Source organism: Pholcus phalangioides, unplaced genomic scaffold (genome assembly GCF_987345545.1).
Source record: "Pholcus phalangioides strain wild (caught in Gottingen) unplaced genomic scaffold, Ppha-v1.0 ptg000015l_1, whole genome shotgun sequence".
In the NCBI taxonomy this organism is placed as follows: Eukaryota; Metazoa; Arthropoda; class Arachnida; order Araneae; family Pholcidae; genus Pholcus; species Pholcus phalangioides.
The window spans coordinates 20,260,790-20,332,878 of NW_028301608.1; the positions used below are offsets into that span (position 1 = coordinate 20,260,790).

The following is a 72,089-nucleotide window of genomic DNA, read 5'->3' on the forward strand; positions in this document are numbered from 1 at the left end:
ATTTAGTAACTACACGAAGAAAATTTTAGGCAGCAATATCAATTTTTGTAGTCGCCATGGTGACCTGGAATTTGTTCAGCCCTGTAATACTAGCCCTATTGCAATTTTAATCATGTCTTTATTGAACCCAGACTTTTTCCTGCCCGGACAAGGGTGTAGCAAGGGGGGGGGGGACTTGGGGGTCTGGTCCCCCCCCCCCCCGAAATGTGAGAAAATGACCGAAAAAAGGGAAAAAGATGGCCAAATCCATTGTTCTGTCACTTTGGTCCCCCCCCCCCCCGAACAAAATTTCTGGCTACGCCCCTGTGTCCGGACCATTGTATTATTTAAAAAAGAGTCAGGATTTCTATTTAGAGATGCTGCTGTGGTGCTTGAATGGTTATAGTGACGGACTCGCATTGTGGCCCCGGGTCTGAACCACTACTGGCGCCACAGTGGTGGTAGCTTGAAGTTGGTTTTCCATGGTTCATAACTTCAAGGCTCGAATGCAAGTCGATCTCTCCCCCATTAAAATGTCTTTGCCACTGAGAGCAACAGGCCTAAACAAATATTCAATAATTGAAATTCACTCCTGAAAAATACGACACAGCACTAGAATACGCACTCAGACTGTTATGTATACACCCATTCACACTTCCGGCGCAACTCACTAGAAACTGTGGTCGGTTTGAAAGAAAGAAAGGGTTTCTATTATTTCCAATTGAGTATCCGGTCTAGGATGTTATATTTTGTAACAGCTGCAGTATAATTCAGAGATTCCCTTGGCAACTTTTTTGAGGAATTCCTTACAAGTAGGAGAAGGTGGCGTTAGTTTCAAACACATTTTCCTTTGTGCATTTTATTATTATTCCCTCTGGAAGTTCGCTGTAATTATATAAGAGGCCAGAGCATTTGAACTTAACTCTATTAGTGCATGGGAGCTTTCTTTTTTCTTGTTCGTTACACGTTGTATCATATGGATTCTCTAAGGCTGTACATATTTCTACTTTAATACTTTTTTTGCATACTGGCTATTATATACCGCAATCACGTTCTCATTGAATCCAGAGTATTTTTTTTTTTGTCCTGACCGTTAGTTAAAAGAGAGTCTGAGTTTATAAAAATTATAAATTATTTAATTATTATTTTTAAATAATAGTCCAGAGAATATTTATACAAGAGGGAAACGATTGTATATATGAGTTTTTTTTGGCAGCAGTAGACGGCCTTGGCGGTTTTCTGTTGGATGTGTTTGGCACAGAAAAAATCCTGTTGAAGATTTTAATTTCTTCCCTCTTTGTAAAGTTTTGATCTATGTTTTCCCCAATGGAGTGTGTGGATTGTACTATTTCGCTGTGGATCTCTGAGGCTGTACATATAATCGGAACAGCTTCGGTATAAGGGACATGCCAAGTTGGTGACTTTTTTCCGGCGATAAGTTGCCACTGTTGGCACACTCTGGTTTGTTGTTGTTCTGCTGGGTTGTCGTTGCTCCAGAATATTTGAAGAATTCTGCGAGGCGGTGGCGCTGGTGGTTGTTTTTCCGTGTTCCTAGCGCGTCTTTCAAACAGGTTTTACTGCCATTTTCAAACTGGTTTTCTCTTTTTTCCATTCTATTCTCTCTCTTTTTTTCTTCCAAATGATGTCCCCTTATAGCCGCGGCATTTTGAAAAACAGTTGGGATAGTTCTTCATATTTTCTATTCCTTCCGTATATATGATGTAGTGTGTGTGTCGAATTATTTTGGATATCTTTTCCATCAGGTTGTACCTGTAATATTTTCCAATATTTATTCTTTTCTACATGCAGGATGCCCCTGCATCGTTATTATTTTATTTATTTATTTTACCATTGTTTATTTATAAGAACCAGGATTCCCGAAAAGAGTCCGGGTTTCAATTTATAATACATAGAATATATTTATTCATACAACATGCAGGACCGTTGTTTACTTATAAGAACCCGGATTCCCGGAAGGAGAGTCCGGGTATTTCATTTATAATTATTTTTTTATTATAATTATGATAGTTGGTTTTAGCATTTTTATGCTCGCTCAATTCAGCGGTTATTTATGTTTCCATTTCTCTTGTGTTTCATGATATTTTTCATATTGTTTTCTATGCTGGAGATTTTTTTTTCGGCGCTCGTAATGTGCAGTGATGGTAACCTCGTCAAGCAAAATTTCCCACAAAAATTTTCCTTTTGACTAAATTTTTCCCACACATTCCAAAATTTTTGCTGCCATCTATCGGTGGAAATATGTAGTCAATTATTTCACACTAGAAAAGCATTGTTTGGCATTTATATATTTTTTTCAACAGAAATTCTTTTGTTTGACCAAATTTCAAAATTTCCCACAAACGCCAAGAAATTTCCCATATGGACCAATTTTGGCCAAATTTTCCCACGAATATGGGAAATTTCTCACGAGTTACCATCACTGGTAATGTGTCTAACGGCCTTGGTGACTTCTGATGTGGTCGTCGGACATATTTGGCGCCGAAAAAAAAAGTCGCCAACCTGTCCCCTATACCGAAGCTGTTCCAATTATTTCTTTTAAGCGATGTGTTGGCGATTTTTGTTTTTGGCGCGTCAGTTACGGCGTTGGCAATTCATCGTGCGGTCGTCGGACGAGTTCAGCGCAGAAAAGAGTCGCCAAGACCGCCAATCTAAGGATTATATCATAGTTGTTCCCATATTTTTGAATCTGGATCCCTCGTTTATCGACTGAAATTGCGGATCAGATTCGGGATTTTCATTGAAATGTTCAATGAGAAGATAATGTCGAATGACAAACCCAACTGCTTTTTTAACTGGAGCGACGCGTTGCACTTTTTTCTTCTTGTTCTTCGTTTTCTTTCGCGAATCTTCGGCGCTTAAATAACGCTTCAAATACTCTTCCCGGGAAACAGATTTATTTGATGACACGGAAGCCATGTTTGTTTACATCAACATGCCTTTGTATCGGCTTCATGTACCTGTTGCCACTCATAGGGTCTCGGGGAAATTTAAAAACGAAAATCAATCCCATCTCGATCACATCACTCGTTACCATATTTAAGAACGTCAAGCTCAGGACATACGCTTCCGCCACGTTAGTAGTGACTCATTTATCTCCGTTCACTGCAGATGGCATCACTTTTCTTTAAAAAACTATTTTGATAGTTTCCCAATCAAAATATGTGGTTACAATTTGTTTTTGGGCTTTCTTGAAGCTCGAATCATCCTTGGTCTGGTGGAAATGTTGTTGTGGTGGTCGAGTGGTCATAGTGATGGACTCTCATCGCGAGGACCCGGGTTCGAACCCGTTGCCACAGTGGTGGTCGGTTGAAATTGGTTTTCTGTCGTTCCCAACTTCGAGGCACAAATGCGAGTCGATATCCCACAGAGAGATACAATTGTTCAATCATTGCACGCCTAATTAGAAAAATTGACGGCATCTTGAAGCACTACACAGAAACATCCTTCACGTTAGGTCCACACCACATACATGCACAGCTTCTAGCATGTCCCAGGTCTTCTTCGACCACCTGCTCTTCACTGAGTCAGAGCGGCAGGCTGGGGTTTCATTTGGCTGTCGCAAACTTACACACCCTTACCCTTCATCTAGTATCGCCATCTGCCGGCGAGATCGCTTTAAGCCATGGCATTTGTGCCGATTGATTTTTTTTTGGGCCTCTCACTAAAGTTAACCGGATTCCGAAACTTACGCGACAAACGCGCACGCATGCAATCTTATAGCAACTCACTCACTTATATGTTTTCACAACAGGCAGCACCTCCGTAGTCACAAAAAACAATTGTTTTGCAGCCAAAACAAAGTTACACAGAAAACAAACTTTACGTCAGGTTTCACTACACTTACACACACATTCCCGCATGTACCAATTCGTTAGAGGTTCTGCAGAGGAATATGAACGAGGTACATGTGTGGTTTAGTAGTAGTAGTAGCCAAAACAAAGACGCATTTACTATACACACAGTTTTTTCATTAATTTTTTTAGGGGAGTACTTTTTAATTTATGGCAAGTACAGCCATTTCCCCCATCCTGGGCAGGGCCCCCCTAGGCTAAAATTTTTTGTGGGCTCTTTTATGATGAGTTTATAGTGTGGAAAAACAAAAAATGATGAAAATCGTCCTGGGCCCTGTCAGCCCCACCCTTGTGGGAGCCATAAGTATAGCCCTGGGTCCCTTCAAAGAGAGTAAATAGGTGTGAAAAGAAAACAAAATAAACGAACAAACTCATGAACAGATTTTTGATTGAAAGAAGAAAAAAAAATTCCCGAACCCTGAAAATGAGAACAAAAGAGAAAAATTTCAGAGACGGTATGAGATCACTGAAAATAGAAATTAAAAATGAGGGCATGTCCTCATAAATGAGCACGTCTGGTACCCCTATGACAGAATAAAGTGTTTCTTTCTTTCTTTCAAACCACCATTTGTTTGAGTACGATGTTTTCGCCAACTGGCGGATGCGAAAATAAATCCCGGAAAGAAAATTCAACTGTGGCCCCTTGCGAGGAAATAAACTCACGTCCTCCCACTGGCCGGGCGACCGCCCTACACAGCTAGACTACTACTGCTAAACTACACATGCACATCGTCCATATTCCTCTGCGGTATTTCTAACCAATCGATACATGTTGGAATGTGCGTGTCCGTGCAGTGAAACTTACATGAAGTTCGTTTTTGGGTAATGCTTGTTATGTGTAGTGCTGCCATCTGCCATAAATTTTTATAACTATGAGAGAAGGTTGATGATTGAACATTTTTATCGTTGCAGGCCTGTTGCAAGCCTCCACCAGACTACAAGTACAAATACAACGCCACAACAGGCAAAATGCACAACGAGGTGGCTGAGAAAAAGATGCCCGTAAAAATATGGATGTCATATGTTTCAAAAATATAGCAACCCAATTAAAAATGCAATTAACAAAAATTGTAAACAATATATACACATGATAAAATATTATACAATGCCCGTAAAGAATACTTATGGTTGTCTTATTACTACAAAGCCACAATGAATCCTTTTTCTTTAGAGGTCATGTGCGCTGAACACGGACAACCAGATTTAACTCATCTGGTATGGTAGTGCCATAAATTATGAGCTTTGGCCTGAGTAGGTCTGGCTTTCCACGTACGGCCCCGTTCAGCACGCACGAGCTCTAGGAAAAGATTGAAGTTAGTTGGCTTTGTGGTCTAGGGCGCTCACCCGGCAAGTGAAAGGATGTGGCTTCGATTTCCCGCAAGGAAAGTTGAATTTTCTTTCGTGGATCCAGCTTCGCGTCATCCAGCTAGCTGTCGAAATCTTCATAGTCATAGCGGAGTGTGTCATCATCTTCGGATTTGCTTAAGTTTCAATGTACCTGTTCATTGGCTACAATCTAGCTCACGGGTTTCCAACTGGTGTTCCGCGGAACCCTGGGGTTCCATGACAGCTTTTTTCGGACTCGGCATGATCATACGCTACGGAACCCTTAAAAATCCCAGAAGTCTTAGTTATAGAGTACGTAAATAATATCGTTACATGTGCTTAACGATACGTTACACATAGGCCGGCTTCAAAGAAACTGCTAAGCTGAATAAAAATTATTTTTTCAGTGGCACCAAGAATCCTTTTTATTTTCGAGATAGTAGGCACATTCCCTTTAATGGCACCTGCACAGACTTGATGTTTTTCTGCTCGCAGAAGCTCGATATCTGTGAGCATGACAAAAAATAACATGCATCTTATGCAAACAATGCAGGGAATTTTTTCTATTCAATAAAAAACTTTGTACATAGAAGCATTTTCAATTATTCTTAAACCTTAAACGTTTCATTACCAGACCAGAATTAAACTTTTTAGCCGATTCCTAGCCCATGGGGCCAACTGCCGGCATAAAAACTGGCCAATTAAACGTTTTGTTTGTTTTTTCAAGTGTTACTAATGTTAATTTACTACTGTTAAAGTTTGACCTCAAACTTGATAATTTAATCTATATTATTGCTCATAAATTATTTACTAATACCATACTATATTGCTTTCTTTCATGCGGCACAGTAATCTAAAACCGGTCATTAATTCCAATCGTAGAATCATAACAGTTGTGTTTTTATTTGATACATGGCAGAAGGGGTTCTAGTTTTATGATGTTTCTCAATATAATACATCTTGTACTGAATGAATGAACGCCAGAACTTTGCCACTGGACTTATCCCGTTGCCTAGATCTCTTTCTGCCCAGCTTCGTGGCAGAGCCCGGAACTAACATACAAATTTTTACAGCATATTTTCCCCGGACAATTGGGTATTGAATGAATGAATGAACGCCAGAACCTGCGGACAATCGGGTACTGTCGCGATTAACAAATTTTGTGGTGATTACAGACGAGATGGGGTTGGAGACAAGTTTCTTGGTTTCGTTAAAAGGGATGAATGTACGCAGAATGTACACATGAATATATAATACATCTTGCACTGTATAGTATTATCTAAAAAGCATTTTTTGGCTGATAAAATTTTGTTTTTACAAAACTAAAGGTTATGAACAAAAGTAACTGAGAAAGACACCAAAGACACCATGGTTAATAAGTTTACAAATCACACGTTTAGGGTTTGAGAATGACTGATAATGTTGCTTTTATTGCTGCGCAGAAAAAAATTACCTACATTGTATAAGGTAGTATGTTATTTTTTGTCATTCTGCACAGATACCGAAATTCTGAGAGCAGAGAAACAGGTCAGTGCAGCTGAAATAACGCACATCCCCCCACCCCCCATCTGAAAGCAAACAAAGTTAGAGGACACATTTTTATCGTTAGTGGGTTTTCTTCTATCCTGAATTTATAATATAAAAAAGCCTTTTATGGTATTTTAACAAATTTTTGTTGATTTTAATGCTTTTTCAAGGGCAGTAACTCGAAATTTCTCGGGAAGGCAATTTTTGCTCCCCTCCCCACATCAAGCCTTTTGTGCCCAGGTCGATCCTGAGTACGCTTTTGTCTATGCACCGCCCCGATTTAGAGAAGGTGGTGACAAAGCCCTATCTCATTTTGTCCTGCGGGGCTATAACGATTCTGAGACAGCAGTATTTTGGTCTGCAAATTAAGAGAATTTGCAGACCACCAGTGTATATAACACATTAAGTACGAAACTTATTACGTTTTAGGAACGTTTTAAGAAAAATAGCCTAATGCGAATGTGTTAAGGTTTCCAGAACATCGCTTTACCTGAGACTCCTGATGCTGCTGAGAGAGCAGGAGGACTGATTCTAAAACACAAACAGAAAAGTTCTATGCATCAAAGATGAAAGTTTTGTTCATAAGTTACAAAGTTAAATTCATTTCCCGCATTTGTCTCCCCACGTTTTACGAGCTTAGCTTCTGGAAGCTCTTTTTTCCGTAGAAGCTGTGCTGTTTTTTTCGAAGTATTTTGGTGTTTTTTGACCGACTTTACGTATAATCGAACTTCTCACTAATTCTGCAGAGACCGACAGACCAGACACGACCCAGGCTCTGTCCCTCCTGGGATATAAGCCTTTTACCCGTGTGGGTTGGGTCGTACTGGGGAGGATTCTGCAGAGACCGGAACAGATGGAAATACGAAATGCAAAGTCTGGAGAATACACATGAGATAGTGAAGAATTTCCAATTTTAACTTCCTCGGTTACACGGCGTTTGTTTTGTGAATGGTGATTTAGCGACATTATAAATACCCAAATTTTCATGGACGGAGATACGGGGTTGGGGGAGGGGGGGGGGGAGAGAACCACCATCTCTCAACGGCGGAACTGACTGATCTGACGTATATGCATATAAATGAATTGACATCATCATCATTATGCTCCCAGACACCATCAGCGTGCCCTCCCCTTAGACTATCAAGTCTATATCCATGCCAGTGCAAATGCCATTATTGAGTTTGGTTGCTTATAGCACTTGTTCGCCGTTATTATAACGCCAATAAAAATATGAAAAAAAATGCGACAGAATACCTTAGTTAAATACAAGTCCACAAGTTTCGCGGTGATGAGAAGAGAAGGAAAAAAAAAACAGAGAGAACTTTTTGAATTTATTCCACTGGCATTTGGACGCAATATTACGTCCTTGATCGTAAAGTGGTTAAATACGAGGTTTTGCAACAAATTTGAACTATATATATAGTTGGCAGCGATAAATTTGAAGCCGGCATCATATTATTTAGCATTTACGAAATGGGGAAAAGGATAAGCAGAGAGCAGATTTTCCATTGCCTCCTCAGCCAACCTTCTCTCAGGTAATTCCAGGAAATTTTTTTCTACTCATCGAACCGGAGCGAGGGAGAAAACTGGTGAGGTAAAAGGAAAAAAACTCCCGTTCATAGGATTACCAGTAAAGAGTCTTGATGAGGGGGAATAACGGAGAAGGAGCTCGAATGTATTTTTACCATCTAATTTAGGTTGAGATATCTCGCTCTTGTACACGAAGAGGTTCAGGAGAGTGTCCAAACGCACTAAAAATCTATGGAGCATTTCAGAGTAAAAGTTACATATGGAAAATAATCAGCTTCAATTCTATTGTGGTAGTCTTAACTCTTCAAAATTGTAATTTGAAGAAACGCGAAAATCAAAGATTTTATGCTATTTATAGTCAAAAAATTTAAATTGGTTGAATTTGCAAAGCTTAATTTTATACCGAAAGAAACCCGTAACATTTGGAGAAAATTTTCCAAGACATAGATGGTTGAATTACCAAGACAAGGTAAAAAAAGTTGAAGAATTTTTCACCAGGTGACACTTTGGTTGTTATTATCGCGTAGCGCATGTCCAATTTAGTGTACCAAGACATTTGTTCCATAGCTCTATCTTCATCCATTCAAAAGTTATGACCACTTGAAGATCTCGTACACCGTGACATGCGTAGCCTCTTAAAATAACCTCTAACAACCATTTTGGGATGCCCGGGAGCAAAAAGATACATATTTGAGAGAAATAAAAAGAACATTAGAAATTTCAAATAACCCAATATGGGTAATATTAAACTCTAAGTAGTTTAAAAATAAAACATATACAACCATGGCGAAAATCGCACTACTAGTCCAGGATGGCTAAGAAATGACCCAGGGGTATGCACTGTTTGTCAATTTCAGTCGTAACCCACAGGCCACTATGTCATATTTAGGATTAGGAAGAAAATATAGATTTTTATTCTTTTATTTTTTATGAAAGCCCTATTCTTCTTGATTCCACAACAAGCCTTGTTTTGTTTATATGACGCTCAGAATTGAAATTACGTCCAATTTAGTGTTGCTTTTTTTACATACAAGTAATCCGTGAATAAAAACTTTAAACGCGTTTAACGAAGAATTTTACTTGAGTTTGAAACACCGTTTCTAAAAATCAATTTAATGTAACATTACGAAATTTTAAATGATATTTTGCTATACATATATTTTCGGGGTTACAGACTAAAAGTCTAAAAACTATCACGTATATTTGTCTAACTATAGTGTCTTATAGACGAAATGTAGAATGAAATTCCCAAAAATTCACACGTACATTAACAGATCCGAGTGCAATTTATGAGCATATCATAAAATCCTTTAAATTTTAGTTCATAACCTGCATCATTGCTAGCTGAATGTACTGTGAAAATAACAAAACATTCATAGAATTTCTTGTAATCATGTTTGGCATATCACATAAATGAATAAATCATGAAAATTGCTCTATGCAAATTAGACAAATCTGGCTGACGCACGAAATGAACAAAACAAGAGGGAAGCTTGTTTTTCCATTTCAAAATAACAATCACAAATACTAAAAGTTTATAGACGTGTCGGGAATCTAAATATCTATGCGGTTTCCACAAAATTTTTCAAGTAGAAATGAACGCGTATCTTGACATTATGGTGAAAAATTTTAAAACTGATGATTATACCAGTTCCTCATCTGACATTGAAAGTTGTGTTTTTCGCCGCAATACTTCTTATTAGCGTCCTGATTAACGAAGTGGAATGAAAGAAGGAAAAAATAAACGAGGAAAAAACAAGCTGATTTTACTGGTCATGGTTAATAGGGAAACAGCAGTAAAAAGTGTGATGGGCAAGGTCTAGATATACACAAAATAGAGGTTTCACAATTATTTTGTCTTTTTTCATTACTTTCTTTTCCTTTTTTTAATCTCGAACCCGTTTGACTAGCAGATGTAGAGTTTAGGAAAAAAAGTCAGTTTGAATAAAATGGACAGTTTATCAAGGTCCATTTCATTATTAACTTAGTTGGTCATGTCGACGTTTTTCTGCTCTACGATTTTGATACTGATTGTTGCGGCAGCACATGCCAGAGAGATTAAGTTCCTGCCTTGCGGTATGTAAGAATTTTCATGTCACTTCATTCATTAGACCACAATTTCATACGTCATATACGTATCAGGTGCATAACCTTTTCGGTCCGCGGGTCAGATATGCGATATAAGTTAAATTTTAAAAATCACACCAAGGGCCGTATTCACCGACATGGTTTAAACTGTAGTCACAATTTTTGGATAAGAGATCAACATAGATTGGTTAAAATCCTGAATTTAACCAATCCGTGTCGATCTCTTATCAAAAAATTGTGACTATACTTTAAACCATGTCGGTGAATACCGCCCTAAACAACTTAAATGAATTATAGTCCGTTTCAGGTTAACTTAGCAGTGGAGAGAAAGGTAGAGAGTGTATTCCTTTTCGACGCAAAATAAAGTTCCCGTAAATCGTAGTTTTATGTGATGATCATTTATACAGAATATTTCAATTTTTTTAATGATTTTGAAAAAATAATTAAAACATATCGTTTTGAACCGATGTTTCTTCGTTTGAAATTTTTAAATTAGGAAAAAAATTTTTTTACCATTATCCAAAAATCTATAGCAACCACGACATTTTGGTGCGATATCCTACAAATCGTCCATACCTTACCAAGCCCGCGCATCGATACATTGGTTAAGAGGCTTTTGTTGCCATAGCAACGAGCGATGAGGTTCCCTCGTAGCTTCCTCTTCATTGCAAAGTTAACTTGAAACGGACTATAGTCATCTAACTTTTTTTGCACAAGTTTTACATTTCTCTTATATAGTCCGTAAATTTTTCTAAAGCAGTGGAGCACAACATCCTGTCCGAGGGCCAGATGCAGCCCACCAAGGGTTTTCATCCGGCCCGCAAAAAGTGTTATCAAGAATTGTACATATTTTGTTTTGAATATCTCATTGGCTGCACAAGTTGTTCTAAAAAAGCCATGATGCATTGAAAAAAATTGACTTAAAATTAAGCAATGAGTGTAAAAGATTAAGGTATCCATTATAGAATGTTTGTCATGTTCAAGAATAGTTTTGTGTGAGTGGGAAAAATGTGGTTATATATATAGTCCAGTGCACACGAGCTCTAAGAAAAGATTGAGATTCACTGCCTTTATAGTCTAGTGCGCTTACCCGGCAAGTGAGAGGACGTGGGTTGAATTCACCGCAGTTGAATTTTCTTTCTTTTCTGAATTCATCTTCGCATCAGCCAGCTGTTGGAAACCTTTGTATGGGTAGCGGAGAATGTGATGAATGAATCCTTGGATATTTATATATATATATATATTACTGCCAGAGATAGAAGTTGGCTGCTTCGTGAACTGGACCCAGTTGATCCGGCCAATGTCCGAATTTCGGGCTTTCGATGGACTTTGGTCGTCCCTTCCTTTATGTCGATCCCTACGTATCCCCTATACATGGGTCACTAAGATATCGATATCAGATTCTTTTGATAGTTGGAGTTGCGATAGCTGACCATAATAATTATGGCTAATTACAAATGGCCATAATCACTAAAAAATGAGCCAACATGGCCATGACCCACGAATCATGGGATCGATATATTCGCGACCGGCGGAAGCTCGAATTCCAGACATCTGGGTCGGCCAGTTCACGATCTGACCAAATTTGGGCTTTGGCAGTAACATATATATATATATATTCGTGATTCGTGTCTTAAAATTGTTCAACGTTAGCCAGATACAAACAGCACAGAGAGCCATCTGTGCCTAAAATATTAAATTCTTTTATGAAAAAACTTCTGCAAATCAGTTCTCTCACTTGCCGTTTTCATTGATTTTTATATTAAGTCTCGAAATGTGTCATGGACTTTTAGCCAACCCTGAACAAGTGAAAAATTTCTACTTCGGCTTTAAAAGCAGCACATTAACCAAAAAAAAAATTATAAAAAATCACCAGGCAAAAGAATTTTTCCATGAACTTTGATGTAATTTTTGGTCGATTAACTCTCTGTTTTGAAACATTGGGAGACTGCAATAAAAAATCAATGATCTACTGGCGCTGAATTTACTTGAGCATGAATATATATATATAAGTATCTCATTACCTTAAACCTCTCACAACATTAAACTTTCTTTTACCTAGAAGTTACGCGATAGGTGGGACCAACGGCAAACGCCTGAGTCGAATACAGTTTTTCATAGAAATACATATAAACATTAGTTAATTGGGAGCCAATTTTCGGATAAATACCCGTCGTTTTGTTTCTTACTGTGACTATAATGCTATGATATAGGGCAGGCATCTTCAACCCGTTGCTCGCGATCACCACAGTGCTCTATGAAGCACCCAGAGTGCTCGATGACAGTGTCCAATTTCGTGCTCGCGAGCACTTGATCAACTTTCCAATTGAACACCCTTTACAAATAGTTTTTTTTTTATTATTTTCAAAATTTATCATAACATATCACGTTCTGATCGAATAATACAATTCTTTGCACAGCTATCATTTGATAATCTTTACAATTTCAGCAATAATCCCGTAATAAAAAGTCTGGTCTAACCTCAGCGTCAAAATGCGCAAAAAAAAAAAAAAAAACCTTTGAACGTAAACAGAAAATTGATAAGATAAATCACAAAATCGTGATAACTATCGATGAATTTTCCCCCATGTTATGATATCGGTCCGTTCCGTACTTTTAAAAAATCATAACAATACTCGAATGATAACATTATCAGTGATTATAATATGCGGCATCTGTTGTGTTATTTAAATGGGCTTTTTCAACTAAATCCGGTGATTTCGATAATCCGGCACACCCTGGTCTGATCAGTGGCGTATTTACGGGGAGGGGGAGCTTAGCCAGGGCGCAGAGTGGCAAGTTCAGAGGTGCAGAAAATTGGAGGAAAGAGCTGAGTTGGCAAGAAAACTATTAGAATGGGAGAAGGGCCGGAAAAATTTGTATAACCCTAAAAAAATCTGCCTCTGCCCAGAAAACAAAATACGAAGTTAATGAGTGAACAAAAGAATGATCTAGAGAGAATTTGCAAAAGAGTGACTTAGAGAGCGAGCAAGCATGTGAATGACCAAAAGAGTGACTTACAGAGCAAGGGACTAGGGCAGTGATTACCTACCGAGCCTAAAGCGACCACCGATTGATGACGCTTTCATTTTCCATTCAACTCCACTTGTTGGAAATTGCCGAATGGCGATATATGGCTGGAGTTGCGTAGCTAGAGATTGACCTAGAGCAGTGTTTCTTAACCTTTTTTTGCCCGTGGCCCCCTTTGAACCATATTTTTTTCTCGTGACTCCCCTGTCTTACCCAGAGTTTTCAACTCTCATCTAGAAGCAAGACACTTTACACGTATTGAAATGATTTTTTTTTCAGTGAATTTATACTGAACGAAAATTTTGCTAAGAAAATTGGCCTCCAGACCACTAGCCTAGAATTTATTGATCTCTCCGCTAGTCCGAGTTCTATCAGGACCGTCTCAATATCATGGGGGGCCCCTCTCCTTAGGCAAAGTGATGCTATGGTAGTCCCATACTTTAGCTGGAAATAAACAGCCTACATTAACATACAACATTTCCTACTAATTTTAAAAATTAATTGTACTATACAAAATATCATAAGGTGGGGTCACTTATGGGCATGAGGCCCCTCACAAGAGTGGGACTGATAGAGCTACAGCCCGGGGCCTAATATGGTTTACATCATTTTTTTTTTCATACAATAAATTTCATATAAGGAAGGGGGTCTGATAAATTTAACCGGGGACTTGAGAAATACCCCATCCTAGGAAACTTGTTGCAAAATGTAGGCGGTGAGGCCTGGGCGGGTCCATGCCCTAAAGAAGGCCCTGGTTTTATGAGTGGTTTTTTTTGGATTCTCTCTCTCTCTCTCACTGTAAGTGTTAGTCACTAATATAAAATCTTTATTTCTTCACACCTTAATTTTTCTTCTCAGCTCTCCAAACCACCTGTCACGGCCCTTTTCTCCATTTTCTTCCGTGGCCCCCTTGAAGTATCCCAGTATCACAAGGGGGCCATATGGCCCCCGGTTGAGAACCACTGACCTAGAGCATATGCAAGCATGTGAATGACGAAAAGAATGATGATTGGAGCAGTGTTTCCCAACCGTTTTGTTCCATAACCCCTTCTTCAGAAATTTTTTTTCTCCCATCGCCCCCAATGCCAGCTAATACATAGGATTCTCTGTTATACCCTAATTTATCTCACCCCGAACCATTCTATCCCCCCCACGTTGGGAAACACTGACCTAGAGCATGTGTAAACGTGTAAATGATCAAAAGTGTCACCTATGAAGCAAGGAACCGTGTCAGTGAGCAATCAAAGGAGTGACCTAGAGAGTGTGCAAGTATGTGAGTGACCAAAAAGCCTGCAAGCATGTGAATGACTATAAAAGAGCGACTAATAAAGTGTGAGAATGCAGCAACCAAAATAGGGACTTTGAGACACAGGTGCACTGAGGAGGAGAGAGGGGGGGGGGTGGGCTGGAGGGCGGTGAGTTCACGTGAAGATTAGTCAAGAAAATTCGACAAGAGTGAGAGAAAGGCAGCAAAATTCCTGGAGCGCAGAGGTGGCAAAACCATAACTGCACCTCTGGGTATGATATGTGCCGGATTAGTTACTGTACTTTTAAAGAAAAAAGTCGTAAGTTTAATTAATGGACATAATGTGTTTTCCTAAACCATCCATCGGTTTAAAATTTACGCGATTCATGCATTCTAAGGGCGATTCATTCGGCTCAACGACCTCATAAATGCGTATATGCTTCCCGTTTCGACTGGAAGGACACAAAGAAGCCCATTCATCAGAAAATTATTTATTTTCTTCACATTGTATTCGAAAAGCCGATGAAAGAACGAAAAATTAAAATCACCAAGGTTTTTTTCACCGATTTCTCACCTTCGTGTTTTTGCTAAACTGCCTTGATCACGTTCATTCACCGGTCATTGTCCGTCGGTCATTTTTTTTTCCTTTCCGGGAACGCAAGTTCCATGGCCAAGGATATCGGAGACGTTTCGATCAATCCTCGAACTTTGCGAATTTTTATCGGTCATGGACGGCAATCATTCTAAATCTTTTTACAGAGAAGAGAATCTTTTACTTTTTTTTAACACGTTATCAACGTTCTATGCCAGGGATGCTCAAGCTTTTGTGGAGTGCGAGCCACTCAAGTGATTCGATAAAATGTAGCGGGACACTTGACTGTTTTGATGACCATTCACGGACGGCAATGAAATGAAATGTGTCATGAGTTTCAAGTTTCTTATTTTAGTGGTGAATTGAAGAGAGATTTTTGAAACAACAGTCTTTTTTTCCTGTAGTGGTTTCGTTTGAATTGGATGTTTTCCACTTCAGGCTCTTTGACATGCTTAGCAGTATGGTAATTGCATTGAAAAGTAAAAACAAGATAGCTCTTGTTCAATCGCAGTCACAAAAACGAAATCTTGGTCTACGACGATTTAAACAGCGACTTCATTGACAGACTCAGCCAAGGGTTTTACGTCAGTCGTTTCCAACTCATGCTTATACGAATCAGATATTTTATTATTAGATCGTATTAACTTCGAGGTCATGGGCCATATCAGACGACTCCAAGAGCCCCATTGGGCCAGGAAAGCCATGCGCTGAACATGTCTTGTCTATGCCCATCGTCTGAAAAATCAAATCAGTGTGATCATCCAACCGAAATCAGTGTGATGGTAATTCTCTGAAGCAACTTGTACGGACATTTAAATAAAGAGTCAAATATCGAATACGAAATCGGGTATAATCATCAAGCACTCTTGTTTATTTCAATGATCACTGCTGAGCTCGTGAGCAAGACTGAAAGATGCCCGTTTTAAGGAGTCAAAAATGACCAATTTTATGCTACTGAACCAGATGTGTTTAGATCTGAAACACTTGTGCAACTAAAAGCATTATAACACGGCAAAGAAAGACACTTTCTGGAAATTAAGAGAATCTCAGGAGTTCATCTCAGGATCTCTATCCAGTAAATCTCTTCCTTTGATGTGCTGTGATTGTGCTTATACGTAAATAAAACAAAAATAATTAAGCATTTTATGAGAACACGTACCACGGCGTTTGTAATTAAAGTTGGTGTGTTCTGAGCTATCCACAGCTTTAACTACTCATTAGAAAAGTATAAAATTTTTAGTACGTTCTAATGAAGAAATGAGATGAATTTTTGAAGCTCCGTCTTAGACCAAAATTCTCCACGTGTTTTTTTTTTTTTTTTTTGGAACGGAACTCTTGTATTCGTTGAAAAATTTCCTCCGCAAAGAAGGTTTTTGAAACTCAACGTTGAACTCTTTAGAGAAAAATAGTTCTTCTGGACACGTGTGTGTTTAGATACTCCTTGCCATGAAGCTCGAGCAATTTGTTCACATATTTACAGTAAAAATTAGCATGTGCTTAAATTTGCATAGAAAATATCCTTTAGTGATAAACTCATTTTCATTTATTTATTTTTTGCTCTCATTTTTTTCTTTACCCTATCATCAAGATGTTCTTGAAGTTTCATAAGTTTTTGATTGGTAGCCATATATGTAAGACTGTAATTTTCCGCTTTTGTAAAGCATCATAAATCCATTCGACGCAGTTAAATTAATCATTCTTCCTTTTGCACTAAGATTTTTATAAAAAAATTAAAATGTTAATGACGCTCACACAAAGTTGATTTCAACACATGTTATTATCTAATCATGTAATGAAAAAAAAAATGATGTGATCTCAACGTGGGTGGGAAATAATAAAAATACAAGGATAATTAATTAAAACTTCGGCTTAGTTTCACGTATGAAGAAATATTTATGATACAAAAGAGAAACGGGTATTTTATTAAATGGGTACAGCGTTTATTAAAATGTCGAAAATAATCATTTCCCCAATTTTTTCCGGTTCACAGATAGTTGAGCATTTGGAAACGGTGACAACGAAGAACTCGATATTCAAACAAAATTTATAACAAAGTAAATCGATTTTTCTTCTTTACAGCGAGCAACGCATGAGTAGCTGTTTTGTATGGGAACCAAAACATAATGTTCACGTCAATGATTCGAGAGTTAAATTGCCCGGGAAAATGACATCATACGTGATTTTTTTTATCGTAATTGTAGCGTCTATTCGGACCATCTGCATTAAAATATTTTTCCTTCTTCCTTATTGTGAGCTCGAAACGTGAACGGAAAAGAGGTACATGCATCTGTATGTATTCATCATTATGTATATTGCCCATAATACAGCGCAATAGATTACATAACAATACAAAGGTTTCGACAGTTGGCTGATGCGAAGATAAATATTACAGTAATCGCCTTGTTTATTTAGTCTTTATTTATTTTTCATAATTTGTACCTCGTTTATACATTAATGCTCAAAAGTTACGCAATAAACTGATAATTCTCCATTGCAACGGTGTGATGATATCGGCAGAAATCGCCATTGGCGTCCGCATCGACCTCCATGTCTTCACAAGAGGTTCAGAGAAGGCAGTGCGCTTGTGGAGGTGGCATCCTTAGGGATGTACGACCGGTGCGATCGCACCTTGAATAAAAGTAATGGAATTGAAAAAGGATATACACATACATCAAATAAATTTTTTTCTTTGTAAACAAGGTGTCCTGAGCTCCAACTGATTTGATTCTGGAATTTCTATTTCAATTCTGGGATTTTTATTCCATCAATTCTGGGATTTTCTCCCTCATTAATTGAAAATTTCTATCAATATATATGCTGGAACTATGTGTATTCCACTAATTCTGGAATTTCAGCAATTCCGTGATTTTTCTCTCATTTATTCTGAATTGTTATCAATTCTGGAATTTTTTCCCTGATTAATATTGAATTTCCACCAGCTCTGAAATCCCCCACCCCCCATTAAATCTGAATTTTCATTCCTCCTGGGATTTTTTCTTTCGTTAATTCTGAATTTTCATTGGTGAGTAGATATTTTTCAGCGTTCCTGCATATTCTGTTATATTCATGAATCTTTGGATGCTAGATTCTTCTTCCCAAAGACATATATAAAATCGAGGTTAAGAAGTCCCGAAATTATTTCGCACCCGGCCCCGCGTCTGATAAGGGTCTCCCTGCATCTTTGCACCGTATTCTCGTACTATTTCTTTCTATCACGGGAACTGAACCGAACCGGCGGACTGGGGCCGATATTCACTCTCAGAGGACCCGTCTTATGAGCCAACTAGAGAGGTAGTACGGATACCTATTAAAAAGTACAATTTACGGCCAAGAGCACAAGCACCGGTGAATGAAATGTAGGCGCCACACCGGCCATATAAACGATAATTTATATTCGGCTTGATAATATATAATCTTATTCCGGCGTGATTGATTATGCTGAAAATCAATGAGATTGGATGTATTCAATTTTAGATTATATCACGTACAAGAAAAGGTTATTCTGCGATTATCTACATAAGAACAGTGGTATGATTACGGTCTGATTAACAGTGGACCAAAGGTCACCGTGAATTCCACCTTTCAGATACATTTACGTATGCTTTTACTCGCTTTGACCGCAGGGATATTAAATAAATACGCCGAACTTTTTGTTTCTCTTCATCTCTTCTTTTTTCCGTCCACGCATAAACCGATGACGATCACACCACACCTCCCTCAACCATAATTATTCCTGGAGGTGCAAAGCAAATAACTTTGATGGGCTTACCGTGATTCAATCCTCCGAAGTTGGACATTCGTCAAGTGCGCGTTGCTTGGCTTCAAATGAAATATTTCATCATGACATCATACATTCTGATGGGAAATTTCAGAAAAATACACTAGGACGATGCATAGCGCAGTGGCCCTTATCCGACGCGGAAATAATCATGGGAGGCCCTCCGTCCTCATTTCAGTACAGACGTTAATCCAGGATGATGTGTTGGAAGGACGACTTATACTAATATCCATTAATATCCCGTATTTTATAGGACAGGACCAATTTTTTACATGTTTATAAATTTCCTTAGAGAGCGGAGGGGGAGGTGTAACCTCCCGAATATTCACTACTACTAAACCATACATGAACCTCGTTCACATTTCTCTGTGGAACTTCTAACGAATAATATACAGCATGGGTTTCCCACTGGAGTTCCGGAACCTTGAGTTCCGTCACAGCTTCTTTGGGATTGTAACTTCATAAGGTTGCCTCTGACGCATGGATTGCAGATGTAGCCTTTAGAGCAGGGGTTTCTAACCTTTTCCAATCGCGACCCAAAATCAACATCAAGATCAGCTTCACGACCCATAGGACTCGGTGTCGTCTTTACGCATGGGCCCCACCTCGGCATAGTCCGGGGTCTCAAGTGCTGAGGTGCCTCATGAAAATGAGATCCGATTCAAATTTTTGATAGTGAGTATGTTGATTGGTAGGTAGGCATTTCTAGCCGAGTAGGCGCCTCAGAAAAATCACTTTGTCCAAGGGGGCCATGAAGTTAAGACGACCCTGGTGGGACTGTTTTTTTTTTTTTTTTTGAAATTAGCAAAACCAGTAACGCAATAAGTACATTTATTACAGGAATGTAAGTGGGTTTGCACGACCCATCTCGGAAGCCCCTGCGAATTAGGTTTGGGTCGTAACCCATAGCTCAAGAATTCCTGCTGTAAATGGATTCGTGCGACCTATCTCGGCATGCCCTGCGAATCAACTTGTAAGATCCATCTCTGTAGCACCTGCGAATCAAGTTTTGGCCGTGACCTATTGTTCAAGAATTCCTGGCTGTAATAGATAGTTGCGTTCCGGTGCGACAAATTTAGTAAGTGGATTTGTACGACTTGCATCTAAGAAACCCCCCCGCGAATCAAATTTATGCCGTGATCCATAGCTCAAAAATTTCTTACTGTAAGTGGATTTCGTACGACCCATCTCGAAGAAGCTCCTGCGACCCAGCTCTGGATCGGGACCCATAGGCTAAGAACAGAGGAAAACTAATGTATTTCAATTGATTTCCTGATATGAAATGCCATCCGGGGTTGCTTTGATTAGGATTCAGTGATTAGGATGTCGAAGTTAATTCCAATACATGTTACCGCATAATCATGAAGTAGTGAACGAAACCATTGCGATGTGTTCGTCGCTGAAAATGTCAATCTATTTTAAAGACTCCTAAGCCAAAAAGTCCTAAGGAGTCATATCAGGTGAACGGACTGGCAACTTATTAGGAAACGCTTCCACATGGTCATTGCAATGTAAATATGCAGCCCTAGGAATGCCTGTAAGTGCAATACAAACAGGGCCGCCCTTATCAGACGTGGGGAATGATGCGAAAATAATTTCTGAGTTCAGCCTCAATCATATATTTTGCGGGGGAGGGGGGGGGGCGGAGGGACTCGGCATCCATAGATTCATGGGTCATCACAGAGTATTCAGAATGATGTAAAACATCCATTCAAAAAAGAATGTATATACACACACACACACACACACACACACACATATATATATATACACATATATATATATATATACACACACACACACACACACACACACACATATATATATATACACATATATATATATATATACACACACATATATATATACATATATATATACACATATATATATATTAAATGTAATTAAATATATGTTTACACAATTAAATGTAAATTATCGCAAAAATTAATGAAAATTTTGAATCTATAAAAGTTCAGAAGAAAAGAAAATTTTAAACTGATGAAAGAAATTATTTCAAAACTGATGAAAATTAGGGCCTAATGATCTGCGAACAAATGGTAATTTAAAATTGATAAATTAAAAATGAAAAATAATTCTAACATCCACCAATGAAAATTCAGGATTAGTGAAAGAGGAAAAAAATCCCAGAATTGATGAAAATTTCAGGAAGAAAAAAATTCAGAATTGATAAAAATTCAGAATTGATTAAGAAGAATCCCAGGACCGATCAAAATTTAGAATTAATCAATGAAAAATTCCAGAATTTATCAAAATTCTGAATTACTGAAAGAAAAATTTTGGAAATTGATCAAAATTCAGAATTGATGAAAAAATCCCAGGATTGATCGAAATACAGAATTAATGAAAGAAAAATCCCAGTGTCAGAATTAATGAGAGATAATTATGGAATGGATGGAAAGTAAAAAAATTTATAAAAGGAATATTTCCAGAATTTCAATGAATGAAATCAATTAAAGCTCATTAGAAACCTTATTTTTCATAAAAAAATGTATTTTGTATACATATTTTTTCTTCAAATATTCAAAATTCAAATTTCCCTTATTTAAGATTTTTAAACACAGTCACAAAACATTTAGGGGCTAAGCAAGCTTGTGAGCCCACAAAACAATATCCGATACATATCTGTCGGCATAAATAATAACGAGAGAAAAAAAGAAAGAAAAAAAAATCACACATACATATAACACCAAGAAATAAGTGGCAACAGGAATGGAATTGATAAACAAAAAAAATTTGGCATTTAGCAGCGTATGCAAGATAAAAGAAGATTACATTACAATATCAAATAGATAATTTAAATCTTCTTGAGTTAACAACCAAGATTTTAAATTGATAAAAAAAGATGTACATGAAGATTGTTCTTTTATTAACTGAGGAAGTAAATTATTTATTTTGGGAGCTAAATAAAGCAAAAATTTTTGTAAACGAGTTTGGTTTTCCCCCAAACCGCGCTCGCCCTACCTGCCACCCGGCCCTACAGGCGCTCTGAATTCGATACAGGAGTGTAATAGCATTCAATCCTAGTTTGGTTGAAATTAGCCCAACAGTTTATTTTTAAAAATCTTGCTCCATATTTTAATTATGTCTACCATGTACAAAAGAAATGCCTTTTTCCCCCTCCATTAATAACAAACATGTTTTAATTTCCAGAAGATGACGGAGAATCTGGGAAAGTCATCTCCGTAGATGTCGAACCTTGTCCGCAAGAACCATGTGAGATAGCTAGAGGCGAAACAGCATTGATAACAGCAAGATGCTTGTCAAGTAAGTAATCATAGAGCGCAACTACTACTACCACTGTACAACAGTACCTACTGTTCCCAATGAATTAGAAATATTTCATGTTGAAGATGAGAAAACGGTATATACTGTAATTAACTTAATTATCTGAGTTGTGCAAGTGCTATGTAGTAGCTATACACATGAATGTGTACGATGTGCATGAACGGTTAAGTTGCAATAGTTTATAGTAGACTTTCAGTGTCCATTTTGTGTAAAGTAATGCAGTTTATTTTGAAATGGACTGATGGTTGTTCAAAAAAAAAAAAGAAAAGAAAAAAGAACAGGAAAACGCTTGGTGTTCAAAAAGTAACTCTGGCGGTAAATTTATGGGACAGGCCACACACAAAATATACAGGGTCTTTATAATTAAAGTTACACTTTGAAATGACCATAAAAGGAAAACTACTGGACAAAATGTTATGAAACTTGGTAATGGTTTACAGGAGGTTATGGAATTCAATATTCCGCAAAAAAAACGTTCAAACATTCACCACCAGCGGGGGAATGGCGTTGTATGCAATATTGTTAAACGAAATAAGACATGAAGACATCGGTTTAAAATGTTTTAATCGTTTCTAAAACGTGTTACAAACCATGTTCAATGTGGCATCCATCATTTTCTATGAAAGCAAGTTAAATCTCATTACTGCGTCTTAACAGTAGCTCTTAGCATATCAGGAAGAATGTTACAGACATGTCAGTGTATCGGAGCCATTGCGTTTTGCATAACCCCACAAACAGTTTCGTTTTAGAAACGATTAAATACACTTTAAACCGATGTCTTATGTCTTTTAACAATATTGCATACAGCGCCATTCCCCCGATGGTGGTGTGTTTTTGAACTTTTTTTTCTTTTGTTACGGAAAGTTGAATCCCATGACCTCCTGTAAACTATAACTACGTTTGATTACATGTTGTCCGGTAGTTTTCCTTTTATGGCCTTTTCAAAGTGAAACTTTAATTGTAAAGACGCTATACTTAGTGAGCTGTCCTATTTGTAGTACAAAATCTAAATGAAAGATGATGCTGTGACACGTTAAAGAAGTTTCTTGAAGCCCGATTCAAAATTCGTTTCACCCGCATTTAAAAAAAAATTCTATTTTTCTCCACCTTTCCATCGTTTTTCCAATATCGCAGTGAATATTTCAGTTTGAAACGTGGAATTTTTTTGTTGGCATCATGAGAGACAGGGCAACAACTTTTTAATTGGGTTTTTGGGCACAGGGTGTCCGTATAAAAAGTTAACATTTTTATTTTAATAACTATACAAAACCCCTTGCTACATGAATGACATACTTCAGTTCAGTAACATACTATACGTTATTGGGATGCTTTTTCTAATTGAAAGTATGCCTTTAGGATCAGTGGTTCGACAGTAAAATGTCACGCACCGTGCTTGCTATGCACTCTGTATATATAATTGTAAAAACATAATGTATTGAAACAGAAGTATACAGAAGACAAAATAAATTTATAGAAAAAAACAACACGAACGTGTAGAAACTTCACCAATATAAAGAGATCTAACATTTTTTAACCTATACATAAATGCAATACAAATTCACAGAAACAACAAAAATATATAGAAATGTAAATGTATTACAGCATAATAGTTCATTTATTGGTGTCTGGTACGTACTTTGTTTTTGATTACACTTGTGCTGGACAAATGGTGCATCTCTTAAAATTGCCCAACAATAGTTGGATCAGCTAGAATACAATAAAGCACTTTTCAACTATCAACATGTTAATATCTCAAAAACAAAACATAATAACAAACAATAAAATTTTTTCCTGGTGATATTCGTGCTCAGCAGGTAAAAATCAGTCGAAATTCTATATTTTCATGTTGGACGCAGTTTCTTCGTTTTCAGTGTAACTACATGAGAATGTACACTTTGAAGACAATTCCATATTCAACATTCAAAACTATTTCTGCTTAATCAAAAGTTGGTGATAAAATTAAAAGACTGTTAGGCGACAAAGTCGAATTTTTCAGCTATAATTTGTTTTGTGTAGAAATTTATATTCCAGGAAACAGTAATCAATCTCACACTAATATGATTTTTTTCTATGATTAACGTGATTCATTTACGACTTTTATTTACTTATTTTACAGATGCAAAAGCGGAGAAATTGAAGCTTTCGATTTACGCAGTTATTGCTGGAGCTGAAGTACCTTATCCAGGTATGAAAAGAGATGCCTGCGTCGGCAAAAATCTCACCTGTCCCATCAGTAATAACCAAGAGATACGTTTCAAACAGAAACTGCCGGTCAAAAACTTCTTTCCTAAGGTAAAAATTTATTTTATTTTTTCAAAAGTAAGAAAATATTCGAATTTGAAATTTTTTCTGTTCTGGTATCTTTTACGAGGTACATGTTCGCATGCACGCAAAATATACAGTAAATTTGATAAACACTGAAACAATTATCACTTTTATCTATGCTTGGTCTCATTTTCAAAAAGATCTCTTCGCGTTCTCCTAAAGTCATTCTTCCGCTTTTTCGAGGCTTAGTTCGTCCTGGACAGGAGTATGCTGTAAGGTTTTGGAGACCATACCTACAGAGGGACATAGACTTGGTTGAAGGGGTGCAGAGAAGAGCTACGCGTGTCCTTATTGGCACACAGGGCTTGAGTTATGAAGAAACACTTCATTTTTTGAATATGTTTACATTGGATGAACGCAGGTGTCGAGGAGATATGATCGAAGTGTTCAAAATTTTCAATGGAATGGATAGGATGGACCATGAACTTTTAGTACACCGCCAATCGACTGCTTTTACAAGGGGACACCAGTATCGATTGGTGAGGGACAATGCAAGGTTATGGTGTCGCAGGGAATTTTTCTCCAATAGGGTTGTTAATAAATGGAATAGCTTACCCCCGGAGGTAGTAAATTGTAACACAATTGACACGTTTAAAAAGAAATACGATAAACATGTTGGGGTAAATCAAGAAGCTATCCATTCTTAGAATAAGACAACCATAAGTATTCTTTATGGGCATTGTATAATATTTTATCATGTGTATATATTGTTTGTAATTTGTGTTAATTGCATTTTTAATTGGGTTGCTGTATTTTTGAAACATATGACAACCATATTTTTATGGGCATCTTTTTATCAGCCACCTCGTTGGGCATTTTGCCTGTTGTGGCGTTGTATTTGTATTTGTATATGTATCTGTGATTATGTATAATATCCAACTGTCGTTAGCGAATTCTTAAATGCTAAAAAAATTGTACGCAAAGATGATTTGATAAAATGAAACGTAATACCGGGGAACGATCGTGAAATTTTTTAAATAGGAGTTCGTTATATTGAGGTCACACAGTACTATGGAATTCGTAGTTTTTAGAACAATGTTAAAAAAAGCTAAGCCGCTCATCAGTGGAAATTCCCGAACCAGTGATCTCAGTTGCATTCGGAATACTTCATTCGTAAGTAAGTAGGTTTTTCGAATCAAAATGAGAGACCATGCACTTGCCAACGTTAAAAGTCACATTCCATTTATTTGCCCATGCTGCAATCCTATTCAAGTTGGTCTGCTCTATCGCTTTGATTCTCGACTACCTCCCATTAGCTTCACGTCATCTGCGAATTTTCTAGCAATCCCATCGATTCCCCGATCGAGTTTATCAATAAAACTGAAAAAAAAAGAAAGAAAACTAAAGGCACATCCTTGAGGGACTCCACTTTTGACACCTGTCCAATCAGAAAATTCCCTGTTCACCATAACCCGCTTTGACCTATCTCTCAACTACGACTCTGCCCAGCTCAACAAGTTGCCCCCCCCCCCCAATCCCAATCATCTGTTAATGCTTTCAGAGTTCACCGTGCTGGACCGGATCGAATACCTTCTGAAAATCAAGATAAACAACGTGTGCGTTTCTTTCTCTCCCCAAAACCTTAGTCACGTGATCAAAGAAGCAAAGCAGGTGATATTACATGACTTTCCCTTCCTGAACCCATGCTTGTTTTCCGACAATACATTATTCTTGTCTATTCACTTCACAAATTGCCTTATATATATATATTACACATTTATAACAATAATTCCCAATATTTTCGAGAGGAAACCTTATAATTATTATTGTTTAATTATTAATTATTTTAATATTGACTTCCCAATAATTACACACGTGATTACTGGTAAAAACTAATAAAGAAAAGGGTTTTCCGTTTTAGGATCGGGTGAATATTAAGGTCGTTACAGAGTTTTGAAATTTTGTGACGCGTCAGTTTTGTAACGGTCAATTACGTGCCAAAACCCCAACGAATTTTCCCCCATGCATCAGGTTGCCGCTAACTGAATATGAACTGAAATATTCAATGCAGTTAGAAGCCAAGTTCAGTTATTTTCTTTCACGATTGGTGTTTTTTTTTGCAGGGATGTTATTACATTACCTTGTTATTACTCGTTATCTTCTCTTTACTATATCAGTAAATCTATCACCAGGTATGAGAAGTGTCAACCAAGCAAGATCTATTTGAAAATTTGTTTTCCCAAAATCAACACTTTTTGCCAAAATGTGTTAATTTCGTTTCTTTCACTCTTAAGTTAAATTTTTTGAGAGAAAAAGCAGGGAAAAAAGACCGGTTCGCACAACTTTATCTTTCTTGGTTACTCTTAGGGTTACAACATTGCTATCACGTCAGAAACGCCAAGTTTTACTTTTGGTGCACGTTCGACGAATTTGGTAGGATCCGAAAGTAACGTCATCAACTCTTAATCAGTTAACAACTCCATAATAATAATAAATAATCCAGCACTGAAAACACTTTTCCATATTAGTTTTTCACAAGGAATCACGTGTGTAGGTATTGGGGGATCGATATAGCATTCACCCTATATATGACGATTAATCATGACCATATTTATAATTCTATTTTTACGTCTTTCCAGATCGAAACAACAGCGAAAGTCAAACTAGTCACCGATGACACTCAGGATAAAACAGTTTGCTGCTTCAAAACACCCGTTAAAGTTGTATAGCTTTTCATTGGAATACATAATTAACATTTGGACGTTTATTGAGACGAGAACGGTTGACGTGGTATATGATAATTTATTTTATCAATAGCTATTTATTTGATCGGAAGCTCATGTACATTATTTTTCATGATAACTAACTAAAATAAAATAAAGAATAGTTATTTCTGCTCGACATCTTGAACTTGACCTTTTCATGTGATACCATAGTATCAGTTCAAGTGTTTCATTTTGTAATTAAATAAAAGTAGTGAAGCATTTTGTAGTCATGCATTTGTTTTTTACTTACTTTTTTACTTACTTACTTGTTTTTTTACTTTTATTTATGTTTTTTACATAGCGCTTGAGGATGTGGCAAATTATTGAAAATTGCACTAATGAATTAACCCTTTAAGTACGAGAGGATTTTTTTTTCTGTTTGCGAGCTGATAAATGCATTAACAAGAAACCAAGGAAATTGACTCCTCCCATCAATTTAATTTCCCTCACTACGATACAAAGAACCTGCCATGAAGTGTGTGGCTTTCTAGGAAGAGAAAAAGTACTTTTTTTTAAAAAAAGAAGAGTCTTTTTTTGTATCATTTATACTTTATTTCTTTACTGAGCTGATCGGACGGTTATTATTATTTTTTTGAAATCGTTCACTTAACCTGATTTATGAATAGGTATGGCTGCTGGTGATGAAATCAAAATTTCTTCCCTATCCAACAGAAGACAGTCAATACCTCTCGGATACGACGATTTCTTCAGTCTCCGAAGAATACATTTCCGGTAACTATTAAAAAAAACTTCCATAACGAATGGATCGTATTACGCTGAAATTGAAAAGAAGAGCGTATAATATCGAATATATTTCATACTTAATTAAGAAAGAATCAAACTGCAAAATAATAATAATAAATAAAGAGAGAAAAACACCGAGCAGAGAGTGAAGGACATTTAGAAACTGGTTTTTCCTCTAGTGTCCGACTGTGTGGCTTGGCGCATTGAGGCAAACATTTCCTTATTAAGGAAAGAAATGTAAATACATAGCTGCGTATAAATTGAGTAGAAATGCAGTCAAACTACGTTATAACGTCATAAGAGAGTCAACGAATTTTTGTCGTTATAACTGAGGTTGACGCCTTCAAGACCCTTTAATGAAAGAAATAATCCAAGAATTGATGGAAATTCAGAATCGATGAAAATTTAAAATTATTGAAATAAATTATTCTAAATTTATAAAATAAATATATTGATGAAACTAAGTGTTACCTCTTAGATCTGAACAACTGAACAACATAACTCATGTTTAAGAATTGGATGATCGACTCTATCAAATACTTTTTTCAAGTCTAAATATATAGCAAAGGTTTTATTGCTTCCATTAGTACTACACTTTTACCCCTCGGTATTCTTCTTTTCAAGAAATTCGAACTAGTTTCTCAAAAAGAAAACGTGATTTTTATTTTTAAAATTGTGATTTAGAATTTTTATAATTTTATGCTTCATTATTTTTTTCTAGGATTTTCGAAAATCAGGAAAAATCGAGATCGGACGATAATTTTTGAAATTTTTCGCATTACCTGATTTATGAATAGGTATGACCGGTGATGAAATCGGAATTTCTTCCCTATCTAATAGAAGAACGGTCAATATCTCTCGGATACGACAATTTCGTCGAATTCCGAAGAATACATTTCCGGTAGCCATTAAAAAAATTTCCATAACAAATGGATCATATTACGCTGAAATTGAAAGGAAACGTGGATAATATCGAATGTATTTCATACATAATAATACTGAGAGAGAATTGAACTGTGAAAAAAAGTGAAGGGAGAAAAACATCGGACAGAGTGAAGGACATTTAGAGAGACTGGTTTTTCCTCTAGTGTCCAATTGTGTGGTTTGGCGCATTGAGGCAAACATTTCGTAATTAAGGAAAGAAAACTCTAGAAAAATTATAAAAAAAAGTTGGGAAACAACTAACGAAGAAGGACCATCTGACATAAAAAAAATAATAATAATTCAGAAAAAACTGCCATTGATCTAACTTTCAAGGTCTAAAGGAGAACGAGCTTCTCTTTTCTTGTTCATGGCAAGAAAACCAGTAAACTGACGGTATTCAGAATTATTCGGCATTTGTTATTGACTCATCTGATCGCCATGATGTACAACGACGTCCTTGCCGCGTTTTTGAGTTTGTTTGTGCTTCTCGCTGCGTCAAATGCCAAGGATATCGAGTTCAAAACTTGCGGTAAGTGTCAAATGACATTTATGAACCATTACGCTTATTTGCATGCTAAATGTAAATCAAATACACTGCTGCCTATAAATTGAGTAGAAATGTAGTCGAACTCAGTTATAATGACTCAGGAGATTCCACATAGTTTTGTTGCTGTAACTGAGGTTGAAACCTTCAAGATGCTTTAATGAAAGAAATAAATAATCAGAGGAATTGATGAAATGAACAATTTTATACTTGATTTTAAAATTAATTAAATAAATAATCCTGAAATTAATAAAAGAAATAATTCTAAAATTAAGCTTCCGGGGTTCATCCGTATTGAAACATATTGAAAATTATTCTTATTTTAGAAAAGAAATATGTAAATTGGTGATATGAGTTACCATGTTTTCATATCTCAACTGGGCAATTCAATTAATTAGACTGGATTTTTCAATTAGTTAAAATGGCTATTCAAGGGTAAAATATTCAGTTTGCCTTTATTTTACTTTTAACAGCTGAAATCTTGCTTGGCAAAGTTCAATAGTTGTTATCTTGAATTTTATTCCTTTTTTCCTCAATTTGGTGCGATTTTATAAATCTCCGAACACGGAGAAGTTTAAAAAAAAAAAACAAAAAACAACAACAACAGCAACAAACAAACAAAAGAGAAAAAGACACCGATAAGGGAAATCAACTCTCAAGAGTATTGTACTTACTCATATAACTACGTATTTTGTAATTACACGACGTTAAACGATGTACTTTCTGAAATATCAACAACAGTGAGGAAAGAAATATGGTTAAATATGGTATAATGGGGTTTTTCACGATGTATTTTCAGTGTATATGTTACTGCCAAAGCCCATTAACTCTGTCAATGTCCGAATTTTGGGCTTTGGCCAGCCAGTTCGCGAAGTGGCTCTAGATCCCTGGCCAAAGTCCAATAACAGACACTTGATTCGGGGTCATCCCCAATTTGGCGTATTTTTTCGTTTTATAATTATACATACGATAGCAATGTCAACCCATCAAACCGCAGTGACGATGCGGTAATCATTTTTTTCCCCTTCAAAATTTGATTTTAAAAAAATCATATGTCTATATTATTAGAAAAATAAGTTTTTCTTTCGTGTCACATGGAGCTAATCCAATAAAGCTACTATATATATATAGTCATGTATCACACGTTCACGAAGAAAAAAAAAACGGATTTGGTGCCTACCGAACCGTTTAACATCGGTACATCGGACTTTGGTAAGGGATCTCCAGTTGCGACCGGCCAAAACCAATCATTTCTGAAATCGGATTCTGATCAAACTTCTCAGTCATTTCACGAATTGTCCGCACATCGTGATTTGACAGTAACATATATTTATCCGTTATACGATTCCAGATTGACGATTACTGATGTTTCAAGATGATTGTATCAATGTTTTTACTATTTATTTTATATTTTGTTGCCTTCGTTTGAGGTGACTATGTTTCTTTGATTTAATAAAACTTTCCGGATACACCTATCCTTCGGGACCGCTTCGATATCTTTTCGAGATGGGAAGCGGGGTGTTTCCGGTCTTCAAAGGTCAAAGTAACATATATTCATATATAGCCATAGAGAGACCATAGACCGTAGACCGTTTAGGTTTAAGTATTAAAAGTATAATCGGATGCTGTCAATGGTACAATATTTGATGTACAGCATATACCATCGTACCATACCGTTGTACAGCATGTAATTATTTCATTATGATTATGGTGAAAATTTTAGAGAGAAGAATACGGATCACATAATACCGGATCATAATTAGGATCATAAATACCGGACATTGATAATTATTACAAAAAATTGACAATTGTCAGTGAAGACGATTGACAATTGTCAATTATTGCGCATAAATGGGGGCGGGGCGGGGAGAAGAGTTACCACGGGTCTGCAGTGGATTAAAATGTATTTCACGAAAAAAGTTTGCAACTTATATATAAATATGTGGGATGAATACTGTTGCAGTGAGACATGAGTTAACGAACGCCTTGACTTGGGAATCCTTCGACTGACGGAGGTTTTCTTTTCGTGATTTTTCTGTCTCGGCTAACGAATGCGGATTCGGCTAACGAAAATTTTCGTTGATATGTGGATGCGCGCTCTAACATAAAACGACCTCGTCGCGAGCTGAATTTTCGCTCACATCATCATAATTACTGTTGCTCGAGCGAGCCCGATTAACTCATGTGCACCTCGGATTTTTTTTCCCGGATGTACCTGCACCTTTCTACACACTCTAAAAGTTTTTGAACTGTTTCATATAAAATGAAAGATTCAGCTAATAGATAATGCATTGGGGGAGGGGGGGAGCCTATGTTTTTTCAGACTCTTTAGCGTCAAACTGAAAGGTCTGGACATTCTAGGAGAATATCTTTTCTATCTGCATTTATAAGACACATAAATGAGCTGAGAGAGACCAAATGACAAATGGCGGGGGACACCCACGAACTCGACTGAGTTGTGGCAAAAACAGCTTAGGTAGACCAAAGTTGGTGTTGGTTGTGTACACGTAAAATAAAAAATATCTCTTCAGCATCTCTCATCTTGTAGATTCTCATTTGTTCAATCTTGAAGCTGTTCAGTCGGTTTTTGTCTTTTATAGCGCTACATGTTGTTTTTAAAAAGCTTATCTTCAAATTTTTGGGTCGTTTCTGGAATGAATTAAAACGATTTTCCATACAAACCTACGGGAAATCGCGTTTCGGGTTACGAACGTATAACGTTTCGACGTTATAAACAAGGCTCATTTACACAATTATTTGTTAGAATCAGCTCGGACCACCAATTATTGACGTTTCAGTTGAGATTTCATTACACGCGAAGTCGTTAGAATTGAGTTTCACTACATTATAATTAGAATATTGTATGAAGAATTTTACGGAACATGTTATGAATTCATCTGAAACTAAATTTCAATTTTATAGGAGTTCTTTTTTCTATTATGATAAAAGTAATTTTGATTCTTAGGCGGAGAAGTGAGAAATGTGAATGTGGATTCGTGTGAAGAAGAGCCTTGCACGTTTCCAAGGGGAGGATCGGTTGTTATCACAACAAAATGCTTGTCTAGTAAGTGATATTCTATTTCCTTAACGTAACTAACTATTGATTAATTACATTTATGATTTATTAAATGATGAACATGAACTATCACAATAATGAAACGAATTTTCAAGTGATTTCGATAATTACATTGTCTCTAACCTACCTATTGCATGTGATTTTTGTAAACCATTCCTCGAATATCAATTAACAAGCTCATAACTTGATGAATTGAATAATTCTCTATAACGTGATATACTAGTTAATGACGACTTGAAAAAGAGCATGAAATATTTTCTCATTGTATTCCACGCCGCTTAACGTGATCACATCGGTTTCTAATAACAATAACAGAATGATAACTATTTCCGAAAATCAATTCCATTTGCAAGTACGTTGACCATACATCCCGTTTGGTCAAATGGGACGTATGGTAAACGACTATTGGCAAAACGTGTGATAATTGTTTTTCCTTCCTTCACACACACCGTCGATTCTCGTTTTAACGAATACCGTATATAATAGCGAAAATTTCGTTCTAACGAAAACTTTTTTTAATACACCCAGATAAGTTTACATAAGAACAATATAAAAATCTGGAATTACTTTATAACGAAATTTCTTTATAACGGAATGATTTTTTAATCTCTTGGAGTTCGTTACAACGAGATTCGAATGTAGTTTTAAAATATTCAATCGTTTTTTTCCTTTATGCTTAAATCCTGAATATTTTTTTTTATTCAGCCGCTGTGTGTGAGGCGTAAGAATGGAAACTGTTTGTTGCTTATCACAAATTACGATATTTTTTTAGTGCACACAGTACATTTCATAGATCCCTTGAGAAAGCCTCTCGGAAGAAGAAATTTGAATCTAGTGAACTGAAACAGATCAAGAACTGAAGTCTGGTCTATTTCTTTGTAATACATTTGCTTTCACTGCAGGGAGGCCATTGCAAAAGCAGCTCCACACGTAGTACATGGATCACAGTGAATACTACGCACCGATGACTGAGCACGTCAATGTTTGGCAACAACGGAAGGAGGAGATAACATATTCAAGCCTCCTACGCAGTCTTGCTGCCTGATAACGATAACTTACGGGGGGAGGGAATAAGTTTGGTTGATCCTTAGCTTCAAGATGCGAAAAAAGGTAACATTATCCGAAGTCCCGATAACTGTAAACGAATTTTTTTCCCCGTTATGATATTGGTCCGCTCCGTTGTTTAGGAAAATGATAACAGCACCCGAATTATAACATTATCCGTGACTTTAATAAGCGGCGTTCACTGTATATAATGTACCTCCTTCCACTTCACATGTTATGCTTGGGATCCCAGGCGGGGCCAATCAACCCGATTTATATGTAACGTTCAATGTGTATTTTTAATAAAAACCTGCATAATCATCGAACATTTTGGTAAGTGTGATAAATTTTGTTCATATACAGTTGAATCCCGTTTTAAGGAATACCGCTATAGCGGAAATCTCTTTTTAACGAGCACTTTTCTAATCCGTCCAGATAAGTTTACATAGAAACAATGAAAAAACCTGGAATTCCTTTATAACGAAATTTCATTATAACGAAGTGATTTCTCCGGTCTCTTAGAGTTCGTTACAACGGGATTCGTCTGTATTGTGAATTTATAACACTCACCGGTGTTATGATAAATCGCCGATAAAAATTACTCAAATTTACTAGATATTAAGCTAAAACCTTGTGCAATTGTTATTGTTGGTATTATTTGCACGTGTTGATTACATATGAAGAAAGTGCGAAACTTCATAATAGTTAATTATGATCCATTCGCAACCGGCACCAACCTAATCACTGTGATTAACAAAATCAAGCAATGTACAAGAGCAAGATTCAACTTCTGCTGTTCGGCAGCAACTTCTGTTCAGGACATTTTCTACCGGCTCCGCTTCTTTCTGTAATGGTGGCCTCTGCGAAACCGTCCATCCCTTTGGGAAAGAGCGCAAACCATCCCAAGATGGTCGCTCTGGGCGGTCAGCGCTCATGTCTGTCTGTTTGTAATGGTGGCCCTGGAGTTGGCCTAATCCTAAGGGTCTACTAACATTTTATTTTGGGCTTGAAACCAATTTAACTAGGATAATAATGCAGTTAATATATACTATAATTAAAACAATAGACGGATTAAGTGCAACCAAATTTTCAGGTAGATTTTTTTTGGATCCTCAATATACCTTTGTTTTCAGTTATTTTTTCTTCCCTCCAAAAATAATAAATGCCTTTTTTTAGTGACTGTTTTAGGCATTTTTATTGCCCTTTTGTTCGTTTATTTTGCCAATTTTTAGTGCCTAAACTTCCGGGCTCTATTGATGACTAATTTCAAAATAATTTCTAGATGTCAACGCTGAGAAGTTGAGATTGACGATGTATGCCAACCTATCTGGATTTGAGGTACCATATCCGGGAATGAAGAGGAACGCATGCGTCAACAAGAACATCACATGCCCCATTCACGAAGGCCAAGAAATCGAATACGTACAGATCGTTCCGGTCAAATCCTTCTTCCCTCGGGTAACACATTTTGTTGACTGTTTATTATTATTATTGTTGTTGACCGTAAGGAGTTCATGACGAAATAGAACGTAACAAGTAAGAGCCATATACGGGAAAGAACAATAAAATAATATTTTTTCATAATTCTAATCTTTTACCGTAACTTGGACCCAAAAAAAGTGTTCATTTTTGTACATTTCTTACCAGAGGGAAGCTTCAAAAACATTGATTATACTGATAATCCAATTTTTACTACTTTTGTGATGTTTTTCTAAGATTCTAGGTTCCATTCAAACCAAAATTGTAATTTTATACATAAAAATTAAATTATTTAAATTTGGATTCAAGTAACTCTCTCAAGGGTTTAGGGTTACTCAGACACAAGCTACATATCCCATGAAATAAACAACTGGAATTAGTAATGGGCTAAAGTTGGACCTAGGACCTGGAAATAAGACATTTTATTTGTAAGGGAACGAACATAGTGCACGCTGGTTTCCGATTCTACGAGTAGGTGGCATTACGGATTGGTTTAAAACCTGAATTTTAAGTTAGTTTCTTTTTCTTCCCCAGATTATATTTACTTATACATGCGTGGTGTTCTTTTTTCTCCCCATAAATTTCAGCAGGAATGTCGTTTTAACGTTTGCGGAGCGGCCATTTCGAAACGCGCCGGCGCGTTTGCGTTTCATGTTAAACCATGCATTCTTTGATGACAATTGTTTGTATTGGTGTGTACTATCACCTTTCGAAGTTTTTCCCGTATTTTCTGAATCACCCTGTATAAGCCCAAAACTGTTGATGTACGTGTGAATTTTTTGAAATTTCATTCAACGTTTATAAAACCCTCTAATTCAACAAATACACGGTACAGACGTGTGATTTTGGTTTATAACCTTCAAAATATGTGGCAGGATATCTTATTAAAAATTATTTTAATGATACAATTATTAGATTTTTAGAAATCGCGTCTCAAAAGCAAGTAAAATGTCAAAAAATTCCTTTTCGTAAAGAAATGGGGCTTACATAAATATTAAAATATTAAAAAAACGATATTTTCTTCCAAATTGACGTTTTCAACAAAGTCGGATACCTTGGCTTAAAGCATGGGTTTTCCAAACTTTTCATTCCATTGCCCCCTTCTTCAGAATTTTTTTTCTCTCATCGCCCCCCAACTCAAGTAAACCCATAGGATCCTAAGTTAAATTCGTAGCTTCTATCGCCCCCCCTGGACCATTCCATCACCCACCAGGGGGGCGATATTGCCCACTTTGGGAAACACTGGCTTAAAGTATGAAACTATTTTATTTTATTTAGCGACAATAAATTTTTTTTGCAGAATTTTCACACTTTGAATTTTATTAACGTTTTCGCAATTTGTGAACCACAGCGTCAATCATTGGCTATAAATGCTGTAAACTTAACCCCGTAAATATTGCATTCAAAAATATAGAATTTTTTTTTGGAAATTACTTTTTGGGGCAGGTTCTATATCAGACTGATTGGTCGGTTTCGCAAACTGGGACACTATAAAAAGTTAATTAATTTATTTCTTCGTGATACGACCCCTAAAAAAATATGACATTTTAAGAAATCGCATGTCATTTAAAAAGTTTTGAAATGGGAAGTATATTTCTAATGTCCACACACACTCACGCACGGTTGCTAGTTTTGTGGACAAATAATATGAATTAAAACCTGTATTAAAAAAGGATAGGAAATTTAGCTTTATTGGAAAAATACGGATCTTCTTTAAAGTTCTTCGCTTACGCCAGGGGTGCACAACCTCCAGCCTGCGAGCCAAATGCAGCCCCCACCAATGGATAGGTTCAATCCGGCCAGCGAGAGATGTTCTAGGTATAAAATGATCAATATACACACACAAGACGTCAAATACCTAGCCTGACCATGTTTTCTTCATAAAAAATACCGGATATCGTCAAATGCAAGTAAAGTTCCCATTTTCAGTCGAAATAATTGTGGCTAATAAAGGTGCCATTTACAGCTTAAAAAATGGTCACACGCAAGTAAAGTTGTCAATTACAATAAAAGTAATTGGCAAAATTAAGTAAAGTTGCTAACTATATCGCTAAAATTGCTGAAAAATTGTCAATCGCGGAAAATGATGGGCACTCTGCAAGTGAAAATTTAGTTCCCAAAAAAAAAATATGTGTATGACAAATATGTGAGATCAATATATTTATATGGCTATGATTAATTAGATTCACAATCATCATTATATAGTTTATATTAAGTCACGGAAATTGTCGTAGTTCTTGATTTTGAAGATTCAAATAGGCCTGCAGGGGGTCACGTTGAAAATAACGGCGAAAAAAGGATATTTTTTTTCACACACGGCCAAAATTATGGGAACATCCCGTAAAATACATCTCTTTCACGAACAAGTTTCTGGCCATCGAGCGGCAGAAATATCGCTTCTCTGGCCAGCGGATTGAAAAGATTGTGCACCCCTGGCTTACGCCATTCTATACTTATTCCGACAAATAAGGTATAATTTTATCTTTCATAAATACTATTGTTTTAAAATACTTTAAAATACTTAATTTTAACTGTAAATTATTTGATTTTTCGAAATAGGTTAACACAGTAGCCAAATTCGAGTTGGTCACCAATGACGAGCAAGACAAAGTTGTTTGCTGCTTCCAGACACCTGTAAAAATCATTTGATCAGTTTTAGCCTTGTATTATGATAAAATTATAAAACTTATCATGAATCATCCCAATGTTCTTACCGGTACCTGATTGATATTATGTTGTGTGTGTGTAAAATATGTTGGTTTTTTTTGATAATTTCGAATAAAGAGAACATTTCTTTATCTAATATGGGCTTAGTTTTACACAAGTTGCGTTCAGTTCTAACAATTTACATTTCTTTGAATTATAGACCAATGATTGATCATACAATAAATACACCGTATTTCTTCATTTCTGAAAAATTTTGAAATTTCCGAATAAACCTTCTGATTACACTGCTAATACAAGTTCATATCTCAATGACATTGTAATGTTTTCATAATATACTGAAGTGTTGATTTTACCAAATCTGGCATCGGTTTTGCCGAATTAGCTCTAGTTTTCCAGATAAAACGAAAATTATAGTCGGGAGGGGTGGCGGAATGATCATTGCGCCGATAGCCCTTCATAATTCAATTGGAAGTGAAAATTATATTTCAATGGCAATACATAAGCAGCGCACATTATCACATCGAAAGTGTGCATTATAAATATTGTACAGATAATCCTTGCAAAGGTGTTTCAGTGATTTTAGAGTGATTCTGAGGCGCTGATTCCGAATCTGGCATTGGTTTTCTCAGACGGGCTCTAATTTTTGAGATAGAGTAAAAATTTAATTTTAATGTTAGTAAATAAGCATATAAATAACATTGTCGAGTGTATGCATTATCTTAAAAAACTAGAGCCAACTTGGCAAAAACAATGCCAGATTCTGAATCAGCGCCCCAAAATCACTGAAATATCTTTGCTAATGATTTACTGTATTTACTTATATACACTGCTGGCCACCGTAAATGCAACACCCTGAAGGAAGCATGCAAATAATATGAAATTTACAACATGCATTAGCGGAGGTGAGATATGCAAATGATTAGAATTTCAGCGCAGACGCACATCACGCGCGCCTGTGGCGCCACTTCAAAGCGCTATTTAAGGCTTGGAGATTTCGACGATTTGAAGTACGGCAATTGTGTTTTTCTTGTGGTTTTTTCAAAAAAACGATCAATTATGCCTCGTAGAAAACAGCGATCATCTTTTGATCAAGTATCCGAGTTCGACAGAGGAAGGATAGTGGCCTACCGAGATTGTGGATTATCTTTCAGGGAAATCGGTAGTCGTGTTGGACGATACCAAACAACTGTAATGCGGATATGTGATCGTTGGATGCAGGAGGGTACGACGGACCGACGTGTTCGATCGCATCCACCTCAGTGCACCACTTCACGTGATGACAGGCGTATTGTGCGTATGGCAGTGACGGATCGCTCAGCCACATCACGAACCATAGCACAGCACATTCAGTCTGTACCGCATCATCCAGTGTCTGCGCGTATCATTCGACGCCGTTTACAGCAGAGTGGTCTGTCCGCAAGACGTCCATTGCTTCGTCTACCCTTGACGCAGAACCACAGACGTCTCCGCCGCCAATGGTGCGATGAAAGAAGGATGTGGACGGCACAATGGAATGAAATTGTCTTTACTGACGAGTCACGCTTCTGTCTGCAACACCACGATGGTCGGATTCGAGTCTGGAGACCCCGTGGAGAGAGGATGCTGCACAGCTGCGTTATGCACCGCCACAAAGGTCCTGCACCGGGTATTATGGTATGGGGCGGTATTGGATATCACTCTCGCACTCCTCTAGTACGCATTGCCGGTACTTTAAAAAGCCAGCGCTACATCTCCGAGGTGTTGGAGCCAGTTGTCCTTCCTTACCTTCAGGGCTTGCCCACAGCCATATTTCAACAGGATAATGCGCGACCACACGTGGCACGCATTGTCCAAAGGTTCTTCGTCAATCGCCAGATTGAATTGCTTCCCTGGCCAGCTCGCTCTCCGGATCTTTCGCCGATAGAAAACATGTGGTCCATGGTTGCTCAACGATTGACCCAGATTACATCCCCAGCTGCCACACCAGATCAACTTTGGCAACGCGTGGAAGATGCTTGGTCTGCTGTACCCCAAGAACACATCCAAAGTCTCTTTGAATCAATGCCGAGGCGTGTGGCAGCGGTGATCTCCAACAATGGCGGCTACTCTGGCTACTGATTTTGGCAGGAACCACACTTCACAGAAGTCTATAAATTTAATCATTTGATGCTTGGTCAACATGTTATCTACAAAATAAATATTGTTGCGATATCTCTTGTCTTTCTTGGTGTTGCAATTTGGGTGGCCAGCAGTGTATATAGGATCCTATGTTATACCCGTAGCTTCTACCGCCCCCTCCCCGGAACATCCCATCCCCCAAGGGGGCGTTAACGCCCACGTTGGGAATCACTGGTTTAAACTATAGTCACAATTTCTGGATGTGTGATCGTCATGGATTGGTTAAAAACCTGAATTTAACCAATCCGTGTCGATCTCCTATTCAAAAATTGTGACTAGTTCAAACCATGTCTGTGAATACCACCCTTATGGTATTACTGTTGAGAAATCTAATTTTCACTTTATTTCAAAAACTAGAGCCAATCTGACAAAACCAATGCCAGATTCGGAATTAGCGCAGTGCCAATATATATATAAACTGAAGAGCCAAAAAAACTGGTACAGGCATGCGTATGCAAATACAGAGATATGGAACCAATCAGAGTACGGCGCTGCGGTCGACAACGCCTATATAACACAACAAGTGTCTGGCATAGTTGTTAGATCAGTTACTGCTGCTACAATGGCAGGTTATCGAGATTTAAGTGAGTTTGAACGTGGTGTTATAGTCGGCGCACGAGAGATGGGACATAGCATCTCCGAGGTAGCGCGATGAAATTCGGATTTTCGCGTACGACCATTTCACGAGTGTACCGTGAATATCGAGAATCCGGTAAAAAATTAAATCTACGACATCGCTGCGGCCGGAAAAAGATCATGCAAGAACGGGACCAACGACGACTGACGAGAATCATTAAACGTGACAGACGTGTAACCCTTTCGCGAATTGCTGCAGATTTCAATGCTGGGCCATCAACAAGTGTCAGCGTGCAAACCATTCAACGAAACATCATCGATATGGGCTCTCGGAGCCGAAGGCCCACTCGAAAGACAATTCAATACAGCTACTATAATATAGCTATGTATCACACGTCGACGATGGGAAAAAAATTGATCTAGTGTCTACTGGACCGTCGCATATCGAACTTTGGCTAGGGATCTCAGGCCAATTCGCGAAACGGTCGGCCAAATTCCGAATCATTTCTGGAAATCGGACTTTGGCCAAAATTTCCGACCACTTCGCGAATTGGCCGCACTTCGGCTTTTGTGAGTAACATATACATAATTACCGTGGAAAATGTACAATTATATAATACTTCATATAGAAGAAAAATGATAATTTTCGAAGAGAAGAAAGAAAAAGAAAAAAATATACACTTTGTGATAATAATATAAAGTAATAATAATATAAAGTAATAATAATAAATAATAATTTCAAAAACAGTAACTGAGATAAAATAATAAAAAATAGAATAAAAGAAGAAAAATAGCGGAATTAATAAATTCAAAAAATTTTTGAACCATTTTGACCCCCTGAACCATATTTTTTTCTCGTGGCCGCCCCCCCCCTTGTGGAACCCTCTGGGGGCCCCTCCCTCCCATCAATAAGAGAGACCCTTCCTATATATTGATTTAATTTTTTTTTAGCAAATCCATAATAAACAAAAATTTCATGACTAAAATAGACCCCTGATGTAGTGGGCTTTCTATGCAGTGGCTTCTAAAAATCATGGGCCCCTGGGAAAAATGACGTTCCGGGGGATTCCGTACTTAGCTGGAGAGAAGTAACAGCTTGAATATTCACTTAACCTCGCAAAATCATATACTACATACTAGATCACATCACGTGAGCCTCCCTACGAACATCATGGCCATGCCTGGATGATCCTATCAGTTGAGATGGCTCTGATTCTGTTCAGAGCGATTTTAGCAGTATCGGAATGGACGTGGGGCAGACCTTAAACATGGTACTTATTATAAAATGAAAATTCAAGCATTTATCGTCTGAAAGACAGATTGATAGTAGCAATAGGACACAAAACAACTTTGACAAAATAAATACGTTAGAGGCCACGTATACACTCAGAACACACATTCCGGCATGTACCGATGGGTTGCCATAGTTAACGTGAACATAATTATCATGAAAAATACATCATATCTGGGTGATGACCGCGAATCATGTCGTTTGCTATAGGGATCTCTGGCCACTTCGCGAACTGGTTGGCCAAAGCCTAAAATTCAGATATTGACCAGAAGTTAATTTATAACGAAATTGGCCAATTCGTGATCTGGCCTCTCACTTGGCAAATTTTCGAATTGTTTGAACTCGAATTGGCAAATTTCGATCTTTGGCAGTAACATAAATACATGTATGCGTACGCTGATAGTTGCCATTACATATGGTCTTATCTTATATTGTGAGGTGCATACGGACATGTTTTTGTAACCAAAATAAAAAAGAGGAGGCCCATAGGTGAAACTAATTTATTGATAACAGCTACTTCATGGGATATTTCCCCATTTTTCTAATGCAGGTCTGTGATATCTCTCTCCATACTTCCACACACATATATTGATGATTCAGACTTTCTTTTCCCTCATGTCACTGAGCTTCTTATCTACATAATAGAGTGAAATTCAACAGACAATTGTTGAAGCTATCATAAACACATTCCGTCCCTTACTCCCTGCGCTTTATCACTCTTTTTTAAATTTTACTTTTAGTTTGTATGCTTTGAAAAATCGGGAAAAGAGAAATAAACGCGATTAAACGCACCTGTAATCCGATTATGTTCATTGTTGCTTTTGTGTCTGTTTAGTATACACGACAATTTCGTTCCGAAGCTGCTGCATTAATGTATTGCATATCGTTTCCAGCAATATCTTCTTGAATGTCGAATCGTACGTGCTATAAAAACAACTTGAGCATGTCGATCAAAAAACCAGTGCCCAAAGACTTATCATCAGTTGACATTTCTGATGAATTGAAGAACTACAGATGGGCCATCGGAGTACCACGTAAGAATGGCCTGTACTGGTCAGTGGTTTTGTCGGTTCTCGTGCAGGCGCTTACTTCATTTTCACGAAGAGATGTTATCTTTCAGTTTTTGCAAAGCATCACTGGTGGAGAAGCCGAAGAAGAAGACGTCGAGGATGTGATAGACGTTATGTCAAGTTACGATCCGTTCGTGGACCATGTTGCGTGTTTTCGAGATAAAACTCTGAAACAACTTTTGAAGAAGTTCATCGATTCTGCAACTGCTTACCGTCGCAGTATGAAATACACGGAGAACTTTCGATACGAGGATGTAGAGACTCATATAGATGTCATTGCAAAAATGACAGGAACTGAAATAACTCTGTTGACCGAAAATAAAATGCCAGATGCAGATGGTCCCCACAGTTTGACGCCTACGAAGTATAGTTGCGATTCCGGCAACATTTTGCTATCAGGTAGCAAGATGAAAATCCTGCTGTACGGTGAGAAAGACCACAGTAGCTGGCGTGTTGTAGCGTACGGATTAAGACTCAAACCACACAAGTTCCAGAAAAAAGCGTCCGAGGACCAACATCACCATATAGACATTTGCAAGAAGATTAATCCGTGTTACAGCTGGGTGATGTACTTGAAACTATACAAAGACTTTTCGACATCGATCAGGTTAAGTAGAATCTAGAGACTTATATTAGATTCGAAGCATTTATGACTGAATGAACGAGTTGGTGATATTGTTTTAGGCCGGGATTACACTATACAAGTTTGGTAAAGGTTCCTTTTATAAAACTTGAAAAATGCAACCAAGAAGGTCAGCGGTCGCATTTTCTAGAATGCAACCAATGATCTTATTGGTTGGATTTGTCAAGTTTTATAAAAGGACTTTTATCAAACTTTTATAGTGTAATCCCGGCCTTAGTAAATGCTCGGCTTTTATTGAATCTCATTTATATATCTGCTGCGGTCATTTTAGTACATAATTTCCGGTGATTATGAATAATTACCTACCATTATGATAATTTTGATAAATTTTGAGAATTTATCAAATTTGCTGGTGATTATGTGTAGCTACCTTCTCATATTGGGAAATATGATAATAAACAAAATCGTCAAATAATAATAACTTAAATTTACCGGACATTTTGCTCAAACTTCGATCTAGAATGATGGACTTGATCGGTGATGTTGATTATGATAAAAATGTTGATGAATGTGTGTGAAGAAAGCTAAAATTACAAGACATTATAATTTATACGTTTTTATCCTTATAACACTTATTTCAATTTAATTTTTATGGCAAAGTGTGTGTGGTATCACGTACGGGAGAAACTGATAATACAGTCAACGCTCGTTATAATAGAAATGAATTACCTTTAGGGTTTGATAATACGATTGAATAATCGACGTTTGCATGTACCCAAAATGAACACGGCTATACGCGTTTCGGAACTAAATGAAGTTCCTTCATCAGTAGCAGAAACAAAGAAGAAAGAAAAATATTGAAACTCCTTATAGCGGGAGTTACTCGCTGTTGTAGACAAGAGTCAAATTCAAAATGAATCGGCAACAAAAGAGTAGAGTAAGAGGACGGAAAAAAGAAAAATGGCGGAGCCAATCGTAACCGCGTACGTGATAGTGATGCTGATGGAGAAGAATAATTATTGTAGAAACTGTTGCCAGATTTTTGAGAAGGGTGGTTTGCTAGATAGGTCGTTGACCAACTGGTTTGTGTTTTTGTTAATGTGGAATGATTCGAAGAAATCCAAGTCAGACGGTGAGGGACATTTTTAGATGGTTTCGGCAGAAAATAAGTCAAGTTTATGGTCAAAGGACCAGCAGTGTTGGGCTATGGATGAGCGGTTAAAGTCTTGGTTGCTTACGTATCTTCTATGCTCATTTAAACGGTGTTGGCTGGTTTTTGGGAAGAAAGGCAAAATGATCAAGTTTTTGTGTTCAGGTTTAGGCTTGGTTAAAGGTTTGGCTTAACAAGGTGATTTCTTCGAATCATTCCACATTAACAAAAACACAAACCAGTTGGTCAACGACCTATCTAGCACATCACCCTTCTCAAAAATCTGGCAACGGTTTCTACAATAATTATTCTTCTCCATCAGCATCACTGTCACGTTCTCGGTTGCGATTGGCTCCACCATTTTTCTTTTTTCCGTCTTCTTACTCTACTCTTTTGTTGTCGATTCATTTTGAATTTGACTCTTGTCCACAACAGCGAGTAACTCCCGCTATAAGGAGTTTCAATATTTTTCTTTCTTCTTTGTTTCTGCTACTGATGAAGGAACTTCATATAGTTCCGAAACGCGTATAGTCGTGTTCGTTTTGGAATTTTGGGTACACGCAAACGTCGATTACTCAATCGTATGCTCGTTATAATCACTCCACGTTATAGCGACCATTCCATTTCAACGAGCGAAACGGTAAATCCCAAATGTTTTCATAAAACGGCTATCATACATATTTTACTTTCGATATAATGACCCTCCCAATATAATCCCGTCCATTTTCGACGGGATAAAGGGAGGTCGAATATCGAGCGTTGACTGCATATTATATTTCCTTACGATTTCTATCCTATTTATAATACGTACCAACTTCAATCGGGAATTATGCATAATCACCGGTGAAAATGATAAAATGTAGGCAAATTTATCAAATTTACAGAGACAATTGGTAATTATACATAATAACCAGTAATTATGTACAATTACCGATTTGTCACATTTACCGTAGCATACACAGAGGTTGGAGAAAATAATATGAACACCTGTGAGAGAGAAAAAAGAAACAACACTCGAGGGAACCTGTCGTATACTCCCGCCCTCTAGTGTGGAAGAGTGCCACTTAGCGGGCGAGAATGTGCACACATCAGTTTAGTCATAACAGTGATAGCGTTCGGATGCGATGTATATTGGGGCGTTAATATAAGCTGTAATCAATGCAAAAAGAGGACCAACAGCCTATTAATAAAGATTTTGTCTCATTTCACAGGTGTTCGTATTATTTTGTCCAACCCCTGTGTATAATCTGTGATTTTTTTAATATTATATTTTGTTTCAGTTTTATTATTTTTTTACATTTTAATATTATACAGTATTTCTATTTCCTATTATTATTATTATTCCCATTTTTTATGCTTACTAACAAAATATTTAGTTTAATATTTCACATGGTGAAAGGTGATGAAATATTGTGTGACATGCAAAGTCAATCAATAATAACTATGGCGAAAAAACATGAATAATTCATGATTCACATTGGTTCAGCTAGAACTTTTGTTTTGATATCAATAAAATTGTGCTCGTATATATTTCAGATTTTTTTTCATAAGTACAATCTATATGATTTTTGATTATTGAAATTTTTAACTTGAGAGAGTGCAACAAATTACTATCTCCCACAACAAATCTAAACTTTGTAAATGTTCCAAAACTCTCGGAATATGTATATTTAAAACAGAAATATTGATTATGTCAATCAACATATAACGTTCATTGCTTTTTGACATCGATCCAACAATAACGTCGGTTTTTAAAGATCCCAGACACCATAATCAACAAATTGAACGTAGTCTTCCATTTTAATACAATTTACAATTTTTGTTAATCGCTTTTTTAATTGGGTTGCTATATTTTTGAAATGTATGACATCCATATTTTTATGGGCATCTTTTTCTCAGCCACCTCGTTGGGTGGTCGCTGTGGTGGTCGAGTGGTTATAGTGACGGACTCGCAATGCGAGGATCCGGGTTCGAACCCCCACAGTGGTGGTCGGCTGAAGTTGGTTTTCTGTGGTTCCCAACTTCAAGGCGCGAATGCGAGCCGATCTCCCCGTTAAAAAGTCTCGCCTCAGAGAGCAACAGGCCTACAACGTTACAAATATTCAATCATTACACTTCACTCACAATTTGAAGTATAGATGGCAGCACTGAAATATCATACACAACACTAGCCACACACTCAGACTGTTAGGTGTACACACTCACTTTGTTCCCGACTCTGCCACGAAGCTGGACTGGAAGAGATCTCGGCAACGGGATAAGTCCGGCGGCAGTGACCCTGGCGTTCATTCAGCCACCTCGTTGGGCATTTTGCCTGTTGTGGCGTTGTATTTGTTTTTGTATTAATACCTCTCTTGGACCAATTAAAATAATATTATTCCATCCGGATTTAGAAACGTTTGTTCGGCATCAGTTTTTTGACAATGGAAAGGGTTATTTTCATTGTCTGGATTCCCTAGTTCGAGATGACCTTTCTTATACCGGGTGCATAGGTAACATCCTCTTGCAGCAAATTACTAGCGAACCAGACCAGACTCAAAATTTTACGGTGGTGACTGGCCCTTAAAGCGGGCCATTAGCCAACAAACAGGCTGGGGCCCCTTGGGGACCCCCGGTGAAGGGATACACAAGTGAGTTATGTATGTGTTATATGTGAGTGAATGTAAGTGAGAGGAGATTTTTGGCAAAATGCTCTTTTTTCCGGGTTTTCCTAGGAGTAGAACTTTTGCGCCGTGTGCAGCATGAAAACGCTGATTGGTTAAAAACCTGAAGTTCTGGGGTTTTTTTTTTACCAATCAGCGTTTTCACTCTTCGTGCGCTGTAGAAACCTGCTCCTAGGCTTTTGCGGCATACTTCCAATTGCAAAGATGTATAAAAATCACACGTGTAGGCTTGTTACTAGATACGTCATTCATATTGCAAGGGATTGTATAGTTAGTAAAATAAATAAAATAAACCTTTTTTTTTTTGGTCACCCTGTCCGAAAAAACCCGATAAGAAAGTTGTTGCTCTGTATGTCAGGCCAACAGCAAAATAAAAAAAAATCCACATCCACGTTTCTACTAAATGCAATATGCACTGAGATATCGGAATTTAAATATCGAAGAAAAGTATGGAAAAGAAGAAGCTTTGTCCGTTCGTTTTTGATGTTCTCTGCGAACATTTCTTCCAATTTTTGAATTCAAATATCTTAGTGAATATCACTTAGAAACAGGAAATGTTTTTGTTGAACTCAGGAGGAATTAAAGCAAGAACTTTCTAATTGAGTTTTCGAGGACAGGGTGTCCGTATAAAAAAGGTAACATTTTTATTTTAATAACTATACAACCACTTGCTGCATGAATGACATATATCTGAGGTGTACACGTTATTTGAATACTTTTTATAACTGGAAGTATGCCTCTAGGATCAACTAGTAATTTGGAGTAGGGGGAGTTAGCTACACATATGCTGTTTTTCACCGGCCAATGTCCGAATTTCGTGCTTTCGCTGGGCTTTGGCCGGCGTCTATATGTCGATCCCTATATATCCCTGTGTATGAATCACTGATAAATCGATATTCACATTCCTTTGATCGTTAGGGTTGCCATAGCTAACCGTAATCGTTATGGTTAGCTATGTGTAATTATAAATGGCCATTATTTTCACAAAAAAAATTAGCCAACGTGGTGATAGCCTTGAATCGATTTATATGAGCATATAGGGATCGATATAAGAGGCTGTCCAAAGCCCGGAAAAAGTCCGAATTTCATACCGAATCACATACTGACCATACTTCGGGCTTTGATAGTGACATATATACATGTTTATGAAGAGTATCCGTAGAAATAAAAATTTTTACGGTTGATTGCTATTTAAGTAAAATAAGAAAAATGATAAAAAGTAAAAAGCGAAATTTTTTCAGCTGTGACAGTTGTTTCAATAACTAAAAATACAGAGAGGACGTGAAAAGTCTTGGTCACATTTTAAAAATAAGGGAAAAAAATTATAAATCAGTATAATTGTTACAAAAATTTATCCAAATTCATTTAATTATTTAACTTTATTTTTTATTATAAGTTTTGTGTTATTTTTTGTTTCTATCGCCTTTACCTTCAATTAGTTGCTCTGTACAGGCTCAGGCCTCTAGACGACAAATATCGAGATTTGACTATTTTATGTATTATTTAACTTTGGAAACAAAGAAGTAAATTGAATTTGAAAAATTTGAGAAAAAAAACAACAATCAATTGACATTAAAAGTGCGGTTTGCACTAAAATACTTATTTATCACGAGCTGGAGTTTTTGTCTTTTTTGATGAATTAAAAAAGTTGTTCAAATTTTTCACTCTCAAATTGCTCTGTATCACGAAAATTATCACATCATGGTTCTGAGACACAGACTGTATGTAAAGTCATGGATTTGTAATTTTTCTTGCAATTAATCTGAATTTCGACATGTATTATATGTGTATTTCTTTTGCAAACATGTGCATTTTATTTACTCTGATTTTTGCAAATGTCAATTCCGTATAAAAATGTCGCATTGCGTCAATTACAATATTGAACTTTTGTCTGATTTTTGAAATTCTGGAATTTTCAGGTGCATTCCATCTTTGTATTTGTTCTCTCACCGCGCACACTTGTAAAATTTATACCTTTTGCAGCGCGCTCAATCAGACAATTATGCACATTCACTTCGTTTCATGTCAAATTGTGTAATGCTCTTTTTCTGGGAATATGCGAATCTTGAATATTTCATTTTTCGTGCTGCAAATCTACGTATATACCTAAAAAGTACGTATATATCCTTAATGCACTTCGCATTATGCTAAATCGCATACTGTCCCACTGGAATCTTGTGAAATTGAAATTTCTATCATGTCTTTTATGTAATTAACATTGTGTTCACTTGACATGTGCATAAGAATGCCACTTGGGTCATCCAAGTACATCTCTTTTCAGAAAAAAAGCTGAAAAGAGTCGACATTCCAGATGCCGAACTATGTGAATGCAGGGCTCCCACCTAGGGGAACTGCATTGGACCCATTGGACGACATTCCAGACGGTCGGCAACTACGGAAAGGCTGCAAGGGCTCACCTGGGAGCCCTCCACCCAAAGATCCTTTGGCTGGCTTCAGGGCCAGCCGGCAAATATGGCATGGCAGCAAAGGCTCAACCGAACACTGGGGTTTAATTGGGAGCCCACAGCCCAAAGACTCATTGACTGGCCTCACGGGCCGGCCGGCAAGACGAAACTGACTTGCAAGAAGGCAAACGCTGTGCCGCATAGACATACGTTGCGAGGCAGCGCCCATAACTGATAATGAACTAATGGACCCTACATTACGACAGGGCAAATGCTGTGTCGCATGAGCATATGTCGCGAGGCAGTGTCCAATGTACCACTCCAATCAGAGACACATCTCGCGAGGTGATCAAAAACTCAAGGCTGGGGTCACACATGACCAACTGCAGTGTGGCAACCAAAAAAGACGATATGTGCTTTGCATGTTTTATGTATCTGGTGTTTCTCTCTCTCTTATACTTAAGACGAAACTGACTTGCAAGAAGGCAAACGCTGTGCCACATAGACATACGTTGCGAGGCAGCGCCCAAAACTGATAATGAACTAATGGACTCTACATTACGACAGGGCAAATGCTGTGTCGCATGAGCATATGTCGCGAGGCAGTGTCCAAAACTGATAATGAACTAATGGACCCTACATTACGACAGGGCAAATGCTGTGTCGCATGAGCATATGTCGCAAGGCAGTGTCCAATGTACCACTCCAATCAGAGACACATCTCGCGAGGTGATCAAAAACTCAAGGCTGGGGTCACACATGACCAACTGCAGTGTGGCAACCAAAAAAGACGATATGTGCTTTGCATGTTTTATGTATCTGGTGTTTCTCTCTCTCTTATACTTAAGACGAAACTGACTTGCAAGAAGGCAAACGCTGTGCCACATAGACATACGTTGCGAGGCAGCGCCCAAAACTGATAATGAACTAATGGACTCTACATTACGACAGGGCAAATGCTGTGTCGCATGAGCATATGTCGCGAGGCAGTGTCCAAAACTGATAATGAACTAATGGACCCTACATTACGACAGGGCAAATGCTGTGTCGCATGAGCATATGTCGCAAGGCAGTGTCCAATGTACCACTCCAATCAGAGACACATCTCGCGAGGTGATCAAAAACTCAAGGCTGGGGTCACACATGACCAACTGCAGTGTGGCAACCAAAAAAGACGATATGTGCTTTGCATGTTTTATGTATTTGGTGTTTCTCTCTCTCTTATACTTAAGACGAAACTGACTTGCAAGAAGGCAAACGCTGTGCCACATAGACATACGTTGCGAGGCAGCGCCCAAAACTGATAATGAACTAATGGACTCTACATTACGACAGGGCAAATGCTGTGTCGCATGAGCATATGTCGCGAGGCAGTGTCCAAAACTGATAATGAACTAATGGACCCTACATTACGACAGGGCAAATGCTGTGTCGCATGAGCATATGTCGCGAGGCAGTGTCCAATGTACCACTCCAATCAGAGACACATCTCGCGAGGTGATCAAAAACTCAAGGCTGGGGTCACACATGACCAACTGCAGTGTGGCAACCAAAAAAGACAATATGTGCTTTGCATGTTTTATGTATTTGGTGTTTCTCTCTCTCTTATACTTAAGACGAAACTGACTTGCAAGAAGGCAAACGCTGTGCCACATAGACATACGTTGCGAGGCAGCGCCCAAAACTGATAATGAACTAATGGACCCTACATTACGACAGGGCAAATGCTGTGTCGCATGAGCATATGTCGCGAGGCAGTGTCCAATGTACCACTCCAATCAGAGACACATCTCGCGAGGTGATCAAAAACTCAAGGCTGGGCTCACACATGACCAACTGCAGTGTGGCAACCAAAAAAGACGATATGTGCTTTGCATGTTTTATGTATTTGGTGTTTCTCTCTCTCTTATACTTAAGACGAAACTGACTTGCAAGAAGGCAAACGCTGTGCCACATAGACATACGTTGCGAGGCAGCGCCCAAAACTGATAATGAACTAATGGACTCTACATTACGACAGGGCAAATGCTGTGTCGCATGAGCATATGTCGCGAGGCAGTGTCCAATGTACCACTCCAATCAGAGACACATCTCGCGAGGTGATCAAAAACTCAAGGCTGGGGTCACACATGACCAACTGCAGTGTGGCAACCAAAAAAGACGATATGTGCTTTGCATGTTTTATGTATCTGGTGTTTCTCTCTCTCTTATACTTAAGACGAAACTGACTTGCAAGAAGGCAAACGCTGTGCCACATAGACATACGTTGCGAGGCAGCGCCCAAAACTGATAATGAACTAATGGACCCTACATTACGACAGGGCAAATGCTGTGCCGCATGAGCATATGTCGCGAGGCAGTGTCCAAAACTGATAATGAACTAATGGACCCTACATTACGACAGGGCAAATGCTGTGTCGCATGAGCATATGTCGCGAGGCAGTGTCCAATGTACCACTCCAATCAGAGACACATCTCGCGAGGTGATCAAAAACTCAAGGCTGGGGTCACACATGACCAACTGCAGTGTGGCAACCAAAAAAGACGATATGTGCTTTGCATGTTTTATGTATCTGGTGTTTCTCTCTCTCTTATACTTAAGACGAAACTGACTTGCAAGAAGGCAAACGCTGTGCCACATAGACATACGTTGCGAGGCAGCGCCCAAAACTGATAATGAACTAATGGACCCTTCATTACGACAGGGCAAATGCTGTGTCGCATGAGCATATGTCGCGAGGCAGTGTCCAATGTACCACTCCAATCAGAGACACTTATCGCGAGGTGATCAAAAACTCAAGGCTGGGGTCACACATGACCAACTGCAGTGTGGCAACCAAAATAGTCGATATGTGCTTTGCATGTTTTATGTTTCTGGTGTTTCTCTCTCTCTTACACTTACAAATTATGATACGGTCATCCCTTTTATGGCACAGATATGCAACACAATAAAGATTTTATTGATTTTATTGGTGGCTTCTTTAATCTCCGCTCACACCCCTGCTGACAATCACTGAATACTATATTCGATATATCGAATATTAATATATATTCGATATGACCTCCAGTTACCTGACAAAATATTATCGGTGTCTACACTCGTGATGTCATAGGAAGTATGTGGAGTTGTCTGATTAAGAATGTCTGTTGGAAGTGTAGGGTCGTAGGAAAGATGTAAATATGCTGGCTTTTCCTGTGTCGCTTGATGAATAGTTGAATTATAAATTAATTCATAGTAATTAATGTATGCATCCCAATCAGTTGTTCCTAGTGCAAATATAGACAGGGACTTCTTCAAGTTAGAATTTATCCTTTCACTTTGACCATTGGATTGTGGGCACATCGCCGTTGTTTGCAATTTCGTTACCCCTAGGCGACTACAAAGTGTTTTAAAAAGGTCACTCACAAAATTTGAACCTTTGTCTGATAATAATTTCTCAGGAAATCCAAAAGTGCAAGCAAAGTCGAGGAATTTCTCTGCTGTTGTTTTTGATGTTTGGTCGGGAACTGCGTAAAGTTTCACAAATTTTGTGAAATGATCAATGAACGTAAGTATGTAGCAGTTTCCACGTGAGGTGTTAGGCAATCTTCCGACAAAATCGCAAGAGACATATTCCATTGGTCGAGATGGAATTTGCGCTCTAATCGGCCGGCACAAATTAACACTTTCACTTTTGGGACATATTAATCAAGTGTTGTGAATGTAAATACATAAATAATATGGGACTTGAAAATGGTAATTTTTTAAAACTTCTATAACGATTATTCGAAAATTAATTCATCGAATTTTATAATCGTATTCAGTGATAAGTTTTTTTTTATTGCGCGCACGCACGCACACACACACACACACACACACTTTCACATATGTACATATCTCTATTTCTGAAGAAGCAGAAGATGGAACATTCAACAAAAATGACTTTTATATTGGTCTGGTTTATATTGAAAAGTATATGTTTAATGGATGCAATTACATTGCTCATTTCTATGCGTAATCAATTTCGCACTATTATATTTGAGAAAAAATTGTTAAAACCTTGAAAACAAAGTGCAATTATAATGGAATTATGAAAAAAAAATTTTGTTATGAAAGTGTGAGAAAAAAAATGAGACTATGAGAAAAAAAAGATGAAAAAAAAAATGAAATTATAAAAGGAAAATTGAACGTATAGAAAAAAGATGAAAGTATAGAGAAAAAAAAGGGATATGAAAGTATACAAAAAAGACAAAACAAAATAAGGATGAAAAAAATGGAATTAAGAAAAAAAAATGAAATTATGAAAGAAGAAAAAATGGAAGTGAAGGAAAAGAAAAAAAAAATTTTTTGTCAAAATGTTAAAAATGTGCATGAGGAACAAAAGTATTAATGTTGTACACTTACGCATGCAAGTACTTTCATGTAAATATCCACATACAGCATATATGCAATTTTGTGTTAAGAATACAACATACTGCGTATTAGTGTAGTATAATTTGATGTTGGAATCTATAATCCCTCAGAGTTATTAGGATTTTAATATTTATATTGAGCATTTAAACAAGTTTAATTTGGGAATGATTATAAATGATCACTGTGGTAAGATTTTTTCTTTCTCTGCCAAATGTTTTATATACTATGTTTCTATATCCCTTCAAAGTTCATAATTCATAAGTGAAATGTGCCCGTACTCTCAGGACACCGCTCACAAATTTCAATTAACTCTGCTTAGAGGGGACAGTTATCAACTGTTTCAAACTCGCCCTTCGAACGATACAAATTCCTTTTCAGCAGACAACGACATCGATCACTCAGACTCGTTGATGCGATGGTTCACCGAGTAATGTGGCAGTGATATCTTCAAGCAAAGAAATTTGCTAACTTCACTAATGTGTTCAAAACTTCAAATTGAACTGCCATTTCCAGACACCACACACTGAAATTGTTTACGTGCAATTTCTCTTGGATACGCCTACGGAACGAGATGCTTCGCCGGTGTCGCACTTTGGTTGTCCTCAGTAGTCTGCGTAACAAACAGTGTTCGGGACTGACTGCACGTCTGAACACGAACGAACGGTCAAATAATTCGTTTCGTAATAATTTCGTTTAATAATTTTCGCTTCGACAGTACTCCAGCGTCGTCCTCTATTCAGTGACTGACATGTGAAAAGAACAAACACATTCGACGCTCTCTACGATACACATTCGCTGCAAAGTGCAACCCACGCTGAACATCATGAGGACTGATTCCTGACATTGGGTCTAGTGCGGATTGAGCCACGACAAGCCAATTTGTTTCCTGTACTGCTGGATTTTGAAAATTTACACTTTTGAACTAATAACTCTCGAGGCACTGAACAAGTATGTTGAAGTTCACAGTAATGAATGTGATGTAACTTATCTAGTATCAATGCGCAGCATTTTCAGGGAAACATGTTCTGCGACACTTAATGTTACATTTATTTCAGTGATAAATGCAACAGTGATTTTCTTGTTGCTATGTCTAAACGTATTATTGATATATTTTTGTGACGTTATCCGAAGAAATTATATGTATCTTCACTATTCCGAGAAAAAAAAAATACTTCCGATAAATCATCGAAAGGGATGATAGGTAATCTACGTTATGAATTCATGAAATTTTTAAAAGCTTCTGTGTATTTCATGCTCAGTGATTTTTGCAAAGCTCTTTGGTATATTATTTATTTCTGCTTATATTATCTTTCTGCAATTCACTTACGACAATATCGAAGCACATGTATATATCTACAACACATAATGTATATTCACTTCTAAATTTTATATTACATATATATATATTTTTTCTTTTCCTATATGTATATCTAGGTACGAGTATTCTTTTCAATGCATTCCTACATTGCTTACCTTTGTTTCAAGTGATGTACATTTATACATACCAGATTTTCATTCATGTTTTGAAGAGCAAACATAATTTTATTGCCAGTATTGTAATCTCCCGACTTATATTTTCTTTTTCTTTTTTTTTCTTTTTCCGCAAGATGGACGTGCATTGCTATGGCGTCAATAGCCATCGCTATCAGATGAAGCGGGAAAGTTCCAATTTCCAGCCCAATATAATATAATAATAAGAGAAAAGGGGACTTAAGCCATTTAAATTGTACAAAACATGCTCTTTCGCCTTCATCAACACTCCTTAATTTTGTGGCCACTTACTTAAAGGGCCCCTTCAAAGTTTGCGTAATAGCCGCTTCGTATTCTTCTTTTCTCTCTTTCTTCCCTATATACTGAAGCCTCTTGACCTTTGTAATCGCCACCTGCAGGCAAAGCCGCTTGAAAGATATAATGCCGCTCTTAATAATATATATTAATATATTAATATATATTAATATATATTAAATAATTCGCCGCTGTGGTGGTCGAGTGGTTATAGTGCCGGACTCGTGATGCGAGGATCCGGGTTCGAACCCCACAGTGGTGGTCGGCTGAAGTTGGTTTTCTGTGGTTCCCAACTTCAAGGCGCAAATGCGAGCCGATCTCCCCGTTAAAAAGTCTCGCCACAGAGAGCAACAGTCCTACAACGGTAAATCATTCAACCATAACACTTCACTCATAGTTAGTAAAACTGGGGGCAGATGACAGCACTACACATAACAAGCATTACACAGAAACAAACTTTACGTCAGGTTGCACTACACGTACACGCACATTCCCGCATGTACCGATTCGTTGGGGGGGTTCAGCGGGGGGGGGGGGTGCATGTGTGGTGTAGCAGTAGTAGGTAGGGGCTCGGGGATCCATGATGTTCTTAAGTCAGCCACCTCGTTGGGCAATCTGCCTGTTGTGGCGTTGTATTTGTATTTGTAATATAGCCGCTCTTAATGCAGCTTTGCCTGCAGGCGATTGACTTTATTTCATCTATTGTACGCATCCCTTCTTGGGAATATGTGCCTTCTGACTTTCTTGCTTTCTCTCTTCTTTTCTTTTCCTTCTCTTTTTCTTGTACACCCCCCCCCCCCCCCACAGAAAAACATCTTCCTCCCATATGCTTCGAAAGATCGTAGGGGGTGAACCTTGACCAATGATGTAAATATTAATACTAATTTGTACCTACGTAATCCTCATAACCCAATGGAAGGATCTTTCTTTGAAGCCGGACTACCAATTAGAAATAGGGGGTTGGTACCCCTCAAAACTTTACTTTTTGGAATCTTTGAAAAATTAAATTGGATTGATTAGTGCAAGCTAGAAATCAAGTTTAAAAAAAAGATGTAGTTACGATTTTTGTTTTTACACATTGCAATCGATGAGCATCAGGAGCGGCGATCATCCGTGATGAAAGGGATGGAGGAAAGGTAGGAAAGAAATTCTTACCACATTTTTAGTAAATTGTAGAGGTTTAGTTAAAACCTAAATTAGGAGGAATTAACAGGGGGCAGATGGCGAAATTAGGTATAAAAGTGATTAAAGAGAGAGTTATTCCAACATCAAGTTAAAATTATTATAATTGAACATATAGTATTCTGTCTATGTATTATGCAGATTTTGGTATCGTGGAAATGGATTTTTTAATTGACTTTTATTTGTGTAAATATAACTCGTTCTTTTCATATGATCATTTGATTAAATATTAAAAGCTATTGAAATTTTACTGATTCTTTCTTTTCATGAGTCATCGTTTTATTCTAAATGTATATTGGACCACTAGGAGCCTGGGTTAATCTAGATAATTACATATATACATATTCTTCCAGTGGTTCGATATAACAATAGGAAACCAAAAAAAAAATTGCTATTTCACGTCAATATTCCTCCAGCTTCTGTATTTTGACTGAATGTAATGAATCGACCACACACAGAATTCATTGGTATGATGACCAAAATGCTATTTTTATTGCGCTGAAGCAGGGATTCACAAATACCAGGTGACAGGTCACCACGGGAACTAGAAAATTGGTATTGGCACCTAAAATTTTCTGTCTCTGATTGCAGAATTGGAGTCTATGAATTACCGAATTTCTGATTTCATGACAGTGTGTCTCTCAACAAAAGAAGGGGATACAAAGTCCTGGAGGAACATATTTGTCCAAAGGATAATTTTTCTTGAGAACAAAATCATGCTTGGCTCCTAAAAAATTTGGCTACCGCCTTACTTTTTTTTCAATTTATCATGTCCTACACTAGAGCAGCGTTTCTCGACCTACTGTTGACGACGTGGCACAGAAGGTCCGCAGGCAGATTTGATAAATTACTTCCAACTGAATGAAAAAGGCTTTCAATTGCTACAAATGATGCTGGTAATCTCTCTATATGGTTTCAAATGAAAATTAGGCCGCTTAAATTAATCATATTTCATCGAGAAAAATGCGGGAAATTGTGATCCCAAATAAGTTAATAATTATGTTTACATTGGACGAACGCAGGTGTCGAGGAGATATGATCGAAGTGGTCAAAATTTTCAATGGGATGGATAGGATGGACCATAAACTTTTAGTACACCGCCAATCGACTGCTTTTACAAGGGCACACCAGTATAGATTGGTGAGGGACAATGCAAGGTTATGGTGTCGCAGGGAATTTTTCTCTAATAGTGTTGTTAATGAATGGAATAGCTTACCCCCGGAGGTAGTAAATTGTAACATAATTGACACGTTTAAAAAGAAATACGATAAACATGTTGGGGTAAATCGAGAAGCTCTATCCATACTTAGAATAAGACAACCATAAGTATTCTTTATGGGCATTGTATAATATTTTATCATGTGTATATATTGTGTATAATTTGTGTTAATTGCATTTTTAATGGGGTTGCTGTATTTTTGAAATATATGACATCCATATTTTTATGGGCATCTTTTTCTCAGCCACCTCGTTGGGCATTTTGCCTGTTGTGGCGTTGTATTTGTATTTGTATAAGGGATACCGTTAAATTTAGTAAAGATATGCAAATTATTGCTAAAATCGCTGAAGGGTGGATGAATAAAGGGCTGCTTTAACATTCAACAGGAACCTCTAACGCAGCGATTCTCAACCTTTTATGACTCGCGGAGCCCTTTGTGGTCTATAATTTCTATGGGGGGCCCCCGTAGGAACATTTTTTTTAATTTATTCATTAAAAAGTTATTGATTTCTTTTTATTATTTAAAAATATTTATAACTATTTTTTTCACCGTTAAATTTTACCGGTTTTTTTTTTTCCTCGAGTGGCTGCGGAGCCCCTGAGGAGTGCACACGGAGCCCCAAGGGCTCGCGGAAACGTATGGAGAGTATGTAGGAAAGCAGTCAAACATCCCACGGAGGAACAGAGCACCCCCCATTCGGGAGCAGAAACCCAACCCATCCACCCCCCCCCCCGCATCAGCCACAAAGACTCAAAGACTACCCGAAAAGTACGAGAAGGACAAGTGGTCCCGGGTATACAGTAGCTTAGCTTCTTCTTAATGTATAGTGTTCAACATCAAAATAAAATACTTAAGCACATATCACAGCACATACACACAAAAATAAAACATCAGTCAGGAATTCACGAATATTTTCAAATACTTTATATGCAGCAGAAGCTGATGTAATGGTGCCCTAATATCCGATTAGCTGTCTTCACTAGTGCGTTTTCGTCTTTTATAATTCACAATTTCAATTATCACTTTACTTAATGACTGAGATGAATGCGTTATTTGAAATGCTTTCTGTCTGTATCTGCGCGTCAAAACCCTTCATTTCTCAATATCGCGTCCGCAGGTGCAATATGGTTACCTCTACGCACCCCCTTGGATAGGTATGGTAGGTATGGTCTCCAAAACCTTACAGCATACTCCAGTCCAGGGCGAACTAAGCCTCAAAAAAGCGGAAGAATTACTTTAGGAGAATGCGAAGAGACCTTTTTGAAAATTAGACCAAGCATTCTATTTGATTTTTTGACCACCGCTGAACAATGTTCAGAAAACCTAAGCCGCTCGTCAATGAGAATTCCCAAATCGGTGACCCTAGTTGCATCCGGGATAGTGACACCATTGAACTCGTAAGAGAACCGTGGGTTGTTCGAACCAAAATGAGCGACCATGCACTTATCTACGCTAAACGTCATGCTCCATTCATTTGCCCATGCTGCAATCCTGTTTAAGTTGGTCTGGAGCAACTCCCTATCGCTTTCATTCCCGATTACCCCTATTAGCTTCACATCATCTGCGAATTTGCTAGTAATCCCATCGATACCCTGATCGAGTTTATCGATAAAAAGTGAAAAAAGTATGGGGCCAAGGACACTTCCCTGAGGAACTCCACTTGTGACACCTGTCCAACCAGGAAATTCCCCGTTCACCATAACTCGTTGCGACCTATCTCTTACCCACGATTCTATCCAATTCAGCAAGTTGCCCCCAATTCCAATCTCGTGTAAACGCTTCAAGAGTTTGCCATGTTGGACCCGATCGAATGCCTTCTGGAAATCAAGGTAAACAACGTCTACATTTTTGCTCTTACCCAAAGCCTTAGTCACGTGATCGTAGAAGCAAAGGAGGTTAGTTACACATGACTTCCCCTTCCTGAACCCATTCTGATTATCCGACAATACAATATTATCGTCTATTCACTTCACAAACTGTCTTTTGATGATAATTTCCAAAATTTTCGAGAGGGAACTCGTTAAACTCACTGGACGATAATTGGACACAGCTTCTCTACTACCCTTTTTAAATATCGGAACAACATTAGCAAGTTTCCAATCCCTTGGGACGATACCCTCAGCAACACTACTCTTGGATATCTGTGCGACTGGCCCCTAACAATTCATTGGCACACTTATTTACCAAGAAGAGTTGAGACTCAAAAAATTTTGGGCAGTTTATATATATATATATATTCTTTTTTTCCCGCACGCTTCATTCTACGATAACTTTGGAGTACTTCGTTTTTGCCAGTTCTGTCCACAAATTTTGCAATAACTGGCTGATTCGTATCACTACGATGAAGGAGAACATGCCCAATATCAAATGACATATAAGTAGCATTGTGGATCTTCACATCACTCAAATATTTCTTGAGTCTGCCATAGCTAAAGTTTTTATTTACATCCACAAGGATGTACAACCTATACAAATACAACGCCACAACAGGCAAATTGCCCAACGAGGTGGCTGACTTAAGAACATCATGGATCCCCGAGCCCCTACCTACTACTGCTACACCACACATGCACCCCCCCCCCCTGCGGAACTCCCCAACGAATCGGTACATGCGGGAATGTGCGTGTAGTGCAACCTGACGGAAAGTGTGTTTCTGTGTAATGCTTGTTATGTGTAGTGCTGTCATCTGCCCCCAGTTTTACAAATTATGAGTGAAGTGTTATGGTTGAATGATTTACCGTTGTAGGACTGTTGCTCTCTGTGGCGAGACTTTTTAACGGGGAGATCGGCTCGCATTTGCGCCTTGAAGTTGGGAACCAAATTGCACATATTGAGTCCGTATTTCAGATTCTGTAAACCCGCGTTGTCTCCGATTGATTAAAACCCCGAATTTCAAGTTGAAAAAGTTGATGCGTGCTCGTGGGCCGCAACTAGATACTTAGTCACCCGGGGCAAACCGGCATTTTGTCGCCCCCTTGCCATGTAGAAGATGCAGTTAAAGTCCTTCTGGTCCAGCGTCCGGGGTGCCATACCCGCCTGCTTCCCCCCTAGTTGCGGCCCTGCTCGTGGGACACGAAAATCTGCTGCGCAGCAGCAGCGTCACGAGTGCGCTCATACGCTATCAGCGAAGGAAGCTTATAGCCGAGTGTCTCAATAATTTGAGCTGTCCTAATTTCCATTGCCTGAGAAACAGCATGCTGTTACCCGGCGTCTGCATGTGGCTCAATTCGCGTTATCCCTAAGAGCGCGCATATTGATGATTTGGACTTTCTCCCTCATGATATTGATCTTATCTACATGAAACTCAATTTGTAGAAGCTCAATTTTTGTAGAAGCTATCATAAACACATTCCATTTTTTAACGCCCCCATTTTATCTCAGTCTTTTTTCAATTTTCCTTTTTTGTTTGAATGCTTTAGTAAATCGGGAAAAGAGAGATATAAACGGGATTAAACACACCTGAATCCAATCACATTCGTCATTGTTTTGTAAATGTACGCTCGGCAATTTTTTTTCGAAGCTGCTGCATAAATATATTGGATAGCGTTTCCAGCTCTATCTTCTTAAATGTTGAATCGTGAGTGCTACAAAAACAACTTAAACATGACGATTAAAATCCCAGTGTTTAAAGACTTGTCTTTGCTCGACATTTCTAAAGAATTGAAAAATTACAACTGGTGTATCAGCGTACCATACATCAATAGCTTGTACTGGTCAGTACTTGTATCGGTCCTCGAGCAAGCGACTTCATTACCAGAAATTGATGTCATCCCTGAATTTTTGAAAAGGATCACCGGTGAGGAAGTCGAACAAGAGGATATTGAGGAAGTGGTGGACGTCATGTCAAGTTATGATCCGTTTGTGGAGCATGCTGCGTGTTTCCAAGACGAAACTCTGGAACAACTCGTACAGAAGTTCACGGATTTTGCTATAACTTACCGCCGTGACATCAGATATCAATATGAAGAAAACCCTGAACACGAAGAAATAGAAATTTGGATTGATGTAATTGCACAAATCTTACAAACAGAAATAACTCTTATAACCGAACTTGAAATGCCAGATGATTCTATCATTTTAACGCCTACAAAGTACAGGTCTAATGCTGGCAACATTTTACTACCAAGTCACAAGATCAATATTCTACTATATGGTGAAAGAGACCTCAACAGCTGGCGCGTTGTAGCATTTGGATTAAAACTCAAACGCCACGACAAGTTCCAGAAAGAAGCTTCCAAAGACCAGAAAGGCGAGAACAGTAAGGAAGAACACTTATATATAGACAGTTACGAGAAGATTAAGTCATGTTACGATTTGGTAACGCACTTGAAACTTTCCGAAGAATTTTCAACATTGACTAGGATAAGATGAATCTATCAACTTTTACACTATCAGATTCAAAGCATTTATATGACTACATGAACACATTGGTGGTAGTGTTTTAGTGAATACTGGGCTTTTTTTTTATTGGATCTGAAGGTATTGCTGTCATTTTTTATATTTTATACATATATTTTTTTTATATATACACTTCTTGAAAAAAATGTTTATTATAATATTTTCTACGATTTTATGGAAGGAAATGCGATTTTTTGTGACATGAAAAATTAAACTAGAGTAACTATAAGGGAAAAGCATAAACAATTCATTTTTTATACTGATTCTGCTTAATTTTTTTTTTTATATAAATCAAATTGAGTACGTATGTCAAATTTCTTTTATAAGCAACAGTGCTATATGGCTTTTAATTATTGAAATTTAACTTGAATCCAATAAATTTTTGTCTCATGATTTATCTATGCTTTGTAAACGTTCCAAAAGGTACTTGGAAATAAACAAATTTTTATCAGAATATCAATTTTGTAATCAGATCTCAGTATAACGTATAGTGCTTTGAGTCAAACGTTTTGACGTGAAACGGCCTATAACGCCAGTTATTAAAGATTCCAGACATCATAATTCTGTGGTGTTTGGTCAGAACATGATGACTCCAAAATCACATTTTTGAGATATTAGCATTTCCATTGTCATTTAAAAATCAAAAATAAAGCATACACACAAATACAAATGAAAATATCATGTATTAGCATGTTGTTTAGCTGTATGCACGCATTTGTGCATTTATCTCACTTCTAGCTAGTTATAATTAGCAAGACATATTTTTAGATCAGAAAGCCATCTTTTGGAGATATCATGTTCTGACCAAACACCACAGAATCATCAAATTGAACGTAGTCTTTATTAAGATCAAATAAAGTAATTTTTATCGTTTGGCTCCCAGGGTAATCTTACACCAAAGTCTGATTATAATTTTTAATATAAAATTGTAATTCCGTTTTAATACCTCTTGGACCAATTAAAATAATGATAATCTGTCCAGATTTAGAAACGTTTGTTCGGCATTCTTTTATTGACAATGGCAAGGGCTATTTTCATTGTCCGGTTCCCTCGCTCGAGATGACCTTTCCTATACATAGCTAACATCTCTTGTGGCAAATCACTGATGAACCAATGATCTTAGAGGCATACTTCCAATTAGAATAAATACAAATACAATCAAGAAGACCACAACAGGCAAATTGCTTAACGAGGTAGCTGAAGAAAGATGTGCCCATAAAAATATGGATGCAATACGATAATCAAAGTATGACCATTACAGAGGGGTGCATGACAAACACTGGGGGGGGGGGGGTATGACATTTTACTGGTAAACCGTTGATCCTATATAGGTATACTCCCAATTAGGAAAAAGTTTCCAAATAACGTGTAGTAATCAGATATGTCATTCATGTTTGAAGAGGTTGTGCAGTTATTAGAATAAAAAGTCAACTTTTTGCACAGTCCCTGTGTGCCCCTAAACCCAAATAGAAATTTGTTGCCCTGTCTCTTCTGATGCCAACTAAAAAATTCCACGTCTCTAAGGGTAAAATTCATTGCGATATTCGAATTCGAAAAAAGTTGGAAATTTGGGAAAGAACAGCTCTAATTGCGGAAAAACCGTTTTACCCTTATTGAACGCTCTTCCCCTCCCCCAAATTTCCTTCGTTTTTCGAATTCGATTATCTCAATGAACACTGCACGTGGAAACATGAATTTCTTTCCTAAGTTTGTAACAGAAGAGACAGGGCAACAACTTTCTAATTAAGTTTTGGGGCACACGGGAACTGTATAAAAAGTAATTTTTTATTTCAACAACTATACATCCCTTGAAACATGATTGACATATTTAAGTACTACACGTTATTTGCATACTTTTTCTAACTGGAAGTATATCTCTGGAATCAACGGGTCGCCAGTAAAATTTCATACCCCCCCCCCCCATCTCTGTTGGCTGTGCACCATGTATAATAAGTATCTAAATAACATGTACAACTGAGATACGTCATTCATGTTGCAAGGGGATGTATAGCTGCCGCTGTGGTGGTCGAGTGGTTATAGTGACGGACTCGCGATGCGAGGATCCGGGTTCGAACCCCACAGTGGTGGTCGGCTGAAGTAGGTTTTCTGTGGTTCCCAACTTCAAGGCACGAATGCGAGCCGATCTCCCCGTTAAAAAGTCTCGCCACAGAGAGCAACAGGCCTACAACGTTACAAATATTCAATCATTACACTTCACTCACAATTTGAAGTATAGATGGCGGCACTGAAATATCATACACAACACAAGCTACACACTCAGACTGTTAGGTGCACTCACTTTGTTCCAGACTCAGCCACGAAGCTGGGCTGGAAGAGATCTCGGCAACGGGATAAGTCCGGTGGCAGAGACCCTGGCGTTCATTCATTCAGGGGATGTATAGCTATTTAAAAAAACACTTTCTATACGGACATCCTGTTCTCAAACGCCTAATTAAAAGGTTGTTGCCCTGTCTCACCAGAGAATAAAAAAAAAACTTGCACGTTTCTAAGTGCAATATGTCTATCTCTAATATGAAAAAAAAAAAAATTCAAGTGCAAAAATGGGAAATCTAAAAATTTGTGCTATAAAAAATCTCTAGCATAAAAGAAAAAAAATATTTGAGAAAATTTTCCTATTACATTTGACAGTAAATCGATCGCGATATCGACGATTGAAGTTGCAAATTTTTGTCAATTTTTTTTTTTTACGCGTTCAAGTTCAAAAACGAATGCTGAGATGAAGTGGCAAAAAATAAATTTCACTTAAAAAGATTGGATGAGAGAATTTTTGCTTAAATGCTAAGTATAGTGTATGTATGAATAGCATGTAGTATGAAAAGCGGCTTTATACTTTTTTTACTTATTGACTTATTTTTGTGATTGGGGGCAGCATAAAAATTTAATTTAAATTTTTCTCAATTATCATTTAGCATAAATGCAACTATCACAGCTCGATATAGCCCTCATTTCACTGATACTTTCTAATATTTTACTTTAATTTCAGAATCAACGTAGAATTTTTGTAAATTTCGGACGTTCATGACGGAACAGCCTGTATAACTTAGGCCGGTATTACACTATAAAAGTTTGACAAAAATTATTTTATAAAACTTGAAAAATGTAACCAATACGCACATCTTTTACATTCGAGCGCATTAAACTGATCCGCCTATTGGTTGCATTTTTCAAGTTTTATAAACGAACTTTTATCAAAATTTTATAGTGTAATGCCGGAATTACTCGCGTACATTCATGAACTATTATGTGATGTTCATGATACGCCTATCCCTTGTATGGTTCAGATATGTCACACAATAAAGGTTTGATTGGTGATCTCCGCTACACACCGGTTGATGATCAGTCAAATATACAGGGTGTCATATTATAAGTCCTAATTTGGCCTTTTTCTCAACTGTTCGTAGTAAAGGTATGGCTATAACTTAAAAAATGCTCAGAATGTGTTCGAGAGTAAAAGTACAGTGTGTCATAAAATATAAAACCTTAATTTTTATACGTCTTCCCTGTCCTCTAACTTCCAGTTCGAAAGTTGCTGCTTTGTCACTCCCGAGGCCAAAAAAAAAGGATTGTTTCCAAGTGGAGTATTTGCTGAGATATTTGAATTATAAAATCGGACAACAGTCAAGAAAGAACGGTTTAAATGAGGGAAACAAGCGTTGTCCGTTAGTTTGTGCAGTTCTTTCTCACATTTCCTCCGATTCATGAATTCAAGTATTCCAGAGAATAATTGCACTTGGAAAAGTGGAATTTAATTTTTTTGTTGGCCTCAAGAGAGACAGCAACTTTCTAATTGGAAATTAGAGGGCAGGGGGGACCATATAAGAATTTAGATTATTTATTTTATGAAAAAACTGCTACGCAGGGAGTCCCACATCAAGGGGTTAGCACACCAACTTCTGAATGAGTATAAAAAAAGGCTGCCTTTCGGGATCGGCAATAAATTGTAGGTCTCAGTCTAATTAGCCCTCACGTGCATCGTGGTGCGACAGAAATGATCAAAACTTATTTTATAACACACTGCATTTTCACTCTCGAAATGGTACAGAGTTAATTTCGAACACATTTTAGCATTTTTAAACTAGAATCATACTCCCCCGCTACGACGAACGGTTGTTCAGATAAAGGCTGAATTAGCACTTACAGGAAACCCTGTATAATCGACACGAGCTCGAGTTCGCTGTAAAAATAATATCTGTTTCTAAGCTCGTGATGGCAAGGAGAAACAAACGCAAAAAATGCTATTTCCCGTCAGTTTTCCTAGTTTCTGTATTTTGACTACCATGAACTGGATCAACAACTCACAGGATTCATTGATCTCCAGATAACCAAAACGTTCTTTTCATTGCATTACAGGGCTTCATAAATCCCAGGCGCCAGGTCAACATGGTGACTAAATAATTGGTATTTGCGCCTAAAATTCTCTGTCTCTCATCACTGAATTGGAATCTATGAATGACAAAATTTTTTGATTCCATGACAGTGTCCCTAAACATTAGAGAACGGCATATCATGTCCCGGAAAGGTAAAAAAGACACTGGTATTGGCCCCGATACTGCTAAAACGGCCTTGCCTAGAATCAGAGCTATCTCATATATCCAGGGATGGCCCTGTCAATAGGAAGGCTCACATGATGTGATCTAGTGCCATGATTTGTGAGATTAAGTAAATATGAAAGCTGTTATTTCTCTCTAGCTAAGTTCGTAACGTAATTTTTCCCAAGAGCCCATCGTGTTGAGACGGCACTGCATGCAACCCTCACAAGAAGCCCACTGAATCAGGGCTCGACTTTACTCCTGAATTTTATGTTCAATATGGATTTGCTAAAACAAAATTAATTCAATAAGTAAGAATGGTCCTGTATAAGATGGTTAAAGAAATTTATTTTATTTATTTGTTTATTTGAAATTTAAAGCTGAAATAATTTTTCATCTACTTAAAACAAGTAATTTTCCATCGATGTGGAGTGCAAATAATTCTCCATCGAATTGAAACAAGTAATTTTCTATCGATTCAAAGCGGAAATAATTTTTCATCGATGCAAAGCGCAAATAATTTTTAATCGATTTAAAACAAGTAATTGCCCATCGATGTAAAGCGCAAATAATTTTTCATTGGTTCAAGACAAGTAATTTCCCATCGATTAATCTTCATCACACAAGTAATTTTCTATCGATACAAAGCGCAAATAATTTTTAATCGATTTGAAACACAAATAAATTTTTAACGATTTAAAACGCAAATAATTTTTTTATCAATTTAAAACACATATAACTCTTTAACGATTTAAAACACAAAACATAAATAATATTTCATCGATTTGAAACAAATAATTTTCCATCGATTTGAAAGACAAATATAAATAAAAAACATTATTTTGGTATTGCAGGTTCACTAGGACCTAAAAAAATTCTTCATAACCGATGCTTTGTAATATCCTATTTCGTTATAAGAGGGCTCGACTGTATTAAAATTATCGTAATTCACTGTACAAAAAGTATGAGCGGATCAATATATCGCGTAATCCACATAAATTTCTATTCTCGCTCCACAAAGTGGCTAAATTAAAACCACAGACTTGATCTTAAGCCCGATTCACACCTGTAGTGCTACTCAGCTTCAACCCGCGGAAAAACCGGTTTTGAGGTGTCACTAGCACAGCGTGGGTCATTTTAATGGTCGATTTTGCGTAGCCACTCCATACAAAACTGATTTTGCGCAGCTCAGAACCGCGTAGCGCAGCCAATGTGGACATGGCTTTAGATGCAAAAAAAAAAAAAAAAAAAAATGCAATTAGAACAGTATGATAAGTTTTACAGAATATAACTCATTAAAATGCACGATAAAATATCTGGCAACCAGTTTTGAGAGCAAAATAAAAACCAGATGTCCCGTTTTTTGCAGAAAAAAGGGAGGTATAAACATTTATTTCGCGTCTTGGTTTCTTTAAGATATCGTCATCAATCGGTTGCTATTAACAGAAACTCCCGAGTCCCGATATGATCGCATTAAGCGGCATACACAGTATACTTAGATTTACAGCATTTCAAGAAATAAAATCTTTATTATAATAGTAAAATGTTTTTTTTTAAATCTAATTGTATTGTTTGATGATATTGTAGTATTGTAAAAGAAAATAGTCGAAAGATAAGTAAAAACAAAATGACGTAACCGACTTGCTTTCTTGAACAAGACACGATCGAGCACTTTTTATCTCAACTTTTTTTTATCTTTTCTCTTTTTTATCTCTACTTTTCCTTTTATCTCTATTCTACCAAACGCTTATCTTTGCAATGATATATGAAACAATATTGAAGGGAAAATTCCCGTCTATTTTCGTCTTAACGATTCCCGATGATCCGCTTAATCGTGTAGATTAAAAAAGGTTGAGATTAATATTTCACTCAGTATAAGATGATTCCAAGTTTTAGGTAACTTGGTCTAATTTATACACACAATTAATTAATTAGAGTACAGTACATGGAAGACATTTTTAAAGTAGTACAACTTATTTGAGGATTGGAAAAGTTTTCATTACAACGAGATTTTCGCTATAACGGCATTCGTTAAAACGGGAATCGACTGTACTTTAGAATGCATGAAAATTTATAATTGCTGAAATCAAAAATTGAGATTAGAGAAATTATTTAAAAATCAAATAAAATCATTAATCCCTCCCTAAAGAAGAGATAAACACAGCCACCCCCACCATTTTTTAAAATTATCATTACTCGATTGATTTCGATTGTATAATTCATTTATTTTACGAAATTGCGTATTATTGCATGCCAAAGCTGCTCATGCCGGAATTATGGATCAAGAATTATGGCAAGAATGGTCTCAATATAAGTATTGTAATCTTTTTTCATGAATACTTGCAAACCTCACAGATTAACGTGTAATTTCATAATGATGAAAATTAATGCTCAATACAGGGATCTCATACTCTAACTTTGGATTGTAGCCTAGTACCAGCATATAAGTAAAAATCCAGAAAAATGCATTTCCAAAATGAAATGCGAAATTAACATTCTTTTTCGGATAATAGGGCTATTCTAAAAACGTACATTTTCCGTGAAACATTCGAATACGTTGATAACGTCACTTGAAATATGTCCGGGAATTTATTTAGGGGGTAAATCACGCGTTTTTATTGAGATGTGAAAAGTATTTTTTTTTATTAAATCAAATAAATTACGATATTCATGATAGAAATTATAAATTTATGAATTAAATAATTTAAGATTTGAAACTTATTTTCCCGATATTTCTTAATCGTTTCCATTAGCGTTTTACCTAGACAATCGAGCTGAATTCAAACTAACTGATTAAACTAGTGATACGCCCTTTGCTCTCTTTTATCTCGTTTTTCCCTTTTAGTTGCTCAGAGTAAGATAAAGTATTTTCCTGCCTTTTCGAATCAGAAAGAAAAAAAGAAACAACTGATTGTGTTCATAACTGAATTGTTCATAAACCGATTGTGTGCGTGTGGTTTTAGATGTCTGAACAGCACACATGGAAATTTTGAAAGCGCTCTTCCTTCGATACATAAAATAGCTCGAAATTTTCCATTTAATCGAGAGCTCCGAGCTGTACAAACAACGTAAGCATGATAATCGAAAGGCCTGTATTGAAAGACTTGTCTTCGCTGGACATTTCTGACGAACTGAAGAATTACAGATGGGCCATCGGGGTATCACGCATCAATGGCTTGTACTGGTCAGTGCTTATGTCGGTCCTCACGCAAGCTACTTCGATAGCAGAGAGGGATATCGTCTCCGAGTTTTTGAGAAGAATAACCGACGAAGAAGTCGAAGAAAGTGAAGTCGATGAGGTGATGGACATTGTATCGAGTTTTAATCCGTTTTTGGATCATACAGCTTGTTTTCACGATCAAACTCTGACAGAATTCGTGGAAAAGTTCAACAATTCTGCTACCACTTACCATCGTAGTATCGAATGCACGGAGAACTCCCAAAACGAAGATGTAGAGACTCGTATAGAAGTCGTTGCGCAAATGCTACAATCTGAAATAACTCTTGTGACCGAAAGGAATGATGGCCAGCACGGTTTAACGTCTTCAAATTACATATGTTATACCGGAAGCATCTGGCTATTGAATCGAAAAATAAATATTCTGCTGTACGGGAAAAGAACTCTCAATAGCTGGCGTGTTGTTGCTTTTGGATTGAAACTCGAACGCGGCAACAAATTTCGGAGAGATTCCTTATATGAAATAAGTGAAATCCTGAAAATAATTGAAATTGATTGTCCTGATGACTTGGATTATCAAGATATCAAAAAGAATTTGTTCGTTTCGTTGCTGATTGGTGAGCATTTCAAGGAACTGGAGGAGCTGTTGCTTCAACCGACTTATATCCTGCATAGGCTCCAGGAAGCGGGTTTCCCAACGAATCCAATCATGAAAATTCAAATGGAACACTCGGAAAAAGAACATTCGGCTATTTATCACGCTTTGAATAGTGGTAGAGCCGACTTGCTATACTTATTGTACGAATATTCGATCCGAATGCTGTGTGAGCCGAACGCATCCGTTAGAAACCCAAAGCCTCCTTTACCCGAAGATAAGATGAATGACATTTCGATTGCATTACATGAAATAGAATCGGATTCGACTGATCTGAGAGATTTGGTGAACTTTCACGAGTTTCAGAGTGAAGTATGCAAATTACTCTCAGAATTTCTGGACAAAGAACGCAAATTTGACGAAAGCGACGAGAAGGGAATTTCGAACGAAAAATATATTTTGAACGCTAAAAATGTAAAAAAAATAATGTGTGACATCTTGAAAGCATACATGAAATACTTCCACGTATCAGAAAAATCAAATGAGCTGTACAGAAATTATACGAGATTCTACAGAATCTTGGATCATTCCGCAGCATGTCTGTATTTCGATAAATCATTTTCTTTGAGACGCAGTCTGAAGCTAAATGAAATGCACGACCGAATGGATTCTCAATTCTTATGTTATATGCTGGTCTGTATAAACTATTATAGCTGTTTGAATGACCCAGAAGTAGAGAAATTACTGTCTACAGAAAGCTACGATGCCCTAAGTTGCATACCGTTTACGGGTTTTCAAGATTTGGAGACTGTCTTGTTGGAACTGATTCAATGGGAGAGGGAGAGTTTCGAACAAAACTTGAATACTTTTGTAAGTGAACTTTCATCGAAAATAATTGATGAATATAACATTCGACGTCAGAAATCAGATTATGAAATGTATACGCTCGTAAATTATCCAGAAGTTAAGGAGGAGCTCATATTAACACGTCTAAGACATTACCTTGATTTAGTTGAAAATGTCGATCTAAATGATAATCATCCAATAAGTCGTTTAGTCATAGAAAAAGCAGTTGTCGTCTTAGATGACACCATCAAATTATCTAATG

At 37.4% G+C, this 72,089-nt stretch overlaps 3 protein-coding genes across 3 annotated transcripts in view; 2 read left to right on the forward strand and 1 right to left on the reverse strand.

The window, feature by feature from the left end:
• LOC149075636 (uncharacterized) overlaps nt 1-2,951 on the reverse strand; it is a 21,458-nt gene extending 18,507 nt beyond the window's left edge. Inside the window, exon 1 of the mRNA XM_089243122.1 lies at nt 2,777-2,951. Coding sequence (XP_089099248.1) covers nt 2,777-2,916 — 140 coding nt within the window. The 5' untranslated portion in view covers nt 2,917-2,951. The remainder of the gene's footprint in view (nt 1-2,776) is intronic.
• A 7,051-nt stretch (nt 2,952-10,002) lies between these two features.
• Nucleotides 10,003-27,533, forward strand: LOC149075637 (NPC intracellular cholesterol transporter 2-like). The gene is made up of 4 exons (XM_089245424.1): nt 10,003-10,310; nt 22,143-22,256; nt 24,394-24,569; nt 27,182-27,533. The coding sequence occupies exons 1-4, from the start codon at nt 10,229-10,231 to the stop codon at nt 27,269-27,271; spliced, it is 462 nt and encodes a 153-aa protein (XP_089101550.1). The 5' UTR covers nt 10,003-10,228; the 3' UTR covers nt 27,272-27,533.
• Nucleotides 27,534-29,141: 1,608 nt separating this feature from the next.
• LOC149075638 (NPC intracellular cholesterol transporter 2-like) lies at nt 29,142-37,921 on the forward strand. Its single transcript, XM_089243123.1, has 4 exons — nt 29,142-29,504; nt 32,485-32,583; nt 34,922-35,097; nt 37,678-37,921. Exons 1-4 carry the CDS (start codon nt 29,414-29,416, stop codon nt 37,765-37,767), a joined length of 456 nt encoding a protein of 151 aa, XP_089099249.1. The 5' UTR covers nt 29,142-29,413; the 3' UTR covers nt 37,768-37,921.
• Nucleotides 37,922-72,089: the final 34,168 nt, after the last annotated feature.

Excerpts from the sequence above, each read along its gene's own strand:
- LOC149075638 (XM_089243123.1), top strand. The coding sequence starts at position 29,414 with ATGATGTACAACGACGTCCTTGCCGCGTTTTTGAGTTTGTTTGTGCTT. Across the intron at positions 29,505-32,484 it reads TATCGAGTTCAAAACTTGCG|GCGGAGAAGTGAGAAATGTG; the intron begins GTAAGTGTCAAA and ends TTTGATTCTTAG. Across the intron at positions 35,098-37,677 it reads TCAAATCCTTCTTCCCTCGG|GTTAACACAGTAGCCAAATT; the intron begins GTAACACATTTT and ends TTTTCGAAATAG.
- LOC149075637 (XM_089245424.1), top strand. The coding sequence starts at position 10,229 with ATGTCGACGTTTTTCTGCTCTACGATTTTGATACTGATTGTTGCGGCA. Across the intron at positions 10,311-22,142 it reads GATTAAGTTCCTGCCTTGCG|AAGATGACGGAGAATCTGGG; the intron begins GTATGTAAGAAT and ends TTTAATTTCCAG. Across the intron at positions 22,257-24,393 it reads AACAGCAAGATGCTTGTCAA|ATGCAAAAGCGGAGAAATTG; the intron begins GTAAGTAATCAT and ends CTTATTTTACAG.